Source organism: Lactuca virosa, chromosome 1 (assembly GCF_052849685.1).
Source record: "Lactuca virosa cultivar CGN04683 chromosome 1, Lactuca_virosa_CGN04683_v6, whole genome shotgun sequence".
Classification (NCBI taxonomy): domain Eukaryota; kingdom Viridiplantae; phylum Streptophyta; class Magnoliopsida; order Asterales; family Asteraceae; genus Lactuca; species Lactuca virosa.
The window spans coordinates 112052255-112124343 of record NC_136426.1 but is presented as its reverse complement, the minus strand read 5'-3'; the positions used below and the strand labels follow the sequence as shown (position 1 = coordinate 112124343).

At 36.9% G+C, this 72089-nt stretch overlaps 3 protein-coding genes across 5 annotated transcripts; 2 read left to right on the top strand and 1 right to left on the bottom strand.

Moving 5' to 3' along the window:
• The first annotated feature begins 31414 nt into the window (after positions 1-31414).
• On the top strand, positions 31415-34039 carry LOC145156770 (5'-methylthioadenosine/S-adenosylhomocysteine nucleosidase-like). 3 transcript variants are annotated; one of them, XM_079076031.1, is made up of 9 exons: positions 31415-31619; positions 31698-31761; positions 32223-32314; positions 32398-32504; positions 32597-32671; positions 32778-32852; positions 32951-33043; positions 33172-33346; positions 33929-34039. In XM_079076031.1, exons 1-9 carry the CDS (start codon positions 31559-31561, stop codon positions 33934-33936), a joined length of 750 nt encoding a protein of 249 aa, XP_078932157.1. In that variant the 5' UTR covers positions 31415-31558; the 3' UTR covers positions 33937-34039. The 3 variants fall into 3 exon arrangements, with proteins under 3 accessions (XP_078932157.1, XP_078932149.1, XP_078932163.1); XM_079076023.1 differs by lacking the exon at positions 33929-34039 and having other exon boundaries at positions 33172-33471; XM_079076037.1 differs by lacking the exons at positions 32223-32314; positions 33929-34039 and having other exon boundaries at positions 33172-33471.
• A 1-nt stretch (position 34040) lies between these two features.
• LOC145156760 (phosphoglycerate/bisphosphoglycerate mutase family protein) lies at positions 34041-36406 on the top strand. The gene is made up of 8 exons (XM_079076015.1): positions 34041-34435; positions 34651-34756; positions 34831-35047; positions 35144-35349; positions 35440-35499; positions 35584-35682; positions 35757-35864; positions 35945-36406. The coding sequence occupies exons 1-8, from the start codon at positions 34041-34043 to the stop codon at positions 36317-36319; spliced, it is 1566 nt and encodes a 521-aa protein (XP_078932141.1). The 3' UTR covers positions 36320-36406.
• Positions 36407-39300: 2894 nt separating this feature from the next.
• LOC145156749 (Stress responsive A/B Barrel Domain-containing protein) lies at positions 39301-40749 on the bottom strand. The gene is made up of 2 exons (XM_079076007.1): positions 40566-40749; positions 39301-39720 (listed from the first exon to the last, which is right to left on the bottom strand). Exons 1-2 carry the CDS (start codon positions 40682-40684, stop codon positions 39522-39524), a joined length of 318 nt encoding a protein of 105 aa, XP_078932133.1. The 5' UTR covers positions 40685-40749; the 3' UTR covers positions 39301-39521.
• Between the last annotated feature and the right edge of the window lie 31340 nt (positions 40750-72089).

Here is a 72089-nt window from a genome sequence, read left to right as displayed (position 1 = left end):
TTGGATCTCATACACACCGATGTGTGTGGTGTTGGGTTTTCAGCATTCTAACACTCCTATGGTGTACATGCAACCCTATAAACCTTGGATCTATGTTTTCTCTATTATACATGCAAATATTAAATATTCCAAGGTTTCATCCTAACTAGCATATTATGAAGCACCTATACTACAAAGTTCTAGTTAGATGACATACCTTTTGATGTAGCTTGATGTCTTCAAGCTTTAAGAGCTTAGCCCCAATAGTGTGGAAGCCTCAAATGGAATCACAAATCACCAAAACACCTTGGAAGAACTTGAGAGAATATGTATGCACACTAAAATCGGCCCACTCTTATTTTCACACACTTGTGCCAATTTTGTGAGCCAAGGACCCCTTTATATATTATGGAGGATTAGGGTTACATCCATATAAACCCTAATACCCATGACCTTTCATTTACATAGGATCCATGGGTTAAAAGCTCCATGGACCATCCATGCAAGCTTAGCCCAACCTAAATGAACTTGGCCCATTCCATATATATAAGAGTCCATATTTAATTAGTTCTTTTTGATCACTTAATTAATTCTTGATCAATACTAATTAAATAATATGATTCCATATTAATATATTAGAACTTATAATATATTAATATGAATCATAAATATACTATTCTCAAAAGACTATCCATATAAATTGTGCCGGTGAAGTGCAACCCAAATGGACCATGCCGGGTCGGGTCAAGTACATACCAAATATAGTTATGGACTTAGACATTAATCCAACAGTCTCCCACTTGGATAAGTCTAAAACTATTATTGAGTATGACTTCAAAACCTAACTGGCAATCGTAGCTCTTAAAGCCGCTGTCGAACTCTGACCTTGCCAATGACTTGTCCATTAGATAAGGGATCATATATTCCTCCATTCTAGATATCATATGGACTGAGACATGGATTATAATCATTCTCTCTGTCCATTTGTTGTTTCCCGATTTTCGATTTATGATGACTGACTGATTGAACAAATCAAATCAGTCCTGGCTTGGCCAAGCACTCACATGTCTCATCGCTAAATCATCGAGGGGCCCACAGATATCGCTTTTATCTCGAAGGTAAAAGGAATGGATAAACTTCGACTCATATGGCTTGTTCTACTACTTGTTGAATCATACACAAAGGCACGTTTTATAACATCTAGTTACCAAATGCGTTTTCGTGCAATCAATGTATAACCAACTCATAGTAACAACTCATATCTCTAGGTTTGAAGAATATAAGATATTATCGTCTCATGATCACTCGTGATAAAATCCATGAAGTGATTCAAATGAGCGTGGGTTGAATCCAATACTCAGAACTTATGAGCACTCATGAGTGTTGTAGCACCACTTTGTCCACCAACTTCAACCTCTACAAACCAACCCATGACAGTCTTGATTCATATCTACTTCCAACATATGACCGACTGTGGATGGTTTGAATAACTTAATCATTCAGGAAGAGCGACTTAGTTATTCTGGAAGTCAAAACATGCAAAGTGAAACACAAGAATAAATGAATCAAATATGGTATCAAACCCTATGAATATAAATAAACACTTTTATTTATACCATACCGATTACTCATTATTCATTGTTTCGGTTTTATCAACTTTATACTTGAATTAAAAACACTAGTTGTCCCATGCACCAAGCATGTACACTATGTTTTTCTTAAACAATAGCTTTGCCATACACCAAGTATGAACTCTATGTTTGTCTATGATCCTTTTCTTTGTGAACTAGATCAATTGAACATAATTTCAATGATTCTCTTTTCACACTCCCAAATCCTTGTCTTAAATGTAAGAATTCCAAATTCCTATCATTTATCGAAATCTGTTTAGATTTTAAACTTATATGCAATGTTCCTCTTGTAATGATTATGCACAAAGCCACAAAGGCTTGGCAACAATCATTACAGAGTATCCCAATGGAGATCAATTCCAAGGAAACGATGTCTCAAACTCAAAGCGCATTGCTTTGAACATGCTTCTTGCATTAAGTTTCTTTAACCTTACACAGATTGCTTCCACCTATGAAGACAACTCAATATTCCCATTTTGACAACCGCTTCTGAACAAGAGTTGCCTCTTTTCAGACTATGTCAATATGGTCCTTCCAATATTAAACAGTATACTTCCAACTGTCCTTGAGCAACCAATCTTTGGTAAACCTTAGATTGTCCTCGACAATTGCTTAATCACTTTAGTCATATCTAATTCTAGACATTGTTCCCCTTAATTCCCCAAGGCATTTGGAAAATTCAGAAAGGGTAAATATTATAGCACATGTAATCGATCTTGTACCCAAAGTAAATGGGACACGATTCATGATGTTTCACATAAAGACATGGTTCTAGTCTTTTGCCATAATAATTTTTTGTTTGCCATATTCTCAAAATTTGACTATGAACAGGGATGTCGTAATCATAATCGAATTTTGAGAACGCAATATATAGAATTTCCTTAAGTTGAACCAATCCAACATGAAATTCATATATATATATATATATATATATATATATATATATATATATATATATATATATATATATATATATATATATTCTTGACTAAAGATGATTAAAATCTCAATCTAAGCTTAAAATCTCACTCTAAGCCTTTTAGAATTGACATGAAGTATAATATCCTCTCCCTTAATTATAGCAAAACAACTTTTTCAACCCCTGCAACCTCACGAATTGAAACTTTTGTTTTCTATAATTAACATTGCTAACTTGCAATACTTATCATAATTATCATGCTCCCACTAACATGATGATTATTAGCATAACACTCATGCTCCCACTAGCTTTGACATGTATCCAGAAAACAGCTGGACTTCTAGAAGTCAATACTTTATTGACATTCTTACCAAAATTTAGATTTCTGATACTAGATTGCTTTGATAAGACTTTATCAAAATCATACACCTTATCTTAGATAGATCACATGTGTGTCTAAACAATTTCAGAACTATGAAAAGGGATGCCATAATCATAGTCTCAATTGTTTAGACCTTTTGCCATTTCTCATAAGTCAATGTTAGTGTGTCGGTTAACCACGCACGCTCCACTAACGACTTTGAGATCTGCAAATATCACAATTGCTATCTACTTAAAATCTACTTAGTGAAAGAATTTCCTCACCATCATTTTCATGAATCGGAGAGAAACCTTATGACACTTAGATTTTATGGTGTATGTGTTCTTATCCATGTGAATTTGTCAAACCATAATCACAAGACTAGGTTAGTGACAAATCCTAACTCATATGGATTGAACTTGTGCAATCTTAACCTCTTGCCACCTGGCAGCACAAGGGTCTGCCATTGCTTCCAAGTAGTTATGCAAACAATTGAGAACATGTAGAACTCAAATATATATAGCCAACTTAACTGGAATGGGCACAAAAATGTCAACACGATAGGTTATAAACCTCTAGTTGTGTGCTAGTGATGAAATACATGTTTTATTCTTGATTGCTTCTTGAAACCCTTTCAGGATCTTTTAGACTCCCACTGTCTCCTTGACCTATAAGACTTTCTTGCCAAATATTCAAGAGATAGTGTGGATTCTAATCAAGACAAACACTTAACACAATTGGCCTAAGTTGGTCTCTGTTTTATCCAAAACATCACAACTTACCAAATTCAAATGTACAAGAGTAGAAAACCTTTTACTCTTACATTTCACTAGTGTTAATAAACCTTCTTTAAGATGTGTCACTCAAGTTACATTTGTGGTGGGCTTGATCAGTGCACAAGAATGTGTACTCGATCCCTTAGTCCTTTACTTGACTCAAACATCCATGTGAACAAGTAATTAGTCTTAATTTTCCAATGCTTGAAAGTTCTCATTCATCATACTATACAACTTGCATGATTCCAAGTTTCTATCCAACTGAAACTTGGGTGATGAGAATCTTTCATTATTTCGAAAATTTAGACACTACCACAAATGAAAGAATCAAATTCATATTTCCACTCTTGATATTAATGGAATCATATAAGCAACAATTTTTTTTCCTTTTCACAAATGCCATTGTAAGGATATTTTAAAATAAATAAAATCAAAATATTTTTTCTTTTATTTTAAAAACTTTGCAGAAAAACTATCCTTACAGTGCAAAAGCACATGAAAAACTTTGTTGTTATCTATTCCTAAGCAATATATCATAACTCCTAAGCAACAGCTCGACATTCTGATCACAGAACCATGCGATCGAGATCCATCTTCACGATCAGAATCAGCATATACTTCCTTTAAGTTTCTTCACTTTTCTTTGATTCTTAAAACATCAACATGTGACCCAGTCACATCATGTAACAAGAATCTCAGAATAGAAACTTAGCAGAGTTAGATAGTGGACTTTAACTAAAGTAGAGTCAATCTTCTTGACTTGATCAACCTTATGATCTTTCAAGTAAATAGGCTGCTTCGCAATCAATGCCCCTTCCTTTGGCAAGAGAAACATAGGGACTCTTTGGGAATGGTACATGGGACTATCGTAGACTTAGCCTTTCTCTTTACCATTTGGTCAACCTAGTTGACTATGGTCAATCCCTTTACTTGGGAAGAGAAGGCTTTTCTAGATATCCAATGTTACCATTGTCAATATCCATGGTAGTTTGGGAAGTTGATCTACTAATCAAATTTGCTCTCCCAGTGCTCCAAATTATTGCTGATTCAGCAGCACCAAGCAAATAGATAAGATCATTAAGGGTCATGTTATAGTCTGTTTCATAGTAGTCCCACAGGAATTCACTATGTGACTTAGAAAGTGATTGAACCACCAACTTTCTCAAGAGTTTGACACCCAACTCTCCCGACTTGTCAATATGTGACTTCATCTCCAAGATGCGATCACACATAGACCTTGCTTGCCAATAGGGCTTGAGTGACCTTGAAGTTGTGGGTTAGGGAGAATAATTGGAGGAGGTGGAGGAAGTGAAGTTCCAAGAGATTTGGGAGGATCATAGATGTCTGAACCAGACATATTTTTGGGAGATATTCAAGATAGTTGATCTAAAGTCCTTAATATAACACCCAATATGAAATATTAAGGCTAGGACCCAGCAAACTATTTTATAACTTGGAAGAGGGATGTCGTAATCCAAGCTATAAAATATTTGAAGGTAGGTGAATGACGATTCACCAATTTCCACCAAGATAAACGAAATGTATTATTAGGTTTTAATTGGTTTTGAAACTCCTAGATTCTTTTGAGATTCATTGAACTTTTCAAAGGCATGTTTCAATCTCGAGTGTGCCCTTCAGGTTTTGTGACTGGGATGCCGAGGATCACAAAACAAGGTGTGAATAACCATGCAAATATACTTGGTACCCTTAATATTTACCCCTCAATCGATGTGCCGGTTAACCACACACGCTCCACCGATACTATGATAAACATTAAGTTACCCTTTGCCTACCTTGTTAAATCAAGCTAGTGTGCCGGTTAACCACACACGCTCCACTAACTGACTTAAGCAAAGTGTAAAGTGTAATTTCATGGGTTAGCACCAAATTCACATTTTCCTAAGTAACTAAGATTGGGTATTATTAAGAGTTTAGTTACTTAGTATTTATCATTAATACTTTTAATGAAGGGAGAATTATAGTCCATGTCCTACCCGTTCGGCTAACGACCCTCTACCGGTCAAGGAAGCGGTGGGTGAGAGTAGACACCCATTAAACTGCCATTTTATAGGCAGTAACCTTATACCCCCCTTATAGACCGGCTTCGTGAATGAGGCCTACTATTGGTAAGACGACTTGCTCTTATACATATAATATATTAAACTTTTAATATTATAATAGTATAAGGGTGTATTTTAGACATTTAAAATACTTGGTGGTTTAATCTATTAATTAAACTAAACTTTTAATTTAATTAAACTCAAACCATATCTTTATTTATGGATTTAATAATATTCTTTTAATTAAACGCTTTAATTAACTATTAATAAAGTCCATAAGAGTTAATTTGAATTATTCAATAAAACATCATAATTCCAATTATTAAATTCAAAATTAAAACCATTTAATTAATTGTTTAAGTTATGAACCCAAGAGTTTTAGAATTCAATTCTTTTTTTTCATAAAAAGCTTTTTCCAAATTCCAAAACTTGAGGGCAAGTTTTGTAACTCTTGAAAACCTTTGGATTCCATAACTTATGGAGTTAAATACTTGTTTTATGATGAAACTTTTCATGTTCCATAACTTAAGAACAAGTTATGGAATTCTTTAAAACATTAACTCCAAATTTTGTAACTCCATAAAAACTTTAAATCAATTTTTTTAAAAAAAAAAACTTTCATATCCATAACTTATGGAGGTTTCAAAACACTTAAGATCACAACTTAAAAAAAAACTTTTGAGCTCCAAATATTTATGACAAAATTTGTAACTCCTTAAAACATTTTGATCAAACTTTTAAAACTAATAAAATAATCATATCATTTTATCTTTTACTAAATTTGACCTAATTCAACTCATATAGCAAATGATTCAAATTTTACAAATAATTAGTTTTTCACACAACAAGTAATTATCTTAAAATTTGACAAACGTCATGTTTTTTTTTCCTTTTTTTTCAACTTGAAAATAAAACATTTGCATCAATATAACAGAAAACAACCCATGGCTCTGATACCACTGTTGGGTTTTGAGCATTCTAACACTCCTATGGTGTACATGCAACCCTATAAACCTTGGATCTATGTTTTCTCTATTATATATGCAAATATTAAATATTCCAATGTTTCATCCTAACTAGCATATTATGAAGCACCTATACTACAAAGTTCTAGTTAGATGACATACCTTTTGATGTAGCTTGATGTCTTCAAGCTTTAAGAGCTTAGCCCCAATAGTGTGGAAGCCTCAAATGGAATCACAAATCACCAAAACACCTTGGAAGAACTTGAGAGAATATGTATGCACACTAAAATCGGCCCACTCTTATTTTCACACACTTGTGCCAATTTTGTGAGCCAAGGACCCCTTTATATATTATGGAGGATTAGGGTTACATCCATGTAAACCCTAATACCCATGACCTTTCATTTACATAGGATCCATGGGTTAAAAGCTCCATGGACCATCCATGAAAGCTTAGCCCAACCTAAATGAACTTGGCCCATTCCATATATATAAGAGTCCATATTTAATTAGTTCTTTTTGATCACTTAATTAATTCTAAATTAATTCTTGATCAATACTAATTAAATAATATGATTCCATATTAATATATTAGAACTTATAATATATAAATATAAATCATAAATATACTATTCTCAAAAGACTATCCATATAAATTGTGCCGGTGAAGTGCAACCCAAATAGACCATGCCGGGTCGGGTCAAGTACATACCAAATATAGTTATGGACTTAGACATTAATCCAACATGTGGGCCCTTCAGAACCGCCACAAGGGATGCTAACCGCTTCTATGTGACTTTTACTGATGATTACAGTAGATATGGCTATGTCTACTTAATCAAGCATAAGTCAAAAATCTTTGAGAAATTCAAAGAGTTTAAACAAGAAGTGGGGAATCAGTTGGGTAGGAAGATAAAGATGCTCCGATCCGATCGGGGTGGTGAGTATCTTAGTATCGAGTTCCTTGACTATCTTAAGGAATGTGGAATTGTTTCACAATTGACGCCACCTAGGACACCACAGCTTAATGGTGTGGCTGAGAGGCGCAATCGATCCTTGTTGGACATGGTTTGTTCCATGATGAGTCGAGCTTCGTTACCTATCTTATTCTGGGGGTATGCCTTAGAGACTGCCGCACATATCCTTAATCTACTCCCTACCAAAAAGGTTGCCAAAACACCTCATGAGATGTGGACTGGGAAGGCTCCCACATTAGACCACATCAAGGTTTGGGGTTGAGAGGCTTTCGTGAGACGCGATACTCATGACAAGCTCGAACCTCGGAGTGAGCGGTGTATGTTCATCGGCTACCCACATAAATCATTTGGTTATCTCTTCTACAGACTGAGTGACAATGTTGTCTTCGTTGCGAGGAGAGGAGTCTTTCGCGAGAGAGAGCTCATAGGCCAAGGAGACAGTGGGAGGCAAATTGTCCTTGAAGAACTTCAAGAGTCAAGAGGTGAAGGAACCTCAAACACTAGCGATCAACCTGAGGAGGAAACTCTTGTTGAGCCGATTGACGAGTCCGTACCTCTAAGGCGTTCCAGTAGAGTTAGTGTTCCACTTGTGTTGTATGGTTTTCATATAACATCTGGGGGTGATACATTTATCAGTGATAGCATACTGATAAATTTGGATGAACCTAACAACTACAAGGAAGCCATGGCAGGACCTGAGTCTGCTTAATAGAAGGAGGCGATGGACAGCGAGATTCAGTCCATGTATGACAATCAAGTTTGGAACTTGGTTGACAATGTACCGGGTCGTAAGACAATCGGGTGAAAATGGATCTTCAAGAAGAAGACCGCCATGGATGGGAAAGTACACACTTATAAGGCGCGACTGGTTGCGAAGGGCTTTACTCAAACTCCAGGAGTTTACTATGATGAGACCTTCTCACCAGTAGCGAAGATTAATTTTATCTGCTGCATTTCATGATTATGAAATATGTCAAATGGATGTCAAAACCACTTTCCTTAATGGAATGTTGGATGATGATGTTTACATGATTCAGCCAGAGGGTTTTGTCGATGCAAAGTATCCTAATAGAGTGTGTAAGCTTGAGAAATCCATTTATGGATTGAAACAACCATATCGCAGATGGAATCTTTGTTTCGATGAGAAAGTCAAAGAGTTTGGCTTTTCGAGAAGCGAGGATGAGTCATGTGTATATGTCAAGGCTAGTGGGAGTACAGTTAGCTTTTTGGTATTGTATGTGGATGACATACTACTCATAGGAAATGACATCCCAACCTTGCAGGAAGTTAATGTTGGATATAGTGTCTAAGTCCATAACTTTATTTGGTATGTACTTGACCCGACCCGGCATGGTCCATTTGGGTTGCATGGCATTGCAATACTTGGATAGACTAAATGAGAGAATAAGGCACTTATGATTATTAATATATTATAAGTTCTAATATATTAATAATAGTATTATTTAATTAGTATTGGTCAAGTATTAATCTAGTATTAATTTGGTGATCAAAGTGAGACTAATTAAATATATAGGGTTGATTATGACAATCATCAATTCTTTTATGGTGGATTAATGATCCATGGTTTATGGGTTTGGTTATAACCATATGGAGCTCCATGGATAGTCCATGGGAGTTACAAACCCATGGGTCATGAGAAATCAAGAGTCATGACAATTAAGGACATTCATGTGTAAACCCTAATTGTGACAACACTATAAAAGGAACCCTATGGCTAGCAAAATCGTGACCTAGTGGACCTAGGGTTACTAGAGAGGGCATAACCGATTTTGAGGCTAAGTGACATTCTCTCAAGTTATTCCAAGTCTTGTGGTGTTGTGTGAAGCATTTGAGGCACAACATTTGGGGTGCTAGGCTCACAAAGTCTTGAAGGAATCCAAGCAACAACAAGGTATGTATTTCTACTAGTTTTTATGTTTTATGTAATCCCCATGCCATGCTAGTTAGGAAATAACCTTGAAAAAGAAATTTGCATGTATATAGAGAAAACATAGATTCAAGGTTATTAGGGTTGCATGTACACTTAGGAAGTGTTAGAATGCTTAAAAACCCATCAGTGGTATCAGAGCCAGGTTTGTTTTCTGTATACTTGATGCAAAACTGCTTAAAAATCGAAAATTCTGCATTCTGACGACTGAACTCGCAGAGTCCATGGGGAGGACTCGCCGAGTCCATGAACAAATTCATCCTACTCGGCGAGTAGAATAATGCACTCAACGAGTAGGAGCGTGCTGTGCAGTTTTTTCGAGTTTTGTTGCTGGAAATGGATTAAGATCATTATCCCAATCTGTTTTGGAGTTGTAAAATCTGTTTTTCAAAATGATAATGATTATGTTAACCCATTTTACATGACTTTTATCAATTTTCAAGTATTGTATATAGTTATATGATTTCTTGAAATTGCTTGACATGAATTTGTGTTCTTATGAGTTTTTAGAAGATCATAGGAATTATATGTAACCTCCATGTATGTTTAATTCATGATCTTAATGGAAATGATGGTGTCCATAACTTGTCCTCAAGTTATGGATAACCAAAAGTCACTTCTTTAAATTGTGATTAAAGAACTAAAGAAGTTTCATAAAATGAAGAGTCTTCATTTTATGAACCATTAAAACTCATAAGTTACAAACTGAAGAGACTTGGAATAGTTTCAATTCTTGCCCTCAAGTTTTGGAATTTGAAAAGTCGTACACTTTAATACTTTAATTCCAAATTAAACCTTAGATTTTTAAAAAGTTTAAAAATCAACACTTATACTATTATTATAATTTTATTATATAGATATGTATAAGAATATGTCATTCTTACCGTTAGTAGGCCTCATTCACGAAGCCGGTCTATAAGGGGGGTATAAGGTTGTTGCCTATAAAATGGTGACTTAATGGGTATCCACTCTCACCCACCGCTTCCTTGATCGGTGGAGGGTCGTTAGCCGAACGGGTAGGATACGACTTTAAATACTCGTTAAAAGTATAATGAATTATAAAGTAACTATACATTATAAATTCCCAATCTTAGTTACTTTAGGAAAATGTGAAATTGGTGCTAGCCCATAAAATTACACTTTGTACCTTACCAAGTCGTTAGTGGAGCGTGTGTGGTTAACCGGCACACTAACATGGACTAGTAAGAGTGGCAAAGGGTAACTTGACTTTATTATAGATCGGTGGAGCGTGTGTGGTTAACCGGCACATCGATTAGGTAATATTGTTGAGGGTACCAAGTCAATTTGTATGGTTATTCACACCTTGTTTGTGATCCTCGGCATCCCAGTCACAAACTTGAGAGGGCACAATCGAGATTCAAACATGCCATTGAAAAGTTCAATGTATCTCAAAAGATCTAGGAGTTTCAAAACCAATAAAACCTAATAATAAAATATTTCGTTCTTATGGTGGAAATTGGTAAATCGTCATTTACCTACCTTCAAATATTTTATAGTATGGATTACGGCATCCCTCTTCCAACTATAAATAGTTTGTTGGGTCCTAGCCTTAATATTTCATTTGGGTGAATTATTAAGGATTCCTAATCTAATGAAACTTGTCTTTCTTTCCTTTCAGATGTCTTCCAACAATGCTTCTGGCTCAAACCCAACAGGCTCCTTTTCCCTTATGAACTTGTGTGGTAAGGTCATCTTTGATGGATCCAATTTCAATGAGTGGATCAGAAACATCAGAATGATTACCCGCTATGAGGACAAAGAATATGTCCTCGATAAGGAGCTTAAGGTTGTGAATGAAGCCACTGCTACTCCTGAAGAGTTTGCGGAGTTTGTGGCACATGAAAAGGATGCTACTAAAGTAGCATGCATCATGATGGCCACCATGACTCCTGAACTTCAAAAATCCTATGAAGATTTCTACCCCTATGAGATGCACCTGGATCTGATGGAAAGGTACCATCAGAGCGCGCGTCAGGAGAGGTATGAAATCATCTCCTCCATGATAACCGCAAGGATGAAGGATGGTGAACCCATCACCGGTCACTTGCAGAAGATGCAAAGGTTCGTTGACCGGTTGCTGAAGCTAAATGTTGACTTTCCTGAGGAAATGGCGATTGACATCATTCTCCATTCCTTACCTCCAAGTTATGATCAGTTTCGTATGACTTATCATATGAACAAGGAGGAAGTCACACTTAGCAAACTTCAAGGACTCTTAAGGACAGCTGAAAATGGCCTTAAGGGTAAAGCGGTTGCTATTTCTACTCCTTCAACAGCCCCTGTTCTGGCTATTGGGCAGGGAAAGGGTAAGAAGAGGAAAAACCCTTCGAAGGGTACCAAGGGTAAGACTCTTGATGGTTCCTCTTCAAGTGGGACAAAGAAAGGTCCCATTACTCCTTCTTCAAACCCAAAGGAAGCACAGTGCTTCTATTGCCAGGATAAGGGACACATCAAGCGAAGCTGCCCTAAATATCTGCAAGATGTAAAGGATGGGAAGGTTAAACCCACCCATGCAGGTATTTACACAATATTGTCTAACAACTCATCTAATGCTAATTCTTTGGTGCTTGATACAGGGTGTGGTATTCACATTTGTACTGATTTGCAGGCACTAAGAAGAAGTGAGCAAGTGGAGCACGGGAAGATAAACTTAGTCATGGGCAACAGGAAAGCATCACCTGTTACCAAGATAGGAGTTTATTCTTTATTGCTTAATAATGGGTTAATGTTAGATTTGAATAAGTGTTGTTACTCGCCCGAAATGGCGAGAAATATTATTTCTTTTCATGGCTTGTACAGACAAGGTTTTTCATTTTCATTTGATAATAAAAATGGTGCTATTAATGTTTATTACAATGATGTATTTTACTTTAAAGCATTACCTTGTGATGGTGTATATGAAGCCGTGAATGTTGTAGACAATCTAGGAAATAATGTGTTGTATATTGATTCTTCAGATAGCTTGGATAAAGCATCCTTGTGGCATTGTCGTCTTGGACATGTTAACAAGAAGCGCATAGGCCAACTCCAAAAGGCTGGAGTCTTGGAATCATTTGACCTCAAGTCAGATGATAGTTGCGAGTCTTGTTTACTTGGAAAAATGACAAAGTCACCCTTCACATGTACTTGTGATAGGGGTGAAGGTTTGTTGGACCTTGTACACACGGATGTGTGTGGGCCCTTCAGAGTTGCTACAAGGGATGCTAATCGCTATTATGTGACTTTTACTGATGATTACAGTAGATATGGATATATTTACTTAATCAAGCATAAGTCAGAAACCTTTGAAAAGTTCAAAGAGTTTAAGCAGGAAGTTGAGAATCAATTGGGTAGGAACATCAAGATGCTCCGATCCGATCGAGGAGGAGAGCATCTTAGCATTGAGTTCCTTGACTATCTTAAGGAATGTGGGATTGTCTCACAATTGACACCTCCCAGAACACCACAGTTGAATGGTGTAGCTGAGAGGCGCAATCGAACCTTGTTGGATATGGTTCGTTCCGTGATGAGTCGAGCTTCGTTACCAATCTCTTTATGGGGGTATGCCTTAGAGACTGCCGCCCATATCCTTAATCTAGTCCCTACTAAAAAGGTTGCCAAAACACCTCACGAGATGTGGACTGGGAAAGTTCCCAATTTAGACCACATCAATATTTGGGGTTGTGAAGCTTTCGTGAGGCGTGAGACTCATGATAAGCTTGAACCTCGAAGTGAGAGGTGTATTTTCATCGGCTACCCACAGAGATCCTTTGGTTACCTCTTCTACAGACCCAGTGATAATGTGGTTTTTGTGGCAAGAAGAGGAGTCTTTCGTGAGAGAGAATTCATAAGCCAAGGGGACAGTGGGAGGCAAAGTGACCTTGAAGAGCTTCAAGAGCCAAGTGGTGAAGGAACCTCAAATGCTATCGACCAACCTGAGGAGGAAACTCCTGTTGATCCGATAGATGAGTCTGTACCTCCAAGACGTTCCACTAGGGTGAGGAACACACCTGATTTTTATTATGGTTATCACATCACCACTGAAGGTGATACGTTTATTAGTGATAGTACACTAATAGATTTGGATGAACCTAATAACTACAGGGAAGCCATGGCAGGCCCTGAGTCTGCTAAATGGAAGGAGGCTATGGACAGCGAGATTCAGTCCATGTATGACAATCAAGTTTGGAACTTGGTTGACAATGTACCAGGTCGTAAGACAGTTGGGTGCAAATGGATCTTCAAGAAGAAGACCGACATGGATGGAAAGGTACATACTTACAAAGCGCGACTGGTTGCGAAGGGCTTTACTCAAACTCCTGGAGTTGACTATGATGAGACCTTCTCACCAGTAGCTAAGATTAAGTCTATTAGAGTATTGTTAGCCATAGCTGCATTTCATGATTATGAAATATGGCAAATGGATGTCAAAACCGCTTTCCTTAATGGAAAGTTGGCTGAGGATGTTTACATGGCTCAACCAGAGGGTTTTGTCGATACAAGATACCCTAATAGAGTGTGTAAGCTTGATAAATCCATTTATGGATTGAAACAAGCATCTCGCAGATGGAATCTTTGCTTTGATGAGAAAGTCAAAGAGTTTGGCTTTTCTAGGAGTGAGGATGAGTCTTGTGTGTATGTCAGGGCTAGTGGGAGCATAGTTAGCTTCTTGGTGTTGTATGTGGATGACATACTTCTCATAGGAAACGACGTCCCAACCTTGCAGGAGGTTAAGTACTGGCTTGGGAAGTGTTTCGCAATGAAGGACCTTGGGGAAGCTGCCTATATCCTAGGGATAAGGATATTGAGAGATAGGAGTTAGTCAAAGTACTTACTTGGATAAGGTGCTGAAGAGGTTCAGCATGCAAGAATCCAAGAAAGGAGAATTACCAATCCAGAGTAATGCCAAGCTGAGTAAGACTCAGAGTCCGAGTACAGAGGCTGAGATAGCTGAAATGAGTCATATACCATATGCTTCCGCTGTGGGCTCAATCATGTATGCTATGACTTGTACTCGCCCTGATGTGGCCTTTGCTTTGAGCATGGTCAGTAGATATCAAGGGAACCCTGGCAAAGCACACTGGACAGTGGTAAAGAACATTCTCAAGTATCTGCGGAGGACTAAGGATTGGGTCCTTACCCTCGGAGGCAGTGATGACTTGAGAGTGGAAGGATATAGCGATGCTAGCTTCCAGACTGATAGGGATAATTTCCGCTCTCAGTCAGGCTGGGTCTTTATCCTAAATGGAGGGGCAATTACTTGGAAAAGTTCCAAGCAGGAGACAGTAGCTGATTCTACTTGTGAATCAGAGTACATAGCAGCAAGTGAAGCAGCTAAGGAGGCGATATGGCTAAAGAACTTCATCGGAGACCTTGGAGTTGTACCAGCTATAAAGGAGCCAATGGAAATTTTCTGTGACAATGAAAGTGCGGTTGCTTTGGCTAAGGAACCAAGAGATCACGGGAGATCTAGGCACATTGACAGAAAATACCATTTCATCAGACATCGAATAGAAGAAGGACTCCTCGTGGCTAAGAGGGTATCATCATATGAGAACCCGGCAGATCCCCTCACGAAGGGACTGAGCAGGGTTAAGCATTTACAGCATGCGAGGCGCATTGGGCTGAAGGATGATATTAGTTTCAATAATTAGATTCCTGAAACTTGTAAAATGTAATTGACATTTGATGATAAATAAAAGTTGTTATTTATTTATGAGTAAGGTGTTACTATCTTGTGTTGATTGTTTACTATGTTTCAATTTTGCATGTTTTTACTTCCAGAATAATTATGTTATTATTCAAACCATCCACAGTCAGTCAAACTTTGGAAGTAAGTATTGATTTAAGACTGTCATGAATTTGGCTTGTATGATTTGTCTAAAAGTGCTTTGGACAATGCAATGGTTGCTACAACATTCATGAGTACTCATAAGGGCTGAGTATTGGATCCAACCCACGCTCACTTGCATCACTTCATGGAATTTATCTCGAGTGATCGTGAGACGGTAATATCATATAAATCTTCAAACCTAGAGATATGAGTTGTTGACTATGAGTTGGTTATTCATTGATTGTACGAAAACGCATTGGTAACTCGATGTTATAAAACATGCCTTTGTGAATAATTCAACAAGTAGTTAGTACAAGCATATCAGTCGAAGTTTATCTGTTCCTTCTAGAAATAGAAGCGATATCTGGGCCCCTCGATGATTTGGTTTTGACTTATGTACCAGGCCCGGTCAGAACCTAATTCATGTGTTCAATTTAGTTCTATGTCGAAACAAATCAGAGATCGAGAAACAAATGCTGGACAATAAGTAAGACCATGTTCCATGTGTTTGTCCGGCTGATATCATGAGAACAGAGGATTATATGATCACTTATCTTAAATGGCGTATCATCATCATCTCAGTTCCGAGAGACTTTGAAAGAGCTACGATTGCTAGTCGGATTTTGAAGTCATATTTGCAAATATAGTTATTAGACTTATCCAAGTGGGAGATTGTTGGATATAGTGTCTAAGTCCATAACTTTATTTGGTATGTACTTGACCCGACCCGGCATGGTCCATTTGGGTTGCATGGCATTGCAATAATTGGATAGACTAAATGAGAGAATAAGGCACTTATGATTATTAATATATTATAAGTTCTAATATATTAATAATAGTATTATTTAATTAGTATTGGTCAAGTATTAATCTAGTATTAATTTGGTGATCAAAGTGAGACTAATTAAATATATAGGGTTGATTATGACAATCATCAATTCTTTTATGTTGGATTAATGATCCATGGTTTATGGGTTTGGTTATAACCATATGGAGCTCCATGGATAGTCCATGGGAGTTACAAACCCATGGGTCATGAGAAATCAAGAGTCATGACAATTAAGGGCATTCATGTGTAAACCCTAATTGTGACAACACTATAAAAGGAACCCTATGGCTAGCAAAATCGTGACCTAGTGGACCTAGGGTTACTAGAGAGGGCATAACTGATTTTGAGGCTAAGTGACATTCTCTCAATTTATTCCAAGTCTTGTGGTGTTGTGTGAAGCATTTGAGGCACAACATTTGGGGTGCTAGGCTCACAAAGTCTTGAAGGAATCCAAGCAACAACAAGGTATGTATTTCTACTAGTTTTTATGTTTTATGTAATCCCCATGCCATGCTAGTTAGGAAATAACCTTGAAAAATAAATTTGCATGTATATAGAGAAAACATAGATTCAAGGTTATTAGGGTTGCATGTACACTTAGGAAGTGTTAGAATGCTTAAAAACCCATCAGTTAAGTCCTGGCTTGGGAAGTGTTTCGCTATGAAGGACCTTGGAGAAGTTGCCTACATCCTTGGGATAAGGATATTGAGAGACAGGAGTAAAAGACTAATTGGACTTAGTCAAAGTACCTACTTGGATAAAGTGTTGAAAAGATTCAGCATGCAGGATTCCATGAAAGGTGACTTACTGATGCAGTGCAATGCCAAACTGAGTAAAGCTCAGAGTCCGAGTACAGAGGCTGAGATAGCTGAGATGAGTCTAATACCATATGCTTCTGATGTAGGCTCAATCATGTATGCTATGACTTGTACTCACCCTGATGTGGCCTTTGCTTTGAGCATGGTCAGCAGATATCAAGGGAATCCTGTTAAGGCTCACTGGACTGCGGTTAAGAACATTCTCAAGTACCTGCGGAGGACTAAGGATTGGGTTCTTACCCTCAGTGGGAGTGATGACTTGAGAGTGGTGGGGTATAGTGACGCCAGATTTCAGACCGACAGAGATAATTTCCGATCTCAGTCAGGCTGGGTCTTTACCCTGAATGGAGGAGCAATAACTTGGAAAAGTTCCAAGCAGGAGACAGTAGCTGATTTAACTTGCGAGTCAGAGTACATAGCAGCAAGCGAGGCGGCGATATGGCTGAAGAACTTCATTGGATACCTTGGAGTTGTACCAGCTATAAAGGAGCCTATGGAGATTTTCTGTGACAGCGAGAGTGCAGTTGCCTTAGCCAAGGAACCAAGGGATCACGGCAGATCCAGGCACATCGACAGAAAATACCACTTCATTAGACATCGAATAGAAGGACTCCTCGTGGCAAATAGGGTATCGTCTGATGAGAACCCAACAGATCCCCTCACGAAGGGACTGAGTAGGGTTAAGCATCTGCAGCATGCGAGGCGCATCGGGCTGAAGTATGATATTAGTTTTAATGATTAGATAGATTTCGAAACTTGTAATAGTTGAAATGTAATTGACATTTGATGTTTAAATAAAAGGTGCTTTTTATTTACTAGTATGGTACTGTCTTGTGTCAATCATTTACTATTGTTTCACTTTGCATGTTTTGACTTCCAGAATAATTATATTATTCAAACTGTCCACAGTCGATCATACGTTGGAAGTAGGTATTGAATCAAGACTGTCATGAATTTGGCTTGTAGATTTGTCTGAATTGTGTTAGACATAGCAAAGGTTGCTGCAACATTCATGGGTGCTCATAAGGTCTGAGTATTGGATTAAACCCGCGCTCACTTGTATCACTTCATGGAATTCATCTCGAGTGATCGTGAGACGATAATATCATATAAGTCTTCAAACCTAGATATATTACTTGTTGACTATGAGTTGGTTGTACATTGATAGTACAAAAACTCATCGGTAACTCGATGTTATAAAACATGCTATTGTGTATGATTTAATGAATAGTTAGTACAAGCATATACTGTCGAAGTTTATCTGTTCCTTTTAGTCCTTGGAGGATTAAAAGTGATATCTTGGGCCCCTCGATGATTTTGTTTTGACTTATTTGTCGGGCCCGGTCAGAACTAAATTGATGTGTTCGATTAAGTTCTATGTCAAACAAATCAGAAATCGGGAAACAAACTGTTGGACAATAAGTACGACGTTGTTCCATGTATTTGTTTGGCTGATATCTTGAGAATAGAGGATTATATGATCACTTATTTAAAATGGAGCGTCTCGTTTTGACAGAGGCTTTTAAGAGCTATGATTGCTAGTCGGTGTTTTAAGTCGTACTTGCAGTTATAGTTATTAAAATTATCCAAGTGGGAGACTGTTGGATTTAGTGTCTAAGCCCATAACTATAATTGTACTTGACCCGAGAGTAGCATGGTCCATTTGGGTTGCATGGCACCAGAACAATTTGTAAGGATGGACTTATGAGGAGAGGATATTTATGATTTGTTAATATATTATAAGTTCTAATATATTAATATGAAATCATATTATTTAATTAGTATTGATCTAGAATTAATTTGGAATTAATTTTGTGATCAAAAGAGACTAATTAAATATAAGGGGTTGATTTGGTAAATCATTCATTCTTATAAAGTGGGCTTATGATCCATAATTCTTTATGTTGGGCTAAACTCATGTGGTGACCCATGGATACTCCATGGAGGTTTTAACCTATGGAGCGTGAGGGATATGGAAATTCATTAGGGTTTACATGGTGTAACCCTAGTTTTCCACACTATATAAGAGACCCTAAGGCTACCAAAATTGGGACCTAAGTGATCTTAGAAGAGGGCTAGCCGATTTTGTGAAGGAAGGAATCCTCTCGCAAGTCTTACATTGTTGGTGGTGTTGTGTGAAGCATTTGAGGCATCACACTTGGGGTGCTAGGCTCTTAAAGGTCCAAGGATTCAAGATACAATAAAAGGTATGTCATTCAACTAGATTTTTGTATTGTATATACTTCATAGTATGCTAGTTAAGATGATACCTTGAAAATTTGAAAGTTTGCATGTATAATAGAGAAAACATAGATCCAAGGTATCTAGGGTTGCATGTACACCATAGGAGTGTTAGAATGCTCAAAACCCATTAGCCCACACTATAAATGTAACTCTTTTTTAGCCAAAATAGTGCCTAAGAGTGAAATGACATATGATGGACGATTTTGTGCTTCATAACTTCTCTCTCAATATTCTCCAATTGTTCATGATGTTTGTGACTTGTTTGAGGCACAACACTTGGGGTGCTAAGCTCTTAAAAGGCCAATGTCTACAAGCTACAACAAAGAGGTAATCTTCTAACTTACTTTTATGATTTATATGTCAAATTGTATGTTAGTTGTAGGCTTAATGCTTTGGAAACAATATTGCATGTATAATTAGAGAAAACATAGATCCAAGGCATTTAGGGTTGTATGTGCACCATAGGATGTTGTAGTATATAAAACCCAACAGTGCCAATATCCATTATCTCTGACAGAGATAGCAGATTTACCTCACGGTTTTGGCAATCATTGCAAAAGTCCTTGGGGACTAGACTCGACATGAGTACAACTTATCACCCTCAAACCGACGGGCAAAGTGAGAGAATCATTCAGAAGTTAGACGACATGTTGAGAGCTTGTGTGATAGACTTCGGTAAAGCCTGGGATACCCATTTACCACTCATCGAATTCTCATACAATAACAGTTATCACACTAACATTAAGGTTGCCCCATTCGAAGCCCTCTATAGGCGCAAGTACATATCACCTATGTGATGGGCTGAGGTGGGTGACACGCAGCTAGCAAGGGGACAAGTGCCTAATAGCACCCTCACCGACCCTGAGATCATACGGGAAACTACGAAGAAGATCGTTTAGATCCGTGAACGATTAAAGGCATCTCGGGATCGACAAAAGAGTTATGCAGATAAGCAACGCAAACCCTTGAATTTCCAGGTTCGTGACCGCGTTCTGTTGAAGGTCTCACCCTGGAAGGAAATGACACGTTTTGGAAAATGTGGGAAGCTGAATCCAAGGTACATCGGGCCATTCGAGATCCTTGCCAGGATTGGTCCAGTGGCTTATAGACTTCAACTACCGTAGCAACTCAGTAACGTACACCCCACCTTCCATGTGTCCAATCTGAAGAAGTGTCTGTCCGATGAGACTCTCATCATTCCACTTGACAAAATTGAAGTAAATGAGAGTCTCCACTTCGTCGAGGAACCTGTGGAAATCATGGACATGGAGGTCAAAAGAACGAAACAAAGTCGCATGCCCATAGTGAAGGTTCGTTGGAACGCCAAGCGAGGGCCTGAATTCACTTGGGAGCGGGAGGACCAAATGAAACAGAAGTACCCACATCTCTCCCCTAGCTCATGAGTACCCACTCATGTAACACCCATAAAAATCAAGCCAATTTAAAACTTTTTAAAACATTTAAAAACCATTAAGTTATTACAATTTGTTTTCAAAATAGTTTAAGCATCAGAGTATCCCCAGAATCAATCATGAAAATACGAGGAGGTGCACGATCACGCCTTCGCCTTCCCGCGATCATCAGAAGTACCTGAAACAAAATCAACAACTGTAAGCCCTAAGCTTAGTGAGTTTCCCCAAAATACCAACGCCATACAAATATAACCATATCATATAACAAATACAGAACATCATGCATAATGAGCCTTCAGCCTGACTGGACCGCCTCACAGGCCTTCAGTCTATCTGGACCGCTCTCCGAGCCTTCTACACGTTTGGACCGCCTCGCAGGGCCTTCAGCCTATCCGGACCGCTCGTCGGGCCTTCGGTCTGACTATCATACCCTCCTGGGTTTGTAGTCTATTCGGACCGCCCTGGGTATATTGGCCTTCAGCACAAAGCAGGACCGCCTCAACCCACCCCCAATCAAACACATATGTGCACATAACTATCATACGCTAGCATAACACATATAGCAATCCAACCGATCTAATAGATCATATAGCATAGCAACATCCTATAACCAGGACACCGATCTAACCAGGTCACTAAGTATAAGCATATCACATACATATCATACGCTAGCATCATAACAGTCAAACCGATCTAGCAGATCCAGTAGCATAGCAACATCCTATAACCAGGACACCGACCTAACCAGGTCACTAAGCATAAGCATATCACATACATATCATACGCTAGCATCATAACAGTCAAACCGATCTAGCAGATCCAGTAGCATAGCAACATCCTATAACTAGGACACCGACCTAATCAGGTCACTAAGCATAAGCATATCACATTCATATCATACGCTAGCATCATAACAGTCAAACGGATCTAGCAAATCCAGTAGCATAGCAACATCCTATAACCAGGACACCGACCTAACCAGGTCACTAAGCATAAGCATATCACACAAATACCAGTATACAATCCGAGAAAGGGCCGACCTTGGTGCCTTAGACCCTGTTGATATAATGAGGATAACTCACCTGGCATTGCTGAAGTCCCGCAGATAAAACTCCAGCTACTGGTTGACAGATTCCCGAACTGTCAACATCAAACAATACCCAATTAATAATTGGGTTCCAAGCCCAAGGTCCAAATCACACTCCAAAGACCCAAAAGTCAAGTAATGGGCCAAAGCCCAACATATGGCCCAATTTTCCAAATTGGGCCCAAACCTTTATAAGTTCTTACCATAAGGCCCAACCATTTAGTCCAATCCAACATTCGACATTCTAATGGCCCAAAATCACATAATCATAAAGGCCCAAACTATGGCCCATCTATGGCCCAATTTTCCAAATTGGGCCCAAGTCCTCACATGGGCCTTATCCTAAAACCCATACAATTATTTAGTCCATGTACTTATTCTTGGAAAGCCCATTAATAGTCCAATCACCAAAGCCCAATAGAAAGGCCCAACTCAAGGCCTAAGTGAAATTAGGGTTTGCACATGAAATGACGATTAGGGTTAAGTGTTCCTACTTAACCCACTAAGGACTTAATCCATTAAGGACTTAATTCATTGAGTCCATTATTGCCTTAGGTTAATTTGCCAATGATTATAATTTAATATTTTTAGTTTAATACATAATTCCCGTATGTGTCCCGATCAAACCCCAAAATTAGGGTTTTATGCCATTAGGGTTTTCCAAACCCTAATTAGGGTTTCCTACCCAATACTAGCCCACTAGTCAATTGGTTGGGCTTTTAGGTCACTTTGGGCCTCATTGGGCCCATTAGGGTTTCATTGGGCCCATTAGGGTTTCGTCAGGCCCAATCCGTCTAAGCATCCCAAACGAGTCAATACGCAAGCTAGGCACACCGCCACCCAACACGGTGGCTGGTGGCGGCAGGAGGCGACAGCCACCACCTCACGGTGGTGGTTATGGATTTTTCTATTGATTATTTCAGTTACAATTTACAATAATACACAATATCCCAAAAATAAACACCTAATAAAATACACACACACAACCACCCTGCAGCGGCAGGCGGTGGTCGGAGGTGCTAGCCACCACCTCACGGTATTGGTGGTGGATTTTCTCATGAAATCCAACCAACAAAACCACACACACACATGCTCTTCTATTGTAAGTGAGTCCCGCCACCCACCTGGTGGCTCACGGCGGTGATGGCGACACAAGAAGGCGGCAGCCACCATGGCCTGCGGCCATGGTGGTTTGTCTTCGGGTCTTTTCCTGTCCATCGAGCATCATGTTACACTCAGCAACCCAAAACATCCCCCAGGATTGCGACATACGGCTGAACACACACACCCCCATGCTTAGCAGCGGCGACAATCCATCGCCGGAAAACGACTACAGCAGCCGCAGAAGAAGAAGAAGGAGAATACGGTGGTTCATCGCTTTGACGACAACGGAGCAGCAGCGGCACAAGGCAGTGGCAGCAGCGGCGCAATCGGCCGACCATAGCAGAACTGGACTCGGTTGGTGGTTCCCGAGTGTTCATTACATTCCCGGCAGCGAATGAGGCTCCCATGGCGGCGAATAAGGCTAAAAGGCAGTCTGATCAAGCGATGGTGGCAGTCACGCACACCTCTTCGTCTTCCCGTCGTCAAGGTGAGTACGAGGGGTTGCTCCGGCGGTTTGGGATCTCATTTGAGGTGGTGGCGGCCGGAAATTTGGGGGGGGGGGGGGGTGGCGGCTGCACAACTACATTTAGGGTTAGGGTTTGCATGAGGGAATATGTATAAATATATGGGCTAATAAGGGTGACGGGTTCCACCCGTGTCCAACTCTCAAAATTTGCATGTATTACACATTTAGTCCCTCTCCTCTTATTCTTCTCAATTTAAATCCAAATAATACCATTTAGCCCTCAACATTTCAATATCCTTTCCATATAAGTCCCAAACTTACCAAACAACCCCTGACTCCTGAAAACTTTCACAAATTAAATCCCAGATATAAACTTTCAGCCCCTGGAGATTCAAACCTTGCCATTTGGCTTTCCGAAACCAACCCGTTAATTATTATTTGAGTTTTAGGCTATAATAATATAAAATAATAATAAAATTACAACTTGGGGTTCCGGGTTATTATTTAATCGCTAGGTTTTAAACAGGATGTTACAACTCAAGTACTAATTTCGGGACGAAATTCCTTCTAACGGGGGGATGATGTGACACCTGTCGATTTTGGATCCAACAAAAGTCAACAAGTCAACAAAATTCAACAAGTCAATGAAAGTAAACTCGACCCGTATTAAAATTTTAGGTGAATCTTGATGTTTCCTAATGTACAACTTACAAGTATTAATACGAAATACCTCTCTTTATTGATAATGATTCCTTTATACTTATTTGAATTTTTATGATTCAAATTAAGTAATTATACATTTTTTATACCATACTTTTTATAAAATTAACACTCTTTTTATAAAAATACCAACATTTTTATAAAATATACAAGGGTTGACTTAGAGATAAGATGGCTACACCTTTTCCCAACAAAAGTATTACACAACATATAACCAAGTTTTATCCAACAAACAACCAAGCAACCATCACCCCACCCCACCCCACCCTCTCCCCCCTCTCTCTTAACTTGTGGCCGAGGGGTCTCCAAACCCCCCACCATCTTCATCTTTCCTCCATTTTCTCTCAAGAACAAAGCTCCAATCTTCCAAAGATTTAATCCTTCAAGTTGGTTCTTAGATTTTTGGTAAGCATTTCCTTGTTAATCTAGTGTTTTTATACACATTCATACTAGTTTTGTGATTTTTACACACATTAACATGTGTTAAAACCCATAGGATAATACCATCTTCAAGTGTTCTTCAACCACCTCAAGTGTTCTAAGCTTGAGGATCTTCATCTTCACCTCTTTATCCAACCACAAACACACTCAAGGTGAGTTCATACCCTATATTTTCGAGATTTTCATGCTTTAGGAGGGGGGGGGAATACAAGAAAATTTTGAATAATAACACAAATGTTTGCATGTTTCATTTCTATGTTGTGTATAAAGCATTATTTGCATGAAATATGGTTATTACTAGTTTTTAGAACATATTATTTGTGGTATGATAGTTTGAGATGCAAAACTTAGAAAAACAAACATAAACCATGTTATATGTTAATAAAAACAAACAAACTTTGGTCGCAAAGTTATACCTAAACATTGTGATTAGGATAAAAAAAATTATCACATAAAATGGATGGAAATAAACTTTGATTCTAAATGAAAGTTTTCATTTTACTTTTTCAATTAAATTGATTAAAAACTGAACATAAATATTTTTCCCAAGAAATGAATGATATTGCATTAAATAATATTTTATAAAACATGGCACAAAAATATAAGACAATATTAGGATTTTTTTTCATATCTATATAACAGCTCCAATGATCATTATTGTAATTAAATCTTTATTTATAAATTTGTCACAAAGGTCATGATTGTGTCGTCAAACTTTTTTTTTCTTTAAGTATTGTAACTTTTTTATTAAAAATTGTTTATCATATATAAAGTTTGAATAAATCTAAATTTAATAAAAAAAACAAAAGAAAAGAAAACAAAGATATATGTGATTTTTTAGGCTAGAAGATGTCTGAAGAGGTTTAAAGACTTTGGTCCACATCTGCGCCAAAAAGAGGACGTGCAGACCTTTTTAGGTCTGTAGTCTTTAAAAAAATAAACAGTCTGAGAAGCCAATATTTGCACGTGGTCTGCGCGACGCAGACAGAAGAGGCCAAGAAGATCTGCAGACAAAAAACAAACAACACCTAAGTGTTAAAAATTATTAGCATGTGGCCCAACCTTTAAATTGACACTTTTAGGTAAAATTGGAAAAAAAATCAAATCTTGATACAATATATATATATATATATATATATATATATATATATATATATATATATATATATATATATATATATATATATATATATATATATATATATCATAAAATCATAGCAATAATCTTGCAAACATATGCGGAGGTGGGGGAAATCAAAGCATGTTTACTGTTAATACTTTAACCACTCAAAATAGCTACCAGTCACACCTCCATCACTAGATTATATATCAGAAAGTATTATCACATCTTTCTTTGACAAAATTGTATAAATATAACACAAGATTATAAAAAATAATAATAAATAGAAATAAAAATGACATGGCGAAGAAATGTAATGCATTGTTTATAACAGATTAGAGTAGTTACATGAAAATATGATGATTTGCAACTTATATAGCGAACTTGGTTTTAGCATTTCCTGCATTTGGCCAATCATGGTTAAATGCAAGAAATAGCATTGTTCTTTAATTTTTATGCTCATCAGAGTCAACTAAAACTTAAAATCTTTATAATCAGAAGAATCAACTATAATGTAATTAAGTAGAGTCAGCTACAAGTTTTATAATTTTGTTATTAAATTAGAAAAATTATCTTATTAACATGAGCTTTTCTCACCAGGGGTATAATGACCATCTAACTGAAAACTCCTCATAAACTATGATCAAATATAAAATTATGTTACTACCCGACGCTAGAGATTAGACATCTATGACCTGAGCATCATTTAGAACAATCTTGATGTTCCTTTGTTTCCCCTATGTAGAAGCAAGGTAAGGCCAATGATGAATTTCATTTAGTAGCTATATATATATATATATATATATATATATATATATATATATATATATATATATATATATATATATATATATATATATATATATATATATATATATATATTTCAGTTCTATAAAAAAGCAGAACAATATAATTTTTTGCTAACAGGTGATATAAAAAGGTCTTTCCATTATTAGAATGATAAAAACATAGAATTCATGACATTTTCGTCTGCTATTAAAATGACACAACAAAGTTACCTTTCAAAATTTTTGAAACTCTCAAATCACAAAAGTCAAGGTTTTAAAAAAATCAACATTTTCTAACGAACTCATGAATTTTGAAACTTGCTTCCATTAATATTTTTTCATAAGCAATAAATACTCAATCAAAACTTTCTTAAACAATAAACCGTCTTCGACCTTGGACATATACAAAATACAAATAGATTTAAAAAGAAGCAGGAACATAAAACACACATAATACATACAACTATTATGATTAACTTCATTTGATTTTATTCATACTTACTTTAACACAATAGAGTGTGTATATGTAGGAACTAGACGACCTCTTTTAGAAAAAGCAAGGAATTAGACTTACATAAAACTCATTCGCTATCAAAGAACTTACAGGGGAAAGTAATCACAAATTCGATATATACCTTGTAGAACCCCATTGAAAAATCGCAACCAAAGTCAAACGGAATTTAACATAATACATAAAGCCTAATTTGCAAGAAAATATATCTCAGATCAGAGTTTACCTTACAAACCGATCCTTGAGGTAGTTAATCAAGCCCTAAAATAAGCAGAGATCATTGTCAAAATAGAAAAAAAAATAGAAATTGATTTTATATTTAGAGGAAGTTACTTGCTGGAGCAATTGATAAATATCCCAAAAAAGCAGGGATTAAGTTATTGAATAGAAAACGAAAATTTTTATTTAAATTTGATATGAGCGTCAATTATAATGGGCGGGAAAACGATTTGATAAGGGTCTAGAAATATGTCATGTGGTAGAGAATGGGGTTTAAAAAAGAGACATGTGACAACTTAAGGTTTCTTTTATTAAAAGAGAAGATATATATATATATATATATATATATATATATATATATATATATATATATATATATATGTGTGTGTGTGTGTGTGTGTGTGTGTGTGTGTATTTTTGTTTGAATATGCATTATATACGAAATAAATACATATTATATGTGTTTTTAAATGAAATAAATACATATTATAATAGTTACTTTAATTTAAAAATAATAACAAGTGTCTTAAAACATTATTAATTTTATCAAAATATGATATTTGTCACTATTTGACATGGTATGAGGATAAATGGAAAAAAATGGTAAGATGGTATTTAATTTCTTTATTTTTATATTTTGAAAAATTTCTTAACATTTTTGGTCCGCGTATTAGCTTCAATTTTCTTAACATCCTCCCTAATAAATCAAAATAAATTTGTCACATGTCATTCTCTCATGCATTATGACACATGTTATTTTGTCATAATTTTAAGATATTTATTTTACAATTGTCATTTACTTCATTTTTCATTTTTCAATATATCATTAATTTAGTCTCTATAAATTAAAGATACCATAATCCTCTCTAATAAATAAAGGTTTTTTTTGCCACTTCTCACACTCTCATTCAATTTGCCAAATCATTTTGTAGCTATTTTGAATTAATTCTTTTTTCACATGTCATTATATGATTTTTTTTCTTTTTTATTAAATTTCACATGTCATTTTATGAGTTTTTTTTATTTATTAAATCCCACATAATATTTTAATGTAATAATTGCAATAAATATAGTAATAAATGGATATCAATTTCATTAATTAACTTACTTTTTAATTTCAAAATTCCCAAAATTAAAGCTCATTAATTTCTTTTATTTATTTAAAATATTTGTTTAAATTTAAAAGATAAAAAAAACATTTTCATTATAATAATTCATTATTATTATTTTTTTTTTTATAAATTCAAAGTTCTCAAATATTTTGAATTTTATATTTAACTTTTTTTAAAAAAAAATTTAACTCATGTAATACATGGGTCTCACAACTAGTCTCTAATAAATGAATCTTTTTTTGTCATTTGTCACACTCTCATTCAAATTGTCAAATGTCATTTTGTAGTTATTTTGAATTAATTCTTTTTCCAAATGTGTTTTTTTAATAAATTTCACATAATATTTTAATGTAATAATTCCAATAAATGTAGTAATAAATGAATATCAATTTCATTAATGAACTTACATTTTAATTTCAAAATTCCCAAAATTAAATTCATTATTTCTTTTATCCTTTCTAATAAATGAAGGTTTTTTTTGTTATTTGTCACATTCTCATTCAATTTGTCAAATGTCATTTTGTAGTTATTTTGAATTAATTCTTTTTCCATATGTTATTTTATGAGTTTTTTTTTTTCCTTTTTAATAAATTCCACATAATTTTTAATGTAATAATTACAATTAATGTAGTAATAAATGGATATCAATTTTATTAATGAACTTACCTTTTAATTTAAAAATTCCCAAAATTAAAGCTCATTATTTCTTTTATCCTCTCTAATAAATGAAGGTTTTTTTGTCACTTGTCACACTCTCATTCAATTTGCCAAATGTCATTTTGTAGTTATTTAGAATTAATTCTTTTTTCATATGTCATTTTATGAGTTTTTTTCTTTTTTAATAAAATCCACATAATTTTTAATGTAATAATTGTAATTAACGTAATAAAAAATGTATTTAACTCGGTTAATGGTATAAAAAGACAGTTTTATACTAGAATCTTCATAAATCATAAATAAAAATAACTTATTTCTTTTGGTAAGTCTTTAATGTATTTATTATGTATGATATGATTGATATTAGATATGGCGTGTATGCTTTCTAATTACGAAGAATTAACATTTATAATTATAATAATATATTCCTTAATTAATGATCGAATATGTAGGGTAATTGTGGAACAAATTTGGCTCTCTAAAAATTATAAATACCTAATTTTATGAAGGATTGCTTCAACTCATTGTTAAACCAAGAGAAATCGATATAAAAAACATACAAACATCAATCATGAAGCTTGTTAACAAGTATGCTATCCTTTTAATACTTATCACAATATCAATCTCAACAAAAGCATCAATCGCAACAATAGGTAACTTATACATCAATTTTTTTTCGATTTAGTCTGTTTTTATATCACAAATTGCTTAATTATGTCATTTGTTTTTTAGGTGATGGGAATACCAATAGGAAAATGAACATTAAGGTTTGTGACAACTTTTCAACAATGCCAACTGGCTGTCAAGATGGGAAGTGCAACGATTATTGTCGAGACTTGAAGGGGGATTTTGCATATGGAAAATGTTCTGATCCTTACACATGTGATTGTCAATATGTTTGTGGCTAAAAAACGTGGTTTCATTTATAATAGCTCCGTTAAAAATAAAATTGCCTTTGTAATCTATCTGTGTAATGCTTAGACCTTTTTTAAAAATTAACTACTCATTTATAGAGAAGGTTATTTCATAAAATATCTAATTTAGTTTATAAATATTTTATTAAAGACAACTAATTTTAATTTCATTAATATTTTTTTAAAAAAAATTTAAATTAAATCATCTACGTAGGCGCCTCCTTATTGTTTTGGCTCAGGCCTAATTTGGGTCGGCCTTTTTAATTTAGAGGAAGTTATTTGCTGGAGCAATAGATAAATATCCCAAAAAAGTAGGGATTAAGTTATTGAATAGAAAACGTAAATTATTATTTAAATTTTATATGAGCGTCAATTATAATGGGCCGGAAAACGATTTGATAAGGGTCTAGAAATATGTCATGTGGTAGAGAATGAGGTTTAGAAAAGAGACATGTGGCAACTTAAGTTTTCTTTTATTAAAAGAATATATATATATATATATATATATATATATATATATATATATATATATATATATATATTGTTTGAATATGCATTATATACGAAATAAATACATATTATAATAGGTACTTTTATTTAAAAATGTATAAAGTTCGTTTTTGAAGATATGCATACGCATTTTAAATATATAGGGGTGTTTGGGATTACTTTTTAAGATTAAAAGTCGTTTTTGTAAAAAGACTTTTTAGGGTAAAAACCAATTTTTCCTTCCATACAAAAAGTTATTTTAAAAAATCTTTTTGATTAGTTAAACATCTTTTGGCAATTTTTTTGACTTTTTGAAAAAGTCAAAAATTGTTTTAAAAACAATCCAAACACGCTCATAATTATGCTACGGTATTGGTTTTTGAAATTTTATAAAAGTATTTAAATATTTACCCATCTGGAGGATAATATCATCAATATATGCCTTTGCTTCATTGTTTTTGTTTAAATCTAGATTTCAATATGTTTATATGTGGAGTTTCATACTCGTTTTTTTTTTCTTTTTTCTTTTTTTTTTCTTTTTCTTTTTGGAATTAATTCATTGTGTTTCATCTTATATCTGTGTTTATGTGTTTTTGGAATCGATTTTAATTTAGAAATTTGATAGGTGCTAGAGTAGAAACCAATAAGATATGTGATTGTCAGTCAAAATAATATTTATTGAACGATCTACCTCTTCTAATAAATGAAACCTAAAAATGACACATGCTAATTTTTAGAATGTCTTTTTGACACGTGACATTTTTCTATGATTTTTATGATTTTTTTTTATAACAAATCAAATTCAATTCAAATTTTGAAAATACAAAATTGTATCCTAATAATATTATTATGTTTATTTTCCTTAACAAATTAATTTATAATTATTTACAATCGACAATTTTTTTTTTTTTTTGACATTTATTATTTTTTTATCTATATAAAAATTTTAAATATACACGGTTTTCACGGGTTATAACCTGGTATAAATATATAAACAAGTTTATTAGTCTATAAATCCATTGGCCTTAAAAAAAACGATGGAAGTTGACTTTATTTAAGATCAAAAAACGCTGTATACGGCGTTCGGCGGTATAAACAGTCGAGGATCCGTCTACCTCAAATCCATAGACCGAGAAGGAAAAAGCCATAAACTTGAATAGGAAAAAACTGAGGCTGCCATGGCTACACTTCCTCTTGGAGATGACAAACGCCCGATTACAACGATTCTCATTTTCGCTGGTAATCCCTAGTTTCTCTCTACCTCCATGCCTGTCCTTTATGTTATTATAACATCGACTGAATGGATATGAACGGCAGCCATGGATTCAGAAGCGCTTCCGGTTGTCGAACACTTCAAACTTTCACGGGATGATGGTACTTTGTGAGTTTCTCTATTACTCTCTGTGTCCGATTTCTTCTCAAATCAATAAATGTATGTTGCTTTGACGCTCACCATCTACTTCCTAGTTTGAAGTTTGAACTCCCATTTGCTAACTGTTTGAAAGGTTTTATGACCTTTTTCACTTTTCTGAAATTTGTGTTTAACTACTCAGTTCCAAAATTAGAGACATTTTGAAGTTCATTTTGCAGTGATTAATTGAAAGCTTTAGATTGTTTCCCCTGATGATAGCATCCAGTTAATTTATCATTTTTGAATTTTAGAACTTACAAATTGATTTTAATCGACTGTAGCGTTCCTTATTTGTTCTTCATTCCTATTTCAGTTAATCAAACCATGGGAACTCTTTAACGATTGAGTAGTAACCATTTCTGATGATCAATGGACTCTAGATTATGAATCTAAGTTACACTTGATAAATAATTGGTGTGAAACTATTTCAGGTTTCCATTAAGTGTCCCTTGGATCAGATATCATGGTTGCTACAAGGATCTTAATCTAAATGTCATTTTTCCAGGGAAAGACCCCGACTTTGGTGTGTGTTTAGTTCAACAAAAATACCCTTTGTATGAGTATGGAATTACTAAAATACCCTTTGTATACCTTCCTCCTTCTCAGGGATCAATAGTGTAGGCACAGTTCCTGCATCTCTTGTGACTTATGCTTCTATTCAAGCACTGAAGCCTGATCTTTTGATAAATGCTGGCACTGCTGGTGGCTTTAAAGTATAATTTTTGTACCTATGTTTTTTTATATTTTGTAATTTAGATTGTTTATTACATCTACAAATTTGTTTCTCATCTTTTTTTCTTATCAGGTGAAAGGAGCATGCATATTTGATGTGTACCTAGTATCAGATCTTGCATTTCATGATAGACGGATTCCCATTCCAGTAAGTTTTGATTGTTTATTAAACATGTTGATTAATGTAATAATGTTTTTAAAGTTTCATGTCCATCTTTTTTTTTTTTTTTTTTTTTTTTTTTTTGTAATCACAGGGTCCTGATAGATATGGAATTGGCTTACGAAAGAGTTTCCCCACACCAAATCTTGTGAAAGAGCTTAATCTAAAAGTAACAATCTACCAAATTCTGTGAAAAATAAGGTCAAATAATCTTTATTTTGTTTTCTAAACACATTTAATATCTTAAAAAATATAAATATCTCACAGGTTTGTAAATTATCTACGGGAGATTCTTTAGACATGTCTCCACAAGATGAAAAATGTATCTTGGCCAATGATGCAACAATTGTAGATATGGAGGTACATCATTTCATTAATTCATTCCGACCATTTTTTGTTTTATTATATTTGTCACGTTTTTTTAACACCTAATGTTTTATCTTGAGTTGAACATATGTTATCTTGAAATAAAATCTAAATAAATTCAGGGAGCAGCATTGGCTTACGTGTCTAGTCTCATGAAAGTCCCTGCAATATTTATAAAAGGTGTATCAAATTTTGTTGATGGTGAAAAGTCGATTCATGAAGAATTTAAAGAGAATTTGCAAGCAACTGTTGTGGAAATTCGTGATGTAGTTGCACGGGTTGTTGAATTTATTAATGGTAAATGTCTTTCTGAACTATGATTGGTTTTGGTTTTTTTATTAGACATTGATTGATAAGTCAATTTGTTTAAACTGATTTGTAATCTTTAATATTATTGGGGATATGTTGGTTTTAAATTTAAATTGCTTTGTAATCTGTATTATTGGGGATATTTTGGGTTAAATAGTTAAATACACCCACTGATATGCTAGTATTTACCCCACTTGTCTGTTAGCAAGAGATTATGAATCAACTACTTATGTCTAGAAGGTAAAATAATAATTTTGGGCTTCTAATGACTAAACAACTATAAAATCTTATGAGTTAAAGAAAATCATTGTTATTATTGTTGTTTTCTACAAGCTAAAAAAACGGTTTTATAAAAATGAAAAACCGATATTTCACTATTTTTTTTTCTTTAAATTTGCTAATTTGTGTGGATCATATATAGTTTTGAAGAGATCATTTTTTTTGTTCGGATCTAGTCAATTAGGTAGTTCGTGGTGAGATAAAATTTAATAACTATCTTATGAATTTATAATATTTGCATTCGATTTAAATTATCTTTTCTTAAATATTGATTTTCTTAAAATCTGATAGGCGTGTGAAAAAAGTCAAAAACACAAAAATTGATAGGTATTCTCTGATATTGCTCCGATAGAAGCAACGGTAACCATACAATTCTTATTACTGTTTTTAACCGCCAAAAACGATGCTCTTCGCCGGATTTCCTCTAGTCGGCGGCGACCAACTCCTCCTCCACTGTAGGAGCCATAGGCTACTCTTCCACACCTTCAAACCGATCGTAATTAGTCCCTTCATAGTTCGATCATCCTCTTCAAGCATTAAAGAACTCGACACTTCATCATCATCGGAGGCGGAAGATGACCGGAAATTGAGTTCCACGCTTAGCGGTTCAGTCTCCTTCCCTCCGGTTAAGGTCGCAAAGCGAGTGGTTTTGGTGAGGCACGGACAAAGCACATGGAATGCAGAAGGTAGGATCCAAGGGAGCTCCGATTTCTCGATTCTTACTCAGAAAGGAGAGGCTCAAGCCGAGACTTCCCGCCAAATGCTTATCGATGACTCATTTGATATATGCTTCTCCAGGTTTTTATGCTCTTTGATTTGGTTTCGCATGATATCTTAATGAAATTAGGGCTTGGAATTATAAAACGATACTCGTGTGGTTACAAAATTAGAATTACATTCTGATTATTACAGTAATTAGTGTAAACCCTAGACTTAATTATCAGTATGAATTCAGTTTATGATTTCACAAACAGTCGATTCAGATTTATGAAATGAACATTTCAAACTTGCAGTCCCTTGAGAAGATCAAAAAGAACTGCTGAAGTCATATGGGGTTCTCGCCAAGAGGAAATCCTCACTGATTCAGACTTGAGGGAGATTGACCTATACTCATTTCAAGTTAGTTTCACTTCTCACGAGCATCTTTCTTTGAAGATTACACGAGTATCATAGAATTCTTTTCTGTACTCTAGGGTCTCCTAAAGCACGAAGGCATATCAAAATATGGTGAAGCTTTTGCTCAATGGCAAAAAGACGCTCCAAATTTCAACATAGATGGTCATTATCCCGTAAGAGAATTATGGGATCGTGCTTCAAACTGCTGGAACAAAATTTTAATCCATGACAGCAGGTCTGTTCTTGTGGTTGCTCATAATGCTGTTAATCAAGCTCTTGTTGCTACAGCAATGGGTACATGTTCTTATGTTCTTCCTCTTTCGTGTATTTCAATTTCTATAACTCTACACATAAGTTTATAGAAATTCCTGTTTATGTAATAATCTTCAGGCTTAGGAACAGAGTACTTCAGAATTTTACTTCAAAGCAACTGTGGTGTAAGTGTGCTGGATTTTGTCCCACATCCTGAAGGTGGATCTCCATATATTTGTCTTAACAGATTAAATCAAACTCCAAGCTCCCCCATTGCTTCCGGAAGCTCTGCAGGAAGGAAAGCTAGTAACCGAATTGTACTTGTCTGCCATGGAATCCCTGAGGTAATATTAATAAATAAATCAATCTGTGAAAATATTTTTAGTTTGTTTTCTAAATCTCCTAATTTGGTTTCCTTGAGATTTTTTTAACAGGGTAGTGATTCTGAATCTGATAACAGTGACATGCCTATGGACATGCTTGGAACTATACAGGTTTTCTTGTAATTTGATAATATGCAAAAGGGTATTATGGTAATTATGGTTTGATTAATATGTTGTTTTATATATAAATGGTAGTCACAAAAAACAGCAGAATTGCTTCTTGATTTGAAGGTGAAATCAATAGTAAGCAGCCCTAGAATCGCGCCAACCGAAACCGCTAATGCAATCGCTCGTGTAAGTCTTTATAGGGGCATTTGCATCTTTTTCTATATAGATAAGTCTGAATGGGAAAATTCACGTGATTGAAGGTTCAAGAAGCTGCTGATTGTCTAGGTGCTGATTGTGTGCCAAGATATGTTGAAACAAAGCAGATGAAAGAACTTGACATTCAAGACATTCTTAATCGTTCAAAAAAGGCAAGTAAATTGCAAGGAATAGTTTATTTCTTTCTATTAAAAAACATTTTTTGATTTTTCTTTTTTTGTTTTTTTAATAGGAATCGATTAAGGCATCAAGTCTAGAATCGGGGTGGGTGAATGAAATTGAAGAGGGATTATTGAGGGAAATATGGGAGAAATCAGGGATAGCGTGGAAATCGGTGTTGGATGAGTTATGTAAGGAATCTGAAGCAGAAAACGTCGTCGTAGCAGTTGGACATCCGATTTTTAACATCGGGTTATTAGGTCATTGCTTAAACCTAACGAACGAGTGGATGGGATCGTTTCATCTGGACGCCGGTAGCATTAGCGTCATCGATTTCCCCGACGGCACCGCCGGAAGAGGCGTTGCCCGGTGCATAAACTACACCGCTCATCTTGGACGGTGGTCGATCCCCATTACTAGACCTACGCAAGACGATGAAGAATTCTAGGCTCGATAATGTTTGTAAATGCGAAGAAAATATTGTTCTAATGAAAATGAAGCCACTGTAAAATCGAAAATAGTGGTTTTTTTTTAATCGTCCAAAGATGTTGTTGTCATGAAACGTCCATATCGTCCAATACGACATGAGAGTGAAAGGGCATAAAAAAAAAAATGTTATTGTCACCACATTAACTCGTTCCGATGCGTCACGGTTATCACTTTTCGTTTGTGTCTTTGATGTTTCTTTCAAATCTTTTTCTAAATGCCAACAATCTAAAATTGCCAATCCACATGTTTCAAAGAACCTTTAAGAGCTTATCCATTCAAAATATCTTTCCATTTTAGATAATCATGGTGCAATGATACCATATTTTTCACCGAGATCCCATATATCATAGGTATTCAAATAGGGGCCTGATTCTTCCACGGAGTACTTTTATGCAACCACTGAAAATAAATTATAAAGACACTTATGCCCCTAATTACAAATAAATACTATTAAATTCAGAAGATTACATTTGTCAAATTAGCCCCAATTTGGTTGACATCCCCATGAGCACCATCAACGAGGATCTCGTCTAAACAAAATACACAAAATATGAGTTATTGCTTTGGTGGCGCCGGAAAGGGCAGCAAGGTGAAGGAATTCATCGTAAAATACCATAGGCAAGAATTAAGATGTAAAGACCCCACAGTGGGCTTAGTTTCAACAGCGACGATAGCTTTATTCTCCTCCACCGGTGAAGGAATTCGCTGGAAAACATCGTTGGTAAGTGGAGACACCGTGACTTAGTTTCATCTGTGGTCGCGGGTTTCTTCTCCTCCACCGGTGAAGGAATTCGCCGGAAAACACCATTAGCCTAGGTTCTTAGTCGAGTTCGACTGAGTCTACATCTTCCCCGTCACAACGATTTGGGTTTATCTGAACCAACGAAAGACGTTGATTCCACACTTGTTCATTAATTTTCGGATCATCTTTTGTTAAGTAATTCATCCAATTGTTCAGAAAGTGTTTATCCAGTGAATACAACAAAAATCTTCAAAAATCACAATTCTAATAATTAACATTTAGCTTATGAAAATGAAATTGGGCAAGTTTTCTGGAACACTTTGATGAGAAAGTGTCGTATACTTAGAGAATGTGAAATTAATGTCAGAAACAATTTTGAAGATGAAAAACAAGCTTCAAGATAAACCTGGGAATCTGGGATCTATCCCTTCAATATTTATTAATTAAATAGAAGGGTATAAATGTCAATACATAGTTATTTTCAGTGGATGAATAAAAACTGAATGTGGCAAAATCAGCGCCCATTCAAATAAATAGGAAAATTCATAAAATACACAAATAGTGATACATTCTCTAGAATTGAATGAGCATGCTCATTTACTATTGTGTCTCGTGATCATGGACTCAATCGCTCCAATATACATTTCCTCATTAGTCGTCAACATCCTCAACATGAGAACCTTAAAATCAATGATCAACAACTCCTCCTACATATTTATAGTTCGGGAAAATTTTAATAACCTTTAAGGATATGAATCTGATTTACTTATACATTAAAATAATATTACTATCAAAAGGGGAAATGACACGAATGTCCTAAAATGTTTCTAAAGTTGGTTGATTCAGTCCCTAAAGTTATTTTTTCGATTTATGATGGGGGTATAAGGTAGGTTATGACCTGCTCTTCTAGTACGTTTCAACCTCTAATAACTGGTACACCATACGAAAATGACCATTTAGACCCAAAAACTCATTTTATGCCTGCATAAAACCAAAAAAAAGTTAAGTTTGATGATCATTTAAACCAAAACTTGCTAATTTTAAATAGTAGTATCAAAGGAACTTGAGGGAACAAACAATTCATTAAAAGTCACAAAACCATTTACAAAACACCGATTTTTGACTTTGAAGCAGAGCATTGACCAACCATTTTAGCACATCAGAACTGTGATTATTCAATTTGAATTTTACTGGACCAATCATTGATTAATCAGCAGAGCATCTAAAAGCATCAGACTTCATCTTTATCGGATTAATTTTGAATATTCAAACTTTCCTGAACAAACAAAACATCGACCTCAACAAATACCAACCCATTATAATCCCAATGTAGCTTCTTTGTAATTTTCTAGCTTCTTGCTAGTGTTTTTGTTTTTATGTATATTTCTGCCGTTCCAAAACAAAAAAAAATACCAACCCATTGAATCCCACTAATTTTTAAGATCAAACACAACTATCAAAACATAATCGATCATGAATGACCGAAGGAATATGAACAAAAGGATCGATCAAGAAACTAAAACAATTTGCTAAGGATATCAGAGAATCATTGAATTTGAATTGATGATGGAAAATCGAATAGTCGGATATCACTAACAAGAAACCTATTGAAATATTTCTTGATTGTAAGCATCAACTTGCGTGATCCAGTATGTGTAGGGGAATTACATATTTATTAGAATGTTTTATATTGTTAGATATATCTTAGTTATAAAATTTAATAAAAATACCTTGTCATGTTTTAAATTTTTAAAACATGGTATTGAGTATATATGAATTTGAGACATAAAAATTAAACTTTATATTTATTATTAATTAATATCATTTAAGTATATAGTATAATATTACAAACATTAATTATTATATTTCAATTATAACTAATAAATTAAAATAACTAAAAATATATAAATTTAAAATGAAAGTTAAAATCAAAAGTTCTGTTATGGTAAACTCACCTTATGAAAGTTCTCTTTCCAAAAAGATAAACAATATTATATTTTAATATAAATGAATAATATTATTTTATAGTTAATATTATAATCTTGATTTATATCTAATTGGTCCAAAGAAATGGAATGGTGAAAAATTTGAAGTGGGCTTGGAAATGTTACTCCAGTAAAAACACTAATCTAGCAGCCAATTTTAAGCAAGATAATTACAACCATAATACACATATTATTCTAATTAAATACATGGAATACACCAATATATCTTGTGCATTGAAATTGTAATTATTCCGAACCGGTCCATCTTGGTTCATTCAAGAATCCACAAGAGTTCCTCATACAATAATCAAATCTCAAAAAAGAAAACACACATTAAACTAGAACACATAGACTTCACATAATAAAATTTCTTAATTCTTCCGATTTAGAAAACCTCTAAATCGTTTCAAATTGTCAAATACCATGCACACCGGCTACTGTGGGGTCTTGAAAGCAACAACCGGGAAATCAAGAAGCACAATTTTTTCGATTGCTGCTGAAAATGTGGCCGAGAATTGCATGTGATTTGGGTGAGTTTGGAAAGCAGTGAAATCATCTTTGGAGCCAAAAGTCATCATGAAAGCATGTGTGAATCCTTGCCTTAACATCTCCATACTTTCAATATCCTTTCCCCTGTTACATTAAGTATAATAAGGTTTGTTAGGTTTATTTGGAAAACTAGTTTCTAACTAAAAAATTAACTGATAAAAAAAAATGACATTTTGTAAAAGTAGTTGAAAAGCTAGTTTCTAAGAGTTTAAGTCATTAAGGCTATGGATGTGTGAATGCATAAAGGGTCATTTGATCCACTTAATCCATTAAGACATGATTGACATGATTCACGTATAAAAATATAACGTTTTATAAAAGTAGTTGAAAAAACTAGTTTCTAAGAGTTAAGTCATTAAGGCTATGGATATGTGAATGCATAAAGGGTCATTTGATCCACTTAATCCATTAAGACATGATTCATATATAAGAAAATGATGTTTTGTAAAAGTAGTTGAAAAACTAGTTTCTAAGACTTTAAGTCATTAAGGTTATGGATGTGTGAATGCATAAAGGGTCATTTGATCCACTTAATCCATTAAGACATGATTTATGTATAAAAATATAACGTTTTGTAAAAGTAGTTGAAAGAGCTAGTTTCTAAGAGTTTAAGTCATTAAGGCTATGAATATGTGAATGCATAAAGGGTCATTTGATCCACTTAATCCATTAAGATATGATTCATATACAAGAAAATAACGTTTTGTAAAAGTAGTTGAAAAGCTAGTTTCTAAGAGTTTAACTCATTAAGGCTATGGATGTGTGAATACATAAAGGGTCATTTGATCCACTTAATCCATTAAGACACGATTCATGTATTCACTTAAAAAGAAACATATCTATATCTATATCAAGTAAGTCGTAAGAAGAAAAGAAAGGGTTTCTTAATTGTATTTAATGCATTAAAAGTTGTATATTAGTAGACTTACCAAACAAAGGATTTAACAATATCAACTTGAGAAACAAGCTCCTCCAATCCTTTGATAATATCCTCCACCACCACCTCTTCCTTGAACTTAACCACCACCAAATGTGTGAACTCCGCCATCTGCCACCGCAATCCACCACCACTATGTGTATTTATATATACTCAAACACACAAACTCAGGCTCCTACATATACCATGTGACACACACACTGACACACACATTTGGAGGTTGAATTATTCTTTGTGTGTACAACACCCAATGCACGAAAAGTAAATGTACAAGTGGGCACGGCACCTCAATTCACGACCCACAAGTCAGCACTTCCGTCGCTGCGTCCCTACAGTCAAACCCACCGACACCATTGTCGGAATCATGACAAAACTTCAATGGGGGGATATCTCTGGCTAGATATGTTTTGTTTTCTTGTACCTTATGCATCACTACTTGTACAATCTTGACTTGGTCAATCTCTATTTGTACCTGGTTCATACACCAACTCGTTCTCATTAACCGATTAACGGGAATATAAACGTAATTAATGCTTTCATAATTTTTAACTTTGAATAAGGAAGATGAATTTTCTGTTTTTAAAATCAATTCTTAATTAGTCTTTTTTATACTATTTAGGTAGATGATTCACAAGAGTATCACCAATGGTAGAACCAATCCTAGACCTATGTTATTAATAAGAATTATTGCCACAATAACCTCTAATTTGATGTGGTTAACTTCTTTCAAGATTTTTTTTTAGTTTTAGCTAATTTACTTTAACTATGTAATTTATTTAAAAATCTCATCATTAAATTTGTTGTTTCCTAAATACATATCTTATTTTAAAAACATTTCAATAAAAAAATATTAGTACGAAAAAATATTTGGGATATTAACTAAAATAATCCTTATAGACAAGGAAATTAGCAAAAATAATTTTTTTATTTCATAATTTAAAAAAAATAACAATTTTTTTTCAAAAGACCGCATTCTAGACTAATTATATTTGTTCCAGAGTTGGTGGTGGTTGGTGAGATGTTACGTAAATGTATTTTGGAATCCGACATCGTTACATTCTGAACTAACACAAATACAGTGAATGTAAAAATATTCCAAAATGTTGTTATGGAGTTGCAAAAATCACTCTTTCTATGTCCATTCTTAGTCTATTTTGAAGATTTTTTTTAGAAATTGTTTACAAAATCTTGACATCTAGACTTGTATTATTGAAAATGAGTATTGTAATCATTTATCCAGAGTACATGTTTGTAGTGGATGATAGTGGATGACAATGAGTGCAATTGACGGTATATGCATTATATTGTTCCATATTACACATGTTATGATGTGGATTTAACCAACGATGTCAACTTAGATTGGTTACGTTAGTTGTTCGAAGTAACCAAATATGTCGTTGATAAAAAATAGTTATATATTTTATTAACAACAATGGTGTCAAAAAATTTCTTAGTATTGTCACTAGTATGTCTCATAATACAATATAATTGTTTGTTGTTAATCATGATCTGGAAAATAGTGTTAATCGATTTGCAAAGGAAAATCATTATTGTAACGCCCCGACTCTCAGGTATTAAATTTCAGCTTTACTCTTCCATATTGAAAAGTCTACTCGACGAGTTGGAGGCCCTGACTCGTCGAGTAGGAACGCATTTGGACCGCAAACTTAAGTGACCAACTCGCCGAGTCGGAGGACACGACTCGACGAGTTGGAGCTGGAGGATGAAACCCTACTTTCCGGGGTTTTGCACTCTATTTAAGGGTCATTGGCCTCCCTTAGCCTCCCATTTAGCCCCTTGTGAGTCCAGAAACCCTAAATCGTTGTTTTCTCTCCATACTTGTATGTTTTAAGCATTTGAAGGTGGATCTTGGTGAGGGGAACTTGAAGATCAAGAAGTTTGAGGCAAGGAACGTGTGTGGATCTGAAGTCTACCCCAGTTTAGCATCATTTGAAGGTATCAAGTCGTTACCTTGATCTTCTTCTAGCTAGATCCTTCTACGTTTGAGTTTTGGGGCCATTTTGGCATTTGGTGCTACATTTCGAGTGATGAACCAAGATCTGAAGTTGCAACTTCAGATCTAGGCTCATCTTGGCCCTTACATTCATAAAGTCTCATTCTTTAGCATGCTAGTGTAATTCCCTTGCCTAGAACCTCTTCTTTGGCTTGATTTAAGTCATTAGCACCTTGCATGTACGTAAAGTTTGCAACTTTATGTAAGAAGTATGCCTTAGGAGCCTAGATCTACGTTATGGAGCTTTGGAATGGCTTAAAAAGCATCTGAATGGAGAAAAGACTGAAGGGACTCAACGAGTTGCATGGTCAACTCGACGAGTCCGATGAAGATTGTCATGCAAGGACTTTTGCTTGGACTCAGCGAGTCAGTAGGGTGACTCGGCGAGTCAGCTAGGGTTTTCCCGACATTTGGACATGCATGAACTCGGCGAGTTGCGGGGAAACTCGACGAGTCAACCGGGGATTTCATGACTTCTCGAGTTCAGGAAGGACTCGACGAGTCGGTGAACTGCACTCGACGATTCGGGTCAACATGGATTGTTGACCTTGACCGTTGACCTTGACTTTGGCCAAGGATTGACTAGTTGACTTCTGGAGTATTTGGTAATTTGGAAATTTATGGAAATGGTCTTATGGTAAATATGGGTGGTGGAGTTCATGTCGGTGATTCGAGAGTTGAGCTTGTCACTTAAGTGTGATAGTTGTGAGGTGAGTTATCCTCACTTTATCAACAAGGTCTAAGGCACCAATGTCGGCCCTTATCGGATTTGTATCCGGGTTTATTGCATGATATGCTTATTGATTTACATCCTGGTAGTTAGGATGGTGATATGCTTAGTGACCTGGTTAGGTCAGTATCCTGGTATATAGGATGATGCTATGTTAGTGACCGGTTAGGTCTGTATCCTGGTTATAGGATGTTGTTATGATTGATGATATGTTAGATCGGTTTGACTGTTATATATGCTAGCATATGATATTATGTGCACATGTTTGTTTGATTGGGGTTTGGGTTGAGGCGGACCTGCTTTGTGTTGAAGGCCAACATACCTAGGGCGCTCCGGATAGACTACAGGCCCAGGAGGGCATGTCAGTCAGACCGAAGGCCCGACGAGCGGTCCGGATAGGCTGTAACCCCTGCGAGGCGGTCCAGACGTGTCGTAGGCTCGAAGAGCGGTCCAGATAGGCTGAAGGCCTGCGAGGCGGTCCAGTCAGGTTGAAGGCTCATTATGCATGTTGTTTACTTATATGTTTATATGACATGATTATGATTATATGGCGTTGGATTTTGGGGGTAACTCACTAAGCCTTCGAGCTTACATGTATCGATTATTGTTTCAGGTACTTCAGACGATCGCGGGAAGGCGAATGCGTGACCGTACACTTCCTTGATTTATGATTATTATTTTCTGGGAACTCTGATATGATACTATTTTGGAAAACGAATTGTAATAACTTAATGATTTTAAATGTTTTAAAAAGTTCAAATTTGGCATGATTTTTATGGATGTTACAATTATTGTGGCAATAGGTCATATGATGCCGAAAGTAACCAAATATGTAATTTATAACCATTGACACTAAATCAAATTCCTTGTTACGATTGGTTTGTATATGAGGATGGTCTTAGGTTAAAGGTAAACTTGTTGGTGACGATGGTCTAACATTTGACGGTGATGAATCAACAATTAATCAAGCAAAATTAATGAGGTTAGATAATGATGTGAACTTACTTCCATACTGAAACATGGTGGAAAAAACTAGTGTTTTTTAGAATATGATGATATGACATTAAATCCAATGACGAGGAAACTAATCCCCAAAAACAACGTAAGGATAATTACCCATATAAGTTTTCTAATTCTGAAGAAACAAATAATACTTATTGGGAATTCCTAATTGTTACTATTGTCGAATTTTCAACCGAAAAACGTTAAGTTTCATTAGCCCACAGACCTTCTTCACATGTCAAGTTGTTACAATTATGATGTAACACACGAAATCCAGAAGGCTAATTAGAGGAAGAAAACCCCAAGTAAAGAAGGTCTACTCGCCGAGTCCAAGGGGGGTGACTCACGAGTAGAAGCAAGATCAGGACGCGGGTAGGAAGGACCTACTCGACGAGTCGGGAAGACCTACTCGACGAGTTTGTCAGGGTTTGAGAAACCCTAAATCCGGGTTTGTATCTCCTATTTAAGCATCTTATTCTCCACCTTTCAACCCCATTCTCAGCCCCCACTGTCCAAACCCTAGATCTCGAACCCTAATGATATATTGAGCCATTATTGAGTGTTCTTGAGTGCTTTGAAGCTTGAAGAAGAAGGAGAAGCTTGGGGGATTCAAGGAAAGGCTTGTAGATCCAGAAATAACTTCTCATCCTCTTCATTTTCTGGTAAGCAAGTCTCAACCTTGCTTAATAGCTTGATAGATCTCTTCTTTGTCACTTTATGGGGTTTTGGGTCCAAGGAACTTGATTATTCGATTATGGATGTCCCAAGAAAGGATCTATTCAGATCTGGAATCATTGAGGAGTGTTAAGGCATAAATGTGCAAACTTTATGCCATTGAAGTCCACATGCAAGCTCTAAGGTGTTAGTTTGAGCTTGATAAGCCCAAAAGGCCATATATGGAAGGAAAGCCTTAGACTTTATGTGCTCATATGGTGTCTAAGATTTGGATCTCGATTTTCATGCTTTGGTTTGAAGTAATATGAGTTTTGGGACAAAGACTTATGTCTTAAGGAGCTAGGTTTGAGCTAAACCCATTAAGAAGGACTAGTAATGGGTAAAGTTGGAAACTTTACCCTTAAGAGGTCATTTCCATCATGTAGACGAAGTTTGGGACTTAGATCTGAAGTGTAGGGGCTTAATCCATTAAGATAGCCCAAACAGACTGAGGGACTCGGCGAGCCCAGGGAGGAACTCGACGAGTCGAAGTGAGTTGTCCTGTTTTCTGTTATGGTAGAACTCGACGAGTCTGAGGAATGACTCGACGAGTTGATGTGATAAGTCGTGACCATGAGTAGGCAGGGAACTCGACGAGTCAGGGGTTAACTCGACGAGTTGGATCGCGAATTCAGGAATCTGATTTTAGAACTCGATGAGTTGATAGAGCAACTCGGTGAGTTGAGTCAACTCGGAGTGTTGACTTAGACCATTGACTCGGACTTTGACCAAGGTTGACCTAGTTTGACTTTTGAGGGTATTTTGGTCTAAGTGCTATTTTGGTACTGATAGCTCGGGGAGCCGAAGGAGTAGCAGTTTGGGGAATTGCCAGTTAGCAGCCATAAAAGCATCAGCAGGGCTTCAGCAGTGCAAGGTGAGTCTCCTCATTGTGTGCATGGGTCTACAGCCACAATGCCGGCCCATTTAGTTTATGTATGGTAGGAAGACCCAGGGGTTAGCCCTAGGCATTTTATGTTAGTATGTAATTTCGGACCAAGGTCCGATGTCGGGCGGTGCCCGAGGAAGGTTTATGTGTATGCCATTCTGGACCAAGGTCCGATGTCGAGTGGTACCCGCAGAATGTTTGCATGTTAGATTATACTTGTTGTCTATGTGATACTTGTATGTGCCTGGTAGGGAGGTGAGTGTGGGCGAGGTCCCGTATCTCATCATTGGCTAAGTATGGACGGGGTTCCATATCTCATCATTAGAAGAGCAAGGGCGGGGCCCGTGGTAGGAGTGAAGTGAGTGTGGGCGGGGGCCCATATCTCACTTTCAGTATGAGCGTGGACGGGGTTCCATGACTCATCAGTAGCAGGACATGGGCGAGGCCTAAGTTAGGCGAGGCCTTAGAACAGGAATACATTAGAGTATGTTTCTTTATGTGCTAGTATATTTATGTTATTGTATGTGGATAGCGGTCGAGGTCCAGAGACAGGCGGGGCCTAAGAGAAACAGATCTGTATACCGAGTGGGGCTCGATGCCAGGCGAGGCCTGATGTCGGTGGGGCCCGATGCCGAAGCGAGTCCGATGTCGGGCAAGTCCCGATGCAGCGTGCGAGGGCCCAATATGTGGTTATGTGTATGGTATGTGGTAGGTTGGGGAAACTCACTAAGCTTCGTGCTTACAGTTTTCAGTTTTGGTTTCAGGTACTTCTGGTAGCGGAGGGAAGAGCTCGGGATGACTGCATTGCACACTCCAAGAAGTTTTAGCAGGGACTTCTTATGCAGCTGATGGCAGAGAGTGAGTTGGAGGATACCCTAGGGCAAGCCTAGGATGAGAGTAGTGTTGGGTGCAATAGTAGTAGTGAAAGGGACTTGGTGGAGTCAAGGCAATTCTTGAGGAAAGTACGGATAGATGTAGAAGGTAGTATGGGCCCGTACTACTGAAAGCAGAGGATCCGTACTCAATTCAAGAAGGGCTGAGATAAACCAGGGAACTTGTAGTGCATGTGTGATCCCTCAGTAGTGATGAGTATTCTGATGGTTATTATGATATGTTGCAGAATAGTGACGTTACGTACTAGACCAGTGGGCAGCTCTGGTGCAGGCGAGGGATCAGGCTCGGGCTCAAGAGCCGAGCAGCTCGGGGAGAAGATGAGAGAGTTTATTTCGGCTGAGATTATGCGCAGTATATAGGACCAGACTCCTTTGATCTTCGGTGCGGTCAAGGAGGGCACTTGGAGATTCTGGATGAGAGGCTAGGCTAGGAGCCTTCCGTACTGAGATGGCAGCCATGATGGGGACACGCACATTGACATTTAGAGAGTTTAGAGCTTGTGGAGCACCAGATTACCATGGGGCTAAGGACCCCATTACTAGCAGCCCGTGGTTGGCCGACGTCGCCAATGCTTTTCGTTCTAGCCGGTGTCCCGAGGGGGACAAGGTCTGACTCGCCTCCTGTCTCCTGAAGGACAGAGCGCGCGATTGGTGGGAGGAGGTAGGACGTGTCATCGGGGATGATGCCGCATTGGACGCGATGACATGGGGTGACTTATCGTCCAGGTTCAGGGCCGAGTTTGCACCAGTGATTGAGGTGCAGCAGCTGGCACGGAGTTTCAGGACTTACAGCAGACTACAGAGACGGTGGCTGAGATCACCGCCATGTTCAGAGAGAGGGCTCTTCTTGTTCCGCAGTATGTAGCGGACGAGGAGATGAAGAAGGCCCGATATCACGAGATGTTGAGGAGTGACATCAGGCAGTTTGTGAGTCGATCCAGCTGCAAGACGCTGGAGGATATGATCGCTCGAGCCATAGAAAGATAGATTGAGTTAAAGTCAGAGAGGAAGAGGAAGCCGGAGGAGATTCAGGTACCCACAAAATCGGGAAAGAGGCCCAAGAGGTCAGATTCGAGGTTGAGAGATTATTAGGGCCGCAATCGATGTGGAAAGTGCGGTAGGACGCACGAGGGTGCGTGTAGGAGCGGCGGTGGTGGTGATTTTGGCTGCTTCAAGTGCGGCCGGATCGGTCATTTTAGCAGAGATTGTACAACGACCACCGCCCAGGGATCAGACCTGATCTGTTTCCATTGCAGTCAGCGGGGCCACAATAAGGCCCAATGTCTGAGCTTGGTTACGACAAGACAGGTGATAGCACCTGCTCCTGCGACGTTGAGGATCACCGATGACCGTCAGGGCCGGGCAGAGGCGCCTACGGCAAGGAGTAGGGCTTTCCAGCTGGTCACAGAGGAGGGGCGGGCAGTTTCCGATGTTGCAGGTGCGTATCTTTTGCTTTCCTGTTAGCTTTTATTTATGATTTTATTGTTATGGTAATGCATCGATATTAGTAAGTGTACTTTATAATTATATTTCCTGCTTATGATTGAGTTATATTCTATCTTCATACCATGGATATTAGAGTAGTAGTTCGAAGACGTTCCCTTTCAGAGTAGGTTCTTAGGATGCAGTAACTGTAGCAAGCGTGATTGGAACTCAGGAAGTGTTTCACGAGCTTTCAAGAGCAGTATTGTATTAGTATTGGTCAGCATAGATCACTAGCAGTGGTAAGTGTTGGTTGTCAGCAGATTGATCATGGGATGGTAAGGAGGATTGGGAATCCTTTCCAAGTTATGAGTTGTAAGGAGCTAGTTGAATCAAAGTGGGGGAGAACCATCCAAGTGCTCAGGAGCATAAGTAAGTGCAAAACTAGGATGAGTTCGCATCCTTATTGAGAAGGAAAGCAGCCCAAGTGGCTGTTTGGATAGAGGGGTGCGAGAGTTGGGAAGTTTGTGAAAATTCCTAACATTGAGTTCGTATATTCACGGTAGTTGATAATTGGTTTGGGAAACCAGATTGGAGAATTCCTGTCAGGACGTGAGTTTAGCCAGGATGTAAGACTGCGAGATCGCCGTAACATTCACCAACAGATAGACAGTGTGGGAAGTGTTGTAAGACTGTGGGATGGCCATAGCATTCACTAGCGGTTAGACAGTGCGGGAAGTGTTGTAAGACTGCGGGATGGCCGTAGCATTCACCAGCAGTTAGACAGCGTGTGATGTGTTGTAAGACTGCGGGATGGCCGTAGCATTCATTGGCAGCCAAGTTAGCGGAGTGTGGGCGAGTGCCCGTATCTCCTAGTTAGCGGAGTGTGGGCGAGGCCCGTATCTCCTAGTCAGCATGATAGGAATCTAGAAAGGATAGTGTTGGGTTTTGAGCATTCTAACACTCCTATGGTGTACATGCAACCCTATAAACCTTGGATCTATGTTTTCTCTATTATACATGCAAATATTAAATATTCCAAGGTTTCATCCTAACTAGCATATTATGAAGCACCTATACTACAAAGTTCTAGTTAGATGACATACCTTTTGATGTAGCTTGATGTCTTCAAGCTTTAAGAGCTTAGCCCCAATAGTGTGGAAGCCTCAAGTGGAATCACAAATCACCAAAACACCTTGGAAAACCTTTAGAGAATATGGATACTTGGCTCACATTATGAAATCGGTTATTGCCCTCTTTAGTGTATCCACACTAGCCACTAGCATAATTTCATGAACCATAAGACCCTTTATATAGTGTGGAGGATTAGGGTTAAACCCTAATACCCATGACCTTTCATTTCCTAGGATCCATGGGTTAAAGCTCCATGGACTATCCATGAAGACTTAGCCCAACCTAAATGAACTTGGCCCACTACACATATATATATATATATATATATATATATATATATATATATATATATATATATATCTAAGAGTCCATATTTAATTAGTTCCTTTTGATCACGTAATTAATTATAAATTAATTCTTGATCAATACTAATTAAATAATATGATTATATATTAATATATTAGAACTTATAATATATTAATATAAATCATAAATATACTATTCTCAAAAGACTATCCATATAAATTGTGCCGGTGAAGTGAAACCCAAATGGACCATGCCGGGTCGGGTCAAGTACATACCAAATATAGTTATGGACTTAGACATTAATCCAACAGTCTCCTACTTGGATAAGTCTAAAACTATTATTGAGTATGACTTCAAAAACCAACTGGCAATCGTAGCTCTTAAAGCCGCTGTCGAACTCTGATCTTGTCAATGAACTCTGACCTTTGTCAATGACTTGTCCATTAGATAAGGGATCATATATTCCTCCATTCTAGATATCATATGGACTGAGACATGGATTATCAATCATTCTCTCTGTCCATTTGTTGTTTCCCGATTTCCGATTTATGATGACTGACTGATTGAACAAATCAAATCAGTCCTGGTTTGGCCAAGCACTCACATGTGTCATCACTAAATCATCGAGGGGCCCATAGATATCGCTTTTATCCCGAAGGTAAAAGGAATGGATAAACTTCGACACATATGGCTTGTTCTACTACTTGTTGAATCATACACAAAGGCACGTTTTATAACATCGAGTTACCAAATGCGTTTTTGTGCAATAAATGTACAACCAACTCATAGTAACAACTCATATCTCTAGGTTTGAAGAATATAAGATATTATCGTATCATGATCACTCATGATAAAATCCATGAAGTGATTCAAATGAGCGCGGGTTGAATCCAGTACTCAGAACTTATGAGCACTCATGAGTGTTGTAGCACAACTTTGTACACCAACTTGGACCTCTACAAGCCAACCCATGACAGTCTTGATTCATATCTACTTCCAACATATGACCGACTGTGGATGGTTTGAATAACTTAGTCATTCCGGAAGAATAACCTAGTTATTATGGAAGTCAAAACATGCAAAGTGAAACACAAGAATAAATGAATCAAATATGGTATCAAACCCTATGAATATAAATAGACCACTTTTATTTATCACCATAGTGATTACTCATTATTCATTGTTTCGGTTTTATCAACTTTATACCTGAATTAAAAACACTAGTTGTCCCATGCTCCAAGCATGTACACTATGTTTTTCTAAACAATAGCTTTGCCATACACCAAGTATGCACTCTATGTTTATCTATGATCCTTACTTTGTGAACTAGATCGATTGAACATAATTTCAATGATTCTCTTTTCACACTTCCAAATCCTTGTCGTAAATGTAAGAATTCCTAACATTTATCGAAATCTGTTTAGATTTTAAACTTATATGCATTGTTCCTCTTGTAATGATTATGCACAAAGCCACAAAGACTTGGCAACAATCATTACAGAGTATTCCAATGGAGAGAAATTCCATGGAAACGATGTCTCAAATTCAAAGCGCATTGCTTTGAACATGCTTCTTGCATTAAGTTTCTTTAACCTTACACAGATTGCTTCCACCTATGAAGACAACTCTATATTCCCATTTTGACTACCACTTCTGAACAAGAGTTGCCTCTTTTCAGACTATGTCAATATGGTCCTTCCAATATTAACAGTATACTTCCAACTGTCCTTGAGCAACCAATCTTTGGTAAACCTTAGATTGTCCTCGACAATTGCTTAATCACTTTAGTCATATCCAATTCTAGACATTTTCCTCCTTAATGCCGCAAGGCATTTGGAAAATTCAGAAAGGATAAATATTATAGCACATGTAATCGATCTTGTACCCAAAGCAAATGGGACACAATTCATGATGTCTCACATAAAGACATGATTCTAGACCAGTATTTTGCTACAATATTTGTATTTGCCATGTTTCCAAAATTTGACTACGAAGAGGGATGCCGTAATCATAATCGAATTTTGAGAATACAATATATAGAGTTTTTCCTTATGTTGAACCAATTCAACATGAAATTCATATATATATTCTTGACTAAAGATGATTAAAATCTCAATCTAAGCTTAAAATCCCACTCTAAGCCTTTTAGAATTGACATGAAGTATAATTTCCTCTCCCTTAATTATAGCAAAACAACTTTTTCAACCCCTGCAACCTCACGAATTGAAACTTTTGTTTTCTATAATTAACATTGCTAATATGCAATACTTATCATAATTATCATGCTCCCACTAACATGATGATTATTAGCATAACACTTATGCTCCCACTAGCTTTGACATGTATCCAGAAAACAGCTGGACCTCTAGAAGTCAATACTTTATTGACATTCTTACTAAAGTTCAGATTTCTGATACTAGATTGCTTTGATAAGGCTTTATCAAAATTATACACCTTATCTTAGATAGCTCACAGGTGTGTCTAAACAATTTCAGAACTATGAAAAGGGATGCCGTAATCATAGTCTCAATTGTTTAGACCTTTGCCATTTCTCATAAGTCCATGTTAGTGTGTCGGTTAACCACGCACGCTCCACTAACGACTTTGAGAACTGCAAATATCACAATTGCTATCTACTTAAAATATACTTAGTGAAAGAATTTCCTCACCATCAATTTCATGAATCGGAGAGAAACCTTATGACACTTAGATTTTATGGTGTATGTGTTCTTATCCATGTGAATTTGTCAAACCATAATCACAAGACTAGGTTAGTGAAAAATCCTAACTCATATGGATTGAACTTGTGCAATCTTAACCTCTTGCCACCTAGCAGCATAAGGGCCTACCATTGCTTCCAAGTAGTTATGCAAACAATTGAGAACATGTAGAACTCAAATATATATATATATATAGCCAACTTAACTGGAATGGGCACAGAAATGTCAACACGATAGGTTATAAACCTCTAGTTGTGTGCTAGTGATGAAATACAGGTTTTATTCTTGATTACTTCTTGAAACCCTTTCAGGATCTTTTAGACTCCCACTGTCTCCTTGACCTATAATACTTTCTTTCCAAATATTCAAGAGATAGTGTGGATTCTAATCAAGACAAACACTTAACACAATTGGCGTAAGTTGGTCTCTGTTTTATCCAAAACAGCACAACTTACCAAATTCAAATGTACAAGAGTAGAAAACCTTTTACTCTTACATTTCACTAGTGTTAATAAACCTTCTTTAAGATGTATCACTCAAGTTACATTTGTGGTGGGCTTGATCAGTGCACAAGAATGTGTACTCGATCAGTGCACAAATGATTCAAATTTTACAAATAATTAGTTTTTCACAAAACAAGTAATTATCTTAAAATTTGACAAACTTCATGTTTTTTTTTCTTTTTTTTTTTCAACTTTAAAAATCAAACATTTTCATGAATATAACAGAAAACAACCCATGGCTCTGATACCACTGTTGGGTTTTGAGCATTCTAACACTCCTATGGTGTACATGCAACCCTATAAACCTTGGATCTATGTTTTCTCTATTATACATGCAAATATTAAATATTCCAAGGTTTCATCCTAACTAGCATATTATGAAGCACCTATACTACAAAGTTCTAGTTAGATGACATATCTTTTGATGTAGCTTGATGTCTTCAAGCTTTAAGAGCTTAGCCCCAATAGTGTGGAAGCCTCAAGTGGAATCACAAATCACCAAAACACCTTGGAAAACCTTTAGAGAATATGGATACTTGGCTCACACTATGAAATCGGTTATTGCCCTCTTTAGTGTATCCACACTAGCCACTAGCATAATTTCATGAACCATAAGACCCTTTATACAGTGTGGAGGATTAGGGTTAAACCCTAATACCCATGACCTTTCATTTCCTAGGATCCATGGGTTAAAGCTCCATGGACTATCCATGAAGACTTAGCCCAACCTAAATGAACTTGGCCCACTACACATATATATATATCTAAGAGTCCATATTTAATTAGTTCCTTTTGATCACTTAATTAATTATAAATTAATTGTTGATCAATACTAATTAAATAATATGATTATATATTAATATATTAGAACTTATAATATATTAATATAAATCATAAATATACTATTCTCAAAAGACTATCCATATAAATTGTGTCGGTGAAGTGCAACCCAAATGGACCATGTCGGGTCGGGTCAAGTACATACCAAATATAGTTATGGACTTAGACATTAATCCAACATATAGTTCGTTGAGATTTGAGGTGGAGTTGGACCTGTGTAGCCCTAGATAGGTGAGACCTATGGGAAAGGCCGCTCCATGGTATGGTTTGGGTGAGACCCGTGGGCGAGGCCCGTACGATCAAAGCAACACAGGTGAGACCTGGTAAAGACCTCTAGGTAAAGGCAGGGGATCGAGGATCCCAACATTTATAGAGCCAGAGTGGCTAGGTAAATAGAACCGTGTTAGATAGCCGAAGTTTTCTTCGGAAGTCACTGGGAGCGACCGAGAGATTGTGTTGGGTTCAGTAACCGGTGGGAGTCCGGTAACCCAGATAATGATAAATCAATTGGGACCAGGGTGATCTTGGTTCATCCGGAAAGTAGATAAGAGACAGCAGGGTCTTCGGACAGGAGCAGTGACAAGGGAGTTTTAGTGTGGAGCAGCTAGTTGACCGAGAGGTGTTGAGTCACTCACAGTTGGGTTAAATAATCTAAGAGTAAAGGATTTGACTATGTTGCGCAGCTCTCGTCTGAGTCTACCGTTGCAGCGATGAGTCTTCTACTCGAAGGATTATCTGATCCGCACCTTGAATTGGGTGTTCAGCACCGGCACATAGTAAGTGGAAGCAGTCAGTAAGTAGCAACGAGGTGACCGGCACTGGGAGTGGCTGGAGATTTAGTTTCAGTAAAGGATCTATCCTTCACAGAGATAGGAAAGGTTGTTGCGTATGAACAGCTGCCTTGGGAAGGCCGTGGACCGCGCAGGGTAAAGGGTGAACCCCTTGGATGTCAAGTGTAAGTACTCGGGGAGTACCAGAAGGATTGTCGGTTGGGTAAGAATGATGTATCCAGGATTGACAGTGATTAGAGTACCCTCAAGATTTTTTTAACTCTAAGGGTTAGCTTTTCGCTCAGGAAGACCAGACGGAAGGCCAATAGAAACGGTCTTTCGAGGATTGGACCGAGCAGACGAAGTTATGCATCGTATACAACTGTTGTGAGATGGTTGCACGGTAGGTGATAGATAGCGGAAGCCGAGGGCGTGACGTGTGAGGAGTATCCGAGATGGGTAACCGCAGAAGACTTCGAGGACGAAGTCTACTTTAAGTGGGGGAGAGTTGTAACACCCGAAATCCAGAAGGCTAATTAGAGGAAGAAAACCCCAAGTAAAGAAGGTCTACTCGCCGAGTCCAAGGGGGGTGACTCGACGAGTAGAAGCAAGATCAGGACGCGGGTAGGAAGGACCTACTCAACGAATTAGTCAGGGTTTGAGAAACCCTAAATCTGTGTTTGTGTCTCCTATTTAAGCATCTTATTCTCCACCTTTCAGCCCCATTCTCAGCCCCCACTATCCAAACCCTAGATCTCGAACCCTAATGTTATATTGAGCCATTATTGAGTGTTCTTGAGTACTTTGAAGCTTGAAGAAGAAGGAGAAGCTTGGGGGATTCAAGGAAAGGCTTGTAGATCCAGAAATAACTTCTCATCCTCTTCATTTTCTGGTAAGCAAGTCTCAACCTTGCTTAATAGCTTGATAGATCTCTTCTTTGTCACTTTATGGGGTTTTTGGTCCAAGGAACTTGATTATTCGGTTATGGATGTCCCAAGAAAGGATCTATTCAGATCTGGAATCATTGAGGAGTGTTAAGGCATAAATGTGCAAACTTTATGCCATTGAAGTCCACATGCAAGCTCTAAGGTGTTAGTTTGAGCTTGATAAGCCCAAAAGGCCATATATGGAAGGAAAGCCTTAGACTTTATGTGCTCATATGGTGTCTAAGATTTGGATCTCGATTTTCATGCTTTGGTTTGAAGTAATATGAGTTTTGGGACAAAGACTTATGTCTTAAGGAGCTAGGTTTGAGCTAAACCCATTAAGAAGGACTAGTAATGGGTAAAGTTGGAAACTTTACCCTTAAGAGGTCATTTCCATCATGTAGACGAAGTTTGGGACTTAGATCTGAAGTGTAGGGGCTTAATCCATTAAGATAGCCCAAACAGACTGAGGGACTCGGCGAGCCCAGGGAGGAACTCGACGAGTCGAAGTGAGTTGTCCTGTTTTCTGTTATGGTAGAACTCGACGAGTCTGAGGAATGACTCGACGAGTTGATGTGATAAGTCGTGACCATGAGTAGGCAGGGAACTCGACGAGTCAGGGGTTAACTCGACGAGTTGGATCGCGAATTCAGGAATCTGATTTTAGAACTCGATGAGTTGATAGAGCAACTCGGTGAGTTGAGTCAACTCGGAGTGTTGACTTAGACCATTGACTCGGACTTTGACCAAGGTTGACCTAGTTTGACTTTTGAGGGTATTTTGGTCTAAGTGCTATTTTGGTACTGATAGCTCGGGGAGCCGAAGGAGTAGCAGTTTGGGGAATTGCCAGTTAGCAGCCAGAAGAGCATCAGCAGGGCTTCAGCAGTGTAAGGTGAGTCTCCTCATTGTGTGCATGGGTCTACGGCCACAATGCCGACCCATTTATTTTATGTATGGTAGGAAGACCTGGGGGTTAGCCCTAGGCATTGTATGTTAGTATGTAATTCCGGACCAAGGTCCGATGTCGGGCGGTGCCCGTGGAAGGTTTATGTGTATGTTATTCCGGACCAAGGTCCGATGCCGGGTGGTACCCGCGGAATGTTTGCATGTTAGATTATACTTGTTGTCTGTGTGATACTTGTATGTGCCTGGTAGGGAGGTGAGTGTGGGCGAGGTCTCGTATCTCATCACTAGCTGAGTATGGACGGGGTTCCATATCTCATCATTAGAAGAGCAGGGGTGGGGCTCGTGGTAGGAGAGAAGTGAGTGTGGACGGGGGCCCGTATCTCACTTTCAGCAGGAGCGTGGACGGGGTTCCATGACTAATCAGTAGCAGGACATGGGCGAGGCCCAAGTTAGGCGAGACCTTAGAATAGGAATACATTAGAGTATGTTTCTTTATGTGCTAGTATGTTTATGTTATTGTATATGGATAGCGGGCGAGGCCCAGAGACAGGCGGGGCCTAAGAGAAACAGATCTGTATACCGAGTGGGGCTCGATGCCAGGCGGGGCCTGATGTCGGGTGGGGCCCGATGCCGGGCAAGTCCCGATGCAGCGGGCGGGGGCCCAATATGTGGTTATATGTATGGTATGTGGTAGGTTGGGGAAACTCACTAAGCTTCGTGCTTACGGCTTTCAGTTTTGGTTTCAGGTACTTCCGGTAGCGGAGGGAAGAGCTCGGGATGACTGCATTGCACACACCAAGAAGTTTTAGCCTGTGATGTTTTACTTTGATATAATGAACATGTGTTTTGAAATGATACTCTGATTTGATATGATTTTGAATGAATGATTTAATACCTATGGTTTATTTAATGAAATTTTAGGACCGTATTTTTGGGATGTTTCATATGCAAAACCAAAAAAGATGTAAAGCTGGCATTAAGAATGAAATGTGTTGATGAGAGACTTCATATTAAAGTCACCAGATCTTCAACATAGAGCTTTGAAGTAGTTTTTTTTTTGTTAAAGATTGCAAATGGTTACTAAGAGCTATAAAAGATAAGATTATGGCAACTTTTCAAGTCATAAATTAATGGAAAACCACACTTTCTCAAACACTCGATGCATGCCCATAATCACCAAGCCAACAAGTGTTTGCTTACTTCTTGAAAGATATATTAGTTGATAGTACATGAAATATGTTGTGGGAAAAGCAAATTCAATGAACTCTAAATAACCATTTTAATGTTCATATTTCCTACTAGCAAGCATTAAGGTTGAAATTGTATGCTCTAGATCTATTTAGTGAACTATAAATGACCGCTCTTGTGTTGTTTTAATATTTATCATTTAAATATCATATTGATAACTTGATTCTATTCCACCAATTAAACAAAAAAGTTACAAGATAGTCTTTAAACCAGTGTTGTAAATATCGGCTTAGGCGATCTGCAACTGATTACGATTAGGGGTGCTTGGCAGAGCTTGGTCAATATCGGTCAAACTCGGGCTAGGCGCTCTTCAGCTGTCCTTGATGCTCCTGGGCGGGAATATTTTAAAAATTCAAATTTTCAAATATTACACCAAAATTTACAACATTTCAAAAATTTTAATTTTTAAATGTTCAAATTTTCAAATATTATAACAAATATTTTAAAATTTAAAATTTTAAAGATTTAAAATTTTCAAATACTAATTTTCTTATGATATATTAAGTTTTAAATGTAACGTCTGGTTCCAGGTATGCATTTACTCATTAATTTATTTATTTTGGAAGGGTAACTCGATGAGTTGGTGGCCCTAACTCGTCGAGTAGAGGGCAGACTATACGCGGGGTTTAAGCTATCTACTCGACGAGTTAAGAGCCCTCGACTCGGCGAGTAGATCGGCCAGAGTGAAACCCTAATTTCGGGGTTTTGCACCCTATTTAAGCTCCTTAACCCCCACCTCTTGGCCTCATTTCCACCCTCCATGTCCTAAACCCTAATCCACGAAACCGTAGAGCTTTATTTGAGAGTGTGAGCCATTTTGAGTGATCTTTGTGTGCTTTTGAAGCTTGTGGAAGAAGAAGAAGATAGAGGGATCAAGAGGGAAAAAGTAGATCCAGAAACTACACTCCATTTGCTATATTTTTTGGTAATCAAGTTTCTATCTTAGCTATTAGTTCATTAGATCTCTTTATGTCCATTTTATGAGGGTTTTTGGTCCAAGAGTGATAGCTTTTGGAGAATGATCGACCCAAGTGGGTATTCTTCCAGATCTAGGACCTTGAGGGGCTGATATGACATAAAGGTTCAAACTTTATGCCATTGGAGCCCCCATGTAAGCCATAGAGTGTCATATTGGCTTTTTAGCCCCAAAAAGGCCATGCATGTGGAGAAAGGTGGGAACTTTGTGTGTCCAAGTAATGTTAGGGGTTTAGATCTGAGGTTGTAAGCTTTAGTTTGGTGTATGGATGGCTTAATGACCAAGTTCTAGGTCCCAAGGAATTAGGGTTTGAGCTAAACCCTTTAAGAAGAGGTATTAATGGGTAAAGTCAGAAACTTTACCCTTAAAATGACATTTTTAGGGTTTATGTGAAGTATGAAGCTTGGATCTGAAGTGTAGGGGCTTAATCCATTAAGATAGCTCAAACAGACAAGGGAACTCGGCGAGTCCAGAAAGGGACTCGACGAGTTGAAGTCGGGTTGTCCCAATTCTATGCCAGATGGAGCTCGACGAGTCTGTGAAGGGACTCGACGAGTTGACTCGGTTGACCACGAGTCTGAATAATATAAGAACTCGTCGAGTTAGGAGGTAACTCGATGAGGTGAGGCGGATGGGAGTTGATGTTGACTTTGACTTTGACCAGGATGTTGACTTTGACCAGGGGTAAAATGGTCATTTTACCCTAATAAGGATTATCAGATTTTGATTAAGTGTTTTTGTGAAATTGATAGTCGGGGAGTCTTTGGAGCAGCAGTCAGAGATTCCTCACACGAGATTTCACAGCTAACATACGAGGTGAGTTTCCTCCAGTAGGAACCATTCTAAGGCACCAAGGCCGACCCGTTTAGTTAGTAGTAGTTCTAGACTACGGTCCAATGTCGGGCGGGGCCCGATGTAGGTTTATATGCTTTTTCGGACTTCGGTCCAATGCCGGGGTGGTCCCGAGGAATGCTTGTATGCTTGATGTCTTTGTGATTCTTGCATGTGTTTGTACTTGTATGTTTCCGGACTTCGGTCCAATGTCGGGGCGGTCCCGAGGAATGTTAGTATGCTTCGAGATTACGGTCTGGTGTCGGGCGAGGCCCGAGGAATGTTTAAATGTTAATGATACATGCTTAGGTTTATGTGTATTATTTGATTATGTTCACATGTATTCCGAGATATGCTCGATGTCGGGCGAGGCTCGATGCTGGGCGGAGCCTGATGCCGAATAGGGTTCGATGCCGGGCGGGGCCCGATGCCAGGAAATCCGATGTCGAGCCTGACTCGATGTATCAGGGGCGGGGCCCAAGATGTGGTTATGTGATATGTGTATGGTATGTGGTAGTTGGGGAGACTCACTAAGCTTCGTGCTTACAATTTTCAGATTTGGTTTCAGGTACTTCCGCTAGTAAGGGGAAGAGCTCGGGATGACTGCATGACACACACCACAGTTTTTATCATGGGAGGATTTACTCTGATTTATGATATATGATTTTGATACATTGGCAGATATTATGATATTTTGAGATACATGGTTATGAATTTTATAGGATGGATGATATTTATGGTTTTATTTTCTGGATTAAAACAAAATTGTTGGACTGTATTTTTGGGATGTTTCATTAAAATAGTTTTATTAATAATTTAGGGTTCCCGATTAATCCCCGCCAAACCGATTAATCGCTTGACCCAGTCAACTGTCGAGCTACCGCCGAGCGATTTTTACAACCTTGCTTTAAACAAAGAAATTACAACACGTCAAAAAACTAAAAAGGTGGTAAATTAGTAGTGTCTATCTAGGGTCAATTAGTAGATAATGGTGTATGGTCTTAACCTATACAAAATAACAAATCGGGTTAATCAAGGTAACTCCCCCAGCCCAAATAAGCAACATCAAACAGACCAGATTACTTGAATCGAATTTATCTACACTCATCCAAAGAGCAACCCCAAATAAAATATACCCTGATAATGATAAAACAATATCCTGAAAATCATGAAAAATGTTTTATTATATTAAAGGGTGTTAGGGGAATTTCATGCATTCATTTTGTAGTTTTAGTTCATAAAAGTGCATTGCATTTAGGTTTAAACTCATGCATTTTGCATATTTTTCGGGATTTTTCATGATGCAATTTCATTCACACACTTTTATGATATTTCAGGGACTTTTGAAGGTTGGATCTTGATGGAGGAAGTTAAAAAGAGTTGGAGACAAAGTTTCAGAAGTTTTGGAGCATTGAAGAGAGAGAATGAAGAAATAAAGAATTTGGCTTCACAGGTATTTACACGGCCGTGTAAATGATAGCTTATAATTTACGCGGGCCGTGTAAACGCATATACAAGAGCATTCTACTTCGAAGGCCTGGAAGGATTGAGCATTCTACTTTTCTTGTTTACACGGTCGTGTAAATTGCACCCTTTAATTTACACGGGTCGTGTAAACGTCTCGACAGTTTTTAAAGTAGTTTTACTCTCATATAATTCAGACAATCGGTTTTTTTGGGGGTTAGGTCGGATTTTGGGCAGAGAGAAGGCGATTTTCAGAGCTTTTGGAAGTAGATTAACACTTGGAAACACTTTAATTTCCTTTTTTGTAAGTCAATTTGAAGTTTAAACTTGTTTGATTTGTAGTTTAACCTAGACATGTGTGGTTGATTTCATTATAATTTCCGAATCTGAATTCTTAAGTATGTGTTGTTAGGTTGTAACTTGAACTTGATTTGTGTTTAACATCTAGTAATCTTTGATTTGATCTTAATCATGTGTTTGGTTTATTCTCTTTTTCACTTGATCAATGAATTAGGGTTTTTATCAATCTAGTTAATCAAATTGTAAAATTCGTATATGTTTTATGATTTGATGTTAGTAACATGCACTTAATTGATTGTAATTAAATCAAAATGAGTGTAATCAAAGATTAAATGTTCATAATCCCAAGCTTATGAGGAATATTGAATATTGTTGGTAATTGTTGCAAGAACTTAAAGTCATTTAATGATTTGATGAAAGAGCTTATTTGAATTAAATCAATTAAATGAAGTTTTATTTGAAGAACATGTTTTGAATAAAACATTTTTTGTCAACTTGGATATTAGAGTTTATTAGTATCTAAATTACCAACCTAGATAGAACATAATCATATTCATTTTGCATCTTTCAACATAATACATGTATAAGAATCAGAATCGGAAATGTATTTCTTTTACTAAATTCTGTTAACAATCTTGTTTATTTATGAAGTTTAAATCTAGTTCAAACACAATCCCCCATTTTAATATTATTTGTATTATGTGTGAAAATATGGCAAGATAAGAAGTCTTGTATTCCTGTGGACCGACCCTGCTTACTCTATACTATATTTAGTATAAGAAATAGCAGTGACTTGAGCTTTATTAATATTATTTTATCCCATTATTTGTTGGTTTGACAGCCAAACAAATTGGCGCCGTTGCCGGGGATACGGTAGTACTAATTGTTTATGCCAAGATCTTTTAGCACAGGTACACCTTTACCAGTTGATTTGGAGATAGAGAAATCTGCAAAACAAAGAAGGAAGCAAGCTAAACTTTTAAAGAAACAACAATCCGGAGCTTCTTCATCAAATCCATCAACCACATCTTCACCAACATCCAAAAGTACCACCCCACCATCTTCACCTACTCCTACCATGGCAGACAATCATGGAGGAAACCAAAATCCTCCAAACCCACCACCTGAACAAACCTTTAGACAGTGGGTCACTCAAGATGTCACCCAACAACCTTTATGCATTAATTACCCTACAGCAATCAACTTTGAACTCAAGTCTGGACTCATCCATTTGTTACCCTCATTCCGTGGTCTTGAGAATGAAGACCCACATAAATTCCTTAAGGAATTTCATGTTGTCTGTGTGGGTATGAAGCCACATGAAGTTACAGAAGATCAAATCAAGTTAAGGGCATTCCCCTTTGCTTCACAAGATTCAGCCAAGGAGTGGTTATATGACTTACCACCGGGGTCAGTCACAACATGGAATGAACTTGCAAGGATGTTTCTGGATAAATATTTTCCAGAAATGAGAGCTCCAGCTTTACGCAGAGAGATAATTGGTATCAAGCAACAAAAGAGAGAAGCCTTGCATACTTATTGGGAATGGTCCAAGAAATTGTGTTCAAGATGTCCAAAACATGGGATTACAGAATATCAGTTGTTGCAGTATTTTTGTGAAGGAATGTCATCTTGGGATAGGAGATTACTCAATGCATCAAGTGGTGGATCTATAGCTGATAAGACTCCAACAGAAATCAGAGTTCTTATCAAGAACATGGCAGAAGAGTCCAAGCATACAGTCCAAGAAGAAGAATGGTACAGTGATGCACCAAGAGGAGTGAAAGAAATTTCTACCCTAAAAATTGAAAGTCAGCTTTCTGAGTTGACTAAAGTAGTGATGATGCTTGCAAAGGACAAGGGGGTGCAACCACCAACAGTTAGACCTTGTGGTATTTGTACTCAAGTGGGGCATCCAACCGACATGTACCCTCAACTTCAAGAGGAAGATTATGAAGAAGCAAAAGCCATGGGAGGTTTTCTTGGGTCTAATCAAAGGGGATATGAGCAGCCACGGGGTGATCAAAGATGGAGTAACAATCAAGGTTGGGGAGGACATCAACAGACAAATTATCAACCAAGTCAACCACATCAATACCAACAAAGACCACTTTTTCCACCACAAAACTTTCAACCAAGGCAACCACAACACCCTCCTCAACAATCGGGTTCATCAAGTATGTCCTTAGAGGACATAGTGAAGAGTTTGGCAACTAGTACACAAGCTTTCCAACAAGAAACAAAAGCAAGCATAAAGAACTTAGAGAAACAAGTTTCACAGCTTGCTACTTCCGTAAGCAAACTAGAATCTCAAGGAAAGTTGCCTGCCCAAACTGAAGCAAACCCAAGGCACAATGTGTGTGCCATCACATTAAGAGGCGGAAAGAGCTATGATGATCCAAAAGTGTCGGTTGATCAAAAGGAAGAAGAAATAGTGGTCGAAGAGGCAACCAAAGAAGAGAAGGAGGAAGAGAAAACAATCGAAAAGAAGCCCTTCATCACTGAGTCTAAAGCCACACCTCCCCCACTTCCCGAAAGATTAAAGAGCATGAAGAAAGAACGGGAGGAGAGTGAGATCATGCAAATGTTCAAGAGAGTTCAAATCAACATCCTACTCCTCGAGGCCATCAAGCAGGTACCTAGATATGCAAGGTTCCTTAAGTATCTTTGTGTATCTAAAAAGAAATTAAAAGGAAATCAAGTCGTAACAGTTGGGGAGCATGTATCCGCGGTTTTGCAAAATAGGATGCCCCCGAAGTGCAAGGATCCCGGTGTCTTTACCGTGCCTTGCAAGTTGGGGAATCTTTATGTACCCCGAGCTATGCTTGATCTAGGTGCATCCGTAAATGTCCTACCATATTCTCTTTTCAAATCAATTGGTATAGGAACATTGAGCAAAACCAGTGTGATCATCCAACTTGCTGACCGGTCTTTGGTACACCCAAAGGGAGTATTAGAGGACGTGTTAGTGCAAGTCGATGAATTTGTCTTCCCGGCTGATTTTTATGTCTTAGATATGGGAGATGATGACTCTCCAAGTTCAAGTTCCATACTTTTGGGTAGACCTTTTTTTAAAACTTCTAAAACAAAAATTGATGTCTACAATGGAACTTTGAGTATGGAATTTGATGGTGAAGTTATCAACTTCAATGTGCATGAAGCAAAAAAGATTCCTTTTGATGTTCAATCTGTTAATTTTGTCAATTTGATCCAGCCCTCAACAAAAAAGGGTTTAAGTTTGTCTAACAATGAATTTCTAGAGTTAGTTTTGCAAGGAAAACTAGACAGGGACAAAGCCAAAGAGCTTGCAAAGGAGGTCGATATGGACAATGAGGTGTTGGAGAGTTTGGAGTTTATTGATGACAAGAAGCATGTGAGGAGTGATGATATAAAACCCAAGCCATCCACCAAAGTCAAAATCCTTCCACCGGTGGAACAAGCACAAGATTCAGGAGCAAAAACTCCATCGGATCCCTTAGAGAATATACATGTCAAGAAGGAGATGGCGAGGAGTTTGATGTGTTGGAGAGGCCCACGTATCAAGACTGAAGCACATTAAGGGGGCAAAGTCGAGCCAACGACATTAAAAAGGGGCGGCTAACCGGGAGGCAACCCGGGGGTATTTTTGTCATTTCTTATATTTTCATTGTATTTTCTTTGTTTTCAAACTTCCAAGTTGTTTTTCATGCTAAAAGAGGGTAAAAAATCATTTTCCGGGCAATAGTGGAGTAGCGGGTTGCAATTTCAAAAAGTGAAAAAATCAAAAAAATTTAGCCTTTACAGACATTTACACGACCGTGTAAACTTATGCTTATGGTTTACACGGGCCGTGTAAACGACCAGCTACCGCAGTCAAAATTCAGCATTTACACGGCCGTGTAAATTTTGCCCTTCTGTTTACACGGGCCGTGTAAACGTAAAAACAGAGATGGACGTTTTTTTAAAGGCTAAAATCGATTTCTTTTATTCATTCTTTTCACAATACCTGCGTTTTTTCTCCTCCCTTCGAAAAAACCCTTAAAAACACTCAATCTTCTTCAATTTTGCTCCAAAAATCAAGCTCCAAGGTATGAAATTCTTCTCTTTTCTTCGTCTTCTTTGTCTTGCATCTCAAATTCACCATCTCATGGCCGATTTTGGGGGTTTTGAGCAAACCCTAGAATTTTTGGGTATTCAAATCTCGACCTAATGCTTGAAATTTCTTGTAGGATAAGCTTGGGGAAAGCTTGGGGAAGCATTGGACATCACCCTACCATCATTTTCAAGCACAAATTGGTATAATTGTTCCAAACTCTTAACTTGTGCATATAGTTATCTTTTGGGGTGATTTTGGGTGATTTTGGTGATATTGCTAGTTTTTGTGCATACTCTTGAGTTTAAATTGTCCTACATTGTGTGCAAAACTTTGTTGAATCCAATTTGACAATGGCCTCCCGTGGAAAAAGGGCTAGAATTGGGACCTCCCATATGGGTGGTCAAGAGTCCAATGATGAACAAGACCAACAATTCATGGAAAACCCCTATGCATTTGGTCTTATTTTTGAGTCCAATCAACAAGAGATGTTTTATGCAACCCTTATTCAAAGGGTAAAAGGGGCACAAAAATTTGTGGACATCCAAGCCCTCAAAGACCTTCATATCCACAAGCTCTTCAAGAACATTGGTTGGGAAGGGCTATTGAATCTACATGCAGTCAGTTATCAAAAACCTATGTTGGAATTCTTGTCATCCATCACTTTCGATTACCAAACACACATCCTCACTTTCCGTTTGCTCAATCAATCACATAGAATTCATGCTGATACTCTTTGTGATATTATTGGTGCCCCAAAAGCGAAAAGAGATGTATATACAGCAAAGGGAAGAAGAAATGATGTATTTGAGCGTGATTGTGGAACGTTTTGGAGAACTATCTCTTGTGAAGATGAGTTTCAGTCAGGCACAGCAAAAGCTTCTAGCATTATTCATCCGGTTCTGAAGGTCACCCACCGGATTATTGCTTCTCTCTTATTTCCTCAAGAAGAGATTAGCAAAGCAAACAAAAAAGAATTAGAAGTTTTGTGGTGCATGATTGACAAGCCCGAGGAAGTCCCTCATTTTGGGTGTTGGGTAGTTCAGAAAATGCTCAGAAATGCCATGAGCAATGGTGGCCAGCTACATTGTGGAGGCATGGTATCTATTATAGCTGAACATCTTGGCCTCCATCTACCCAACAATCCAACCAATATAATTTCGGGCCGTACTCGTTTATCACTTGAGGTTTTGGAAATCATGCATCTCTTTCACCGCCATCCCAATGGGGATGTTCATTGGACAGTCAACGGTAAAGAATATTTACGCGTCGATAACCGAAATAAGAAGATATTAGTCTTGGCCAATGACATCCCTTCTACCAATTGGCACCTCCAATCCAACTTGGGTGTTACTGCTGCCCGTAGACCTTCAACCACCACTTCTACTCCTCCTGTTCAAACTGCAACTGCAGGTGCTTCCAGCTCGTCTCGCCCCATTCCTTTTCCCGAACACAACCTTTACATGGGCGAGTTTGCACGCTTAGATAATCATTACACGAGCCTCCAGCAGGAAGTAGGAGAGGTTTATACGGGAGTTGCTGAAATCACTTCTGAATTTCATGACTACCGAAACCTTCAAGAAGAGCGTTGGGCCCAGTAAGAGTTGCGATGGGCCGAGCAGGATCAGCGATGGGTGGCTCAAGAGCAGCATAATCGCAATGTTCATCGTTTGATGAGCGATATCCACTGAGTACTTGTGCTTCCCACCCAGCAGCAGCAGCCTCCATCATCATCCCAACCCCAGTGGCCTCCATTTTATCCTTCTGATTATCCTTCACAGTTCCCACCATATCCTCCACCGCCCGGTCCTCAATAGGCCGGCTATGCCTCTCTCCAAGCATCGAGGATGATGCTTATTTTAAGCTTGGGGAGGGGCATCCATCGATGCATAAATCCCGTTGCATGTAGGTTGCATGTAACTTTGTACATATTGCATTAATTTCCATTTTCCTTTTCATTTTTCTGCATGTAAAATTTTTCAAAAGCCAAAAAGATTTTCTTTCTATTCTAATTTTTATTTTTATTTTCTTTGCATTTTGTTTGCATCTAAATTTTTGCATTGCATTAAAAAAAAATTTGATCCAATCCCAAGTAACCGAATCTTTTCAAAACAGTTGAGCTGGTAAGTGAGTTATGTGCCTTGAGATTAGCTTGCTCTTTTTATTGAAAAATTTTAAAGCAAGTTAATCGCACACGAACACACCTCCCGAAGCTACTTGTGCAAAACAGAAAGTAAGAAGATTGTCAACATTTGAGCATAACAACAGGTATGAGTTAATTCTTTGGGACATATGACTGGTCTTATGAGTAGTAATGCTCAATTGAACTTAAAATGCCAAATTCAAAAAAAAGTCATAAAAAGAATATAAAATCTCAATGTCCCGAGCCTTCCAGCGCTCTAAAAGTCTTTTCTACTCATTCCCTTTTATATACCCTGCTTGGGGACATAGCTTTCAACTATAATTACGGGTCTTTGCATGTTAACCTTTAGTCCCCTGAAAAATGTCTTAGAAGTCCTCACGGTAATAGACTGTGAGATGTCCCACAATAGAAAAGTCAAGGACGAAAATATAAAGAAATTGGCCAAATAAATAAATAAATTAATAAGAGTGTTATGTGTTAACTTAGTTATTTGTATTTGTGTTACTTAAAAAAAACAAAAAAAAACTATTATTAAGTTAATCTGTGACCTTTGGGATTCGAACAAGTAAACTCTGAGGGGTGTTTTACACCTAATCGCCTAAAGCTAAATTGTTTGGGACTGATTGAGTTGAAAATTCGTTACATGGGTTCCATAGAAAGTCATGAACTTAATAATAGCAAATAAAGCTAATATGTGGCCTTTGAGGTTCGGGCAAGTAAACCCGAGGGATCTCTTTAAATCTAGCACACTAAGGTCATTTGATTTGGATGTGTTGGTTGGAAGCTCGTTACACGGATTTCAAAGAAAGCCATGAGCTTTATTTGTAAAAAATATAATTAAGAAGTTTGTATATAATTGTGTTTATAGTTTAATTGAATATTGTGTTTAGGAAAAATACTTGGACTTGGATTTGAACTTATGACATTGGACTGAATGTTAATTACTTTGACTGGTGTAAGTGGTTTGAAGTTTGTAACCAATCTGGATAAATATTAGGGAATTTTTAGAAAAGATTTTTAAGAAAAAGATTGTTGTTGACCAACAAATAGTTGGAATCGGGCATTGTTATATTTTATGAAACAAAGATGGTTGAGCATGTTTTGTCACATATAATTTCACGAGAGTAAGACCATAATTTGTTCCAAGAATTGACTTGATGATATTGAAAGGGAATAAGTGTTGTGATCTTTGATTCTGTTGAGTTGTATTAGGGAGTGGCCAAAGTCTTATTTCTATTATCATATAATATTTTGAGACTAAAGCCAAGTTGACTCAAGGCATGACAGGTACATTCTCAACTATGGTACAAAACAGGGTAATTGGGTTGGATCTTTTCATGTTTGTTTTGATTTCATGCATTAAGTTTCAAATAGTTTTAACTTTAATTTTCTTTTCTTTTATTCTATTTTATTTTCTCCAGTTTAAATCTTCTTGTTCTTTCTTGAGGATAAGAAAGGTTCAAGCTTGGGGAGATTTGTTAGGTGAATTTCATGCATTCATTTTGTAGTTTTAGTTCATAAAAGTGCATTGCATTTAGGTTTAAACTCATGCATTTTGCATATTTTTCGGGATTTTTCATGATGCAATTCCATTCACACACTTTTATGATATTTCAGGGACTTTTGAAGGTTGGATCTTGATGGAGGAAGTTAAAAAGAGTTGGAGACAAAGTTTCAGAAGTTTTGGAGCATTGAAGAGAGAGAATGAAGAAATAAAGAATTTGGCTTCACAGGTATTTACACGGCCGTGTAAATGATAGCTTATAATTTACGCGGGCCGTGTAAACGCATATACAAGAGCATTCTACTTCGAAGGCCTGGAAGGATTGAGCATTCTACTTTTCTTGTTTACACGGTCGTGTAAATTGCACCCTTTAATTTACACGGGTCGTGTAAACGTCTCGACAGTTTTTAAAGTAGTTTTACTCTCATATAATTCAGACAATCGGTTTTTTTGGGGGTTAGGTCGGATTTTGGGCAGAGAGAAGGCGATTTTCAGAGCTTTTGGAAGTAGATTAACACTTGGAAACACTTTAATTTCCTTTTTTGTAAGTCAATTTGAAGTTTAAACTTGTTTGATTTGTAGTTTAACCTAGACATGTGTGGTTGATTTCATTATCATTTCCGAATCTGAATTCTTAAGTATGTGTTGTTAGGTTGTAACTTGAACTTGATTTGTGTTTAACATCTAGTAATCTTTGATTTGATCTTAATCATGTGTTTGGTTTATTCTCTTTTTCACTTGATCAATGAATTAGGGTTTTTATCAATCTAGTTAATCAAATTGTAAAATTCGTATATGTTTTATGATTTGATGTTAGTAACATGCACTTAATTGATTGTAATTAAATCAAAATGAGTGTAATCAAAGATTAAATGTTCATAATCCCAAGCTTATGAGGAATATTGAATATTGTTGGTAATTGTTGCAAGAACTTAAAGTCATTTAATGATTTGATGAAAGAGCTTATTTGAATTAAATCAATTAAATGAAGTTTTATTTGAAGAACATGTTTTAAATAAAACATTTTTTGTCAACTTGGATATTAGAGTTTATTAGTATCTAAATTACCAACCTAGATAGAACATAATCATATTCATTTTGCATCTTTCAACATAATACATGTATAAGAATCAGAATCGGAAATGTATTTCTTTTACTAAATTCTGTTAACAATCTTGTTTATTTATAAAGTTTAAATCTAGTTCAAACACAATCCCTCATTTTTAATATTATTTGTATTATGTGTGAAAATATGGCAAGATAAGAAGTCTTGTATTCCTGTGGACCGACCCTGCTTACTCTATACTATCTTTAGTATAAGAAATAGCAGTGACTTGAGCTTTATTAATATTATTTTATCCCATTATTTGTTGGTTTGACAGCCAAACAAAGGGTATTACCCTTATTACCATAAGGCAATATAACTACCCAGGAAACATGAGAAACCAAGGGTTTTCCTTGCACATCTAAATAATGATCTTAACCTAGTTCTCAATCTATTTTGCAAACGTAACTTTCCATCATTAGTAGTTGAGGAGGTCCTACTTCCATTCAACTAGCTACTCGAAAACCTACGTTGCATCAATAGACAACCACAAAGCAACACGCTCATAGTGAGTTGGTTGTAATCTCTCAATCAGACGATTATCAACCTAAGCATAAATAAAGGTTTATGATAAGAAAAATGGTAAACTAAAATGTATAACAAGGAAACATCAATCACAAGCACACATTCCACAAACCTTAAACGTCTAAGCCTCGACAATGTAATCGTCGGAGGGATCATACATGGTATTGGTTTACAAAGCGTCCTACAATATGCAAATGTCTCCATTATACAAATATATAAAAGTAAGATATCAAATTAGTAGCAAACATAATTAAGTTAATATATATATATATATATATATATATATATATATATGCAAAAAAAAAATCACCTTAAAGGTGTACATAAACGCATGCACGATATATGAGTATCTATGGCCGGTTTTTCGACAAGTAGGGTGCAGATGCTCCTCGATTTTATTAACCACAATAGACATGCATATGTATGTGTAATCCAAGACTACTCTACTTCATTACATAAAAATTTAATAAAATTTAAATTGACTAAAAGTATAATTAAATTGGTAAATTACATGATACGTGTTGAATTGATCCAAATTAGATATCATTTCTAGGTATTTGTCCTTCACTACCTGTCTATGGAATCTACCACAAAACATTTACTCTAACATATACTACATGGACATTTGTATTTCTTTTTTATCAAATAACTCATCAAGTGAGTTATTGAAGACTAATGGCTGAGTCAATAATTTTCATTGTATTCTAAGACAAATGGAAACACCAAATATTGGAACCATCCATCAAACGAGCAGTGAAATACCCACTGAACTGTAAACCCTTTATTAGGCAAAATGATATCTTGTCAAAATAAAGTTGGTAGTCGTTCAACAAGAATAATAACTCATCCACATTGAACCATGGATTGGTCACGACCTCCTTGTAGAACAAGTAATAGCATGGTAAGGGTGGCCTTCTACGCTCATCAGTATCTCATCCTACCTACCAAAACAAGACACCCTAAAAGGTGTCAGCTCGTGTTGGGATAGGATATATCCTATACATAATGTACTGATCCAAATTCTGGTTTGCAGGTTGTAGTTAGTATCACATCATATACACGCTCATGCTGGAAAAAAATAAATTATCATTCAGGTTTGGACATGATCTTTGTGTTCCGGAGACATTAGACTTGTTCCGGACTAGGTTTAAATGTTCCTAATACGAATCTAACCGGTAAGAATGCATAAATAATGACAACTACTTCAAGGAAATATCTTCATAAAAAAATTACTATATTTTATACCTATATTACACGTTCAAGAAAAGATCTTTGTATTTCAGACAATTTTAAATTACTAATATGTTCAAAGAAACTTATTGTGAAGAAAACTTATCCACAACAGTGACAACACTGTCATCTATTCATCGTTTCATCGTCAGAAACCATATTCTTCAAAAAAAAAATGAGTCCAAAATGTCACTATTAGTTGTCACATTCCGGAAACAGGATATAGATATGGGATACCATATAACTTGGTCGTGTACTCGGCCGAAATCGGGTCCGGAATACTCCATTCCGGACTAGTCCGCTATTTTTCAAAAGACAAGGAGCTAGAGTAGAAATTGATTATTTTAATCAA

Excerpts from the sequence above, each read along its gene's own strand:
- LOC145156770 (XM_079076023.1), top strand. The coding sequence starts at position 31,559 with ATGGCTACACTTCCTCTTGGAGATGACAAACGCCCGATTACAACGATT. Across the intron at positions 31,762-32,222 it reads TCACGGGATGATGGTACTTT|GTTTCCATTAAGTGTCCCTT; the intron begins GTGAGTTTCTCT and ends AAACTATTTCAG. Across the intron at positions 32,853-32,950 it reads TGAAAGAGCTTAATCTAAAA|GTTTGTAAATTATCTACGGG; the intron begins GTAACAATCTAC and ends AATATCTCACAG.
- LOC145156749 (XM_079076007.1), bottom strand. The coding sequence starts at position 40,684 with ATGGCGGAGTTCACACATTTGGTGGTGGTTAAGTTCAAGGAAGAGGTG. Across the intron at positions 39,721-40,565 it reads ATTGTTAAATCCTTTGTTTG|GGGAAAGGATATTGAAAGTA; the intron begins GTAAGTCTACTA and ends TTAATGTAACAG.
- LOC145156760 (XM_079076015.1), top strand. The coding sequence starts at position 34,041 with ATGCTCTTCGCCGGATTTCCTCTAGTCGGCGGCGACCAACTCCTCCTC. Across the intron at positions 35,048-35,143 it reads TCTTGTTGCTACAGCAATGG|GCTTAGGAACAGAGTACTTC; the intron begins GTACATGTTCTT and ends AATAATCTTCAG. Across the intron at positions 35,865-35,944 it reads TTCTTAATCGTTCAAAAAAG|GAATCGATTAAGGCATCAAG; the intron begins GCAAGTAAATTG and ends TTTTTTTAATAG.